At 41.9% G+C, this 69,198-nt stretch overlaps 5 protein-coding genes across 7 annotated transcripts; 4 read left to right on the top strand and 1 right to left on the bottom strand.

The window, feature by feature from the left end:
• Positions 1-2,562: 2,562 nt before the first annotated feature.
• Positions 2,563-25,925, top strand: IREB2 (iron responsive element binding protein 2). Of its 2 annotated transcripts, XM_062501550.1 has the most exons (22): positions 2,563-2,701; positions 3,320-3,409; positions 6,468-6,633; positions 7,709-7,846; positions 9,840-10,073; positions 11,638-11,707; positions 12,719-12,902; positions 13,497-13,636; positions 14,015-14,186; positions 15,273-15,370; positions 15,809-15,925; positions 17,028-17,187; positions 17,997-18,132; positions 18,709-18,793; positions 19,381-19,537; positions 19,816-19,940; positions 20,247-20,351; positions 20,586-20,728; positions 21,171-21,318; positions 21,409-21,531; positions 22,051-22,236; positions 22,846-25,925. In XM_062501550.1, exons 1-22 carry the CDS (start codon positions 2,683-2,685, stop codon positions 22,954-22,956), a joined length of 2,907 nt encoding a protein of 968 aa, XP_062357534.1. In that variant the 5' UTR covers positions 2,563-2,682; the 3' UTR covers positions 22,957-25,925. The 2 variants fall into 2 exon arrangements, with proteins under 2 accessions (XP_062357534.1, XP_062357535.1); XM_062501551.1 differs by lacking the exons at positions 2,563-2,701; positions 3,320-3,409; positions 6,468-6,633; positions 7,709-7,846; positions 9,840-10,073 and having other exon boundaries at positions 19,816-19,944; positions 20,251-20,351.
• A 2,237-nt stretch (positions 25,926-28,162) lies between these two features.
• HYKK (hydroxylysine kinase) lies at positions 28,163-32,488 on the top strand. The gene is made up of 4 exons (XM_062501667.1): positions 28,163-28,493; positions 29,226-29,368; positions 31,235-31,418; positions 32,010-32,488. Exons 1-4 carry the CDS (start codon positions 28,163-28,165, stop codon positions 32,486-32,488), a joined length of 1,137 nt encoding a protein of 378 aa, XP_062357651.1.
• A 302-nt stretch (positions 32,489-32,790) lies between these two features.
• Positions 32,791-38,091, top strand: PSMA4 (proteasome 20S subunit alpha 4). 2 transcript variants are annotated; one of them, XM_062501249.1, is made up of 9 exons: positions 32,791-32,911; positions 33,101-33,178; positions 33,355-33,423; positions 34,124-34,286; positions 35,581-35,658; positions 35,889-35,977; positions 36,799-36,929; positions 37,139-37,262; positions 37,688-38,091. In XM_062501249.1, exons 4-9 carry the CDS (start codon positions 34,150-34,152, stop codon positions 37,840-37,842), a joined length of 714 nt encoding a protein of 237 aa, XP_062357233.1. In that variant the 5' UTR covers positions 32,791-32,911; positions 33,101-33,178; positions 33,355-33,423; positions 34,124-34,149; the 3' UTR covers positions 37,843-38,091. The 2 variants fall into 2 exon arrangements, with proteins under 2 accessions (XP_062357233.1, XP_062357232.1); XM_062501248.1 differs by having other exon boundaries at positions 33,355-33,397.
• A 5,920-nt stretch (positions 38,092-44,011) lies between these two features.
• Positions 44,012-58,250, top strand: CHRNA5 (cholinergic receptor nicotinic alpha 5 subunit). The gene is made up of 6 exons (XM_062501100.1): positions 44,012-44,117; positions 52,445-52,596; positions 52,877-52,921; positions 54,242-54,351; positions 55,296-56,127; positions 58,089-58,250. Exons 1-6 carry the CDS (start codon positions 44,012-44,014, stop codon positions 58,248-58,250), a joined length of 1,407 nt encoding a protein of 468 aa, XP_062357084.1.
• Positions 58,251-61,609: 3,359 nt separating this feature from the next.
• CHRNA3 (cholinergic receptor nicotinic alpha 3 subunit) lies at positions 61,610-69,027 on the bottom strand. Its single transcript, XM_062501112.1, has 6 exons — positions 68,889-69,027; positions 66,700-66,839; positions 66,588-66,632; positions 65,308-65,417; positions 63,179-64,190; positions 61,610-61,738 (listed from the first exon to the last, which is right to left on the bottom strand). Exons 1-6 carry the CDS (start codon positions 68,941-68,943, stop codon positions 61,610-61,612), a joined length of 1,491 nt encoding a protein of 496 aa, XP_062357096.1. The 5' UTR covers positions 68,944-69,027.
• Between the last annotated feature and the right edge of the window lie 171 nt (positions 69,028-69,198).

Below are 69,198 nucleotides of genomic sequence, written 5' to 3' on the forward strand. Positions count from 1 at the left end.
GAATTTTAGACTCAATTGATTGGACTGACCTAAATTTCTTAAGTAAATATTCTAAAGAGGTTTCCCAAATTTTCTTTCTAAGTCTCATGTATTCATTCAGTGGGAATAAAACCAGGTTGCTGTGTTATTTTTTTCCATCTCTAGGTAGTTATGAACAGTCTTACTCCCCTCCTCTGGAGATCTCTCCCTGCCTCATGAGAACAGCATGAGATGTAGTGCATCTGAGATTCAAGTATAGCAGTCATATGGAAGCCAGGATTAGAAGTGATTTGACTCAAAGGGCTGTACTTCAAATTCCTGGATCAACCTGCTTCTCCTGCAGAGGGATGGATGGCATGGGTGCTGTCTGGGCGTCACTGCTGTCCTTCCATCGGACTTTGGGGGAAAGGGAGGAGGACAAAAGAAGGGCATAACTAGTAAAGTGTCTTGCACTGCACTGGGTCCTCTCTGGCTTGCTGTGGTCTCTCCTGTGACAGTGCTGTGGAACACAGATCTGAGAGCAATATTTAGCTCAGCTTTTTCCACAGCAAAACTACTTTCTCGGTTTGAAGGCTGAAATATGGTGAACAGCAGTATTGACATTCTCTCTATGGGGTGACTGTCTTTCACACAGGCAGCACAACGTAATTCCCTCTACTCACATTCTCTTCTTCACTGAGACTCTGCTTAGCCTGCTTCTGTCAGCTGAAATTACAAACCAGCAATACCCATCCCCGCTTTCTTCTGGATAAGCTCTCCCTTGGATTTGACTTATTTCAGGATGTTGGATGCCAGCTGGGAAATGGAAAATACATTCTGGAAACTGAAAAACCATCCTTCTTCCTAGACAGTTACACATTTCCTTAAGTGACTTAATTCTAAAAGAATCACATAAAAAATAGTAAGCAGAACAGACCAGTAGCTCAGGTGGTAATAAGCAAAAAGAAATACAATTTTCAGTATAAATTGAAAGCCAAACATTGTGTTAAAGCCAAATATAGACACAATTTGCTTTCCAATAATCTGTCTGGTATGTAGGAAGAGCACAAACCTCTAAACATTTGGGGTTAAAGGATTTTGCATGTGAGCAAGAAATACTCCATACTGCCTAAAATTCCTTTCCCTGGATGTACCTGACGCACCAAAGTCAGCCTTCAACCAACAGAGGGAGATAACCAGCAGCCATTTATCCACTGAGGACTGAGCTCTGGACACTGGAGTGTCTTTGGTGAAGGAAAACAACCAGTCAGTGCTGGCACAGAACATCCCTGGAGATGCTTCTTATCAGAATCTGTCAAGAAACAGAGCTGCAGCATTTGTCTTCCAACACCTCGTTCCCTTGTCATCACAGCTGCCAGCATCGAGCCCAGACACTCCTGCCCAGTTCTGTGGAGCTCACACGTGGCCAGCATGAGAGGCAGCCTGGTGTGCTGGGTGAGGCACTGCAAAAGGACTGCACTGAACCAGCAAGGGTAAGAGCTGGAACTGAGGTGTCACACAGGAATGATCTCGCCAAACACAGACAGCTTTGGGCACCCTGAACGTGATTCACACAACAGAATTTGGGGAGCCCTTCTAGACACATCTTGGCCACGTTCATCACCACCTTCCTACCCAGTCTGTCACAGACAGACACGATTGCAACCTGGAACAGGGAAGAAGAGGCCAAATTAAGGTTACTTATGCAGTTTTGAGCATAACTATTGCAATCAGTGTGTCAAGTCCCTCTCCACTGTTCAGGAAGGCAGCGGCAGTTTAGGTGAAAAGAGATACAGGCAAAAGGGAAAATGGATTGAGGCTGACATGCAGGCATCTTTCTGGTAATCTTTTCTGCCTGAGTGGGGTGGTAAGTTCTGGCTGCAGTAGTGTCTAAACCCCAGGTATTATCTATGTCTTGTAGCTTGGAGAAAGCACTATTGTTGACTTGTTCACCACTGAGTGTGACCTCATGTACTGCTACACTAAAGATGAAGACAAAAGTAAAATTCCACCATTCTTCCAGTGAAGAAGGAACTATGGTGGTAGGACAAGGGGGAATGGTTACGAACTGAAATGGGGAAATTGAGACGAGATATCAGGCAGACATTCTTTACTGTGACGGTGGAACAGGCTGTCCAGGGAGGCTACGTATGCCTCGTCCCCGGAAACGATCAACGTCAGGTCGGATGGAGCTTGAAATGGGAGCGTACGACCTTTACGGCCCACTGCACCCCTCAGCCTCGCACGCTGCGCCGCGGGGCCGCGCCCGGGGTTGGGTCGGGCCGGTCCCGGGAGCACGGCCCGGCCCGGCCAGGCCGGAGCCACCGTCCGCCCGCCCCCGTGGGACCGCGCCGGGCCGCCAGGGGGAGCCATCGCGAGAGCCCCCAGAGCGGCCCCGTCCCCAGAGAGGCACCCCGATGCGGCCCCGCCCCTTCTCTACCCCGCCCCCAGAGCGGCTCCGCCCCCAGCGCGTCCTGACCGGATGCTCCGCCCGCACGCTCGTCATTGCTATCGTGAGAGCAGGGGTGCTCGCTCCCAGCTACTTCCGCCCTCTCGCGAAGCCTCGCGCGATATCGTTCCCTTTCCTCCCGGGTAGCGTTCACAGTCTCGCGAGAGCGGCGCGTCCTGTGAGCGCGGGGCGGGGCGCGGGACGCAGTCTCGCGAGAGCTGCCGGCCCGCCGGCGCCCCCCGGCCCGCTCCCTCACGCTGACATGGTCGCCGGCGATGGACCTTCCCAGGACAGGTCGGTCACTGCGGGGACGGCGCCGCCCCGCCCGCCGGGAAATCGCGGCCGGGACATCGCCTCGCCCTCGGCGCCGCCGAACGGCGCTGTCCCAGGCCGCGGGGGTCCCTCTGGGGGGGAGAGCGGCCCCGTTCCCCCTCCCCCCCCCCCCCCCCCCCCCCCCCCGCTGTCGGCTCCCTCCCAGGGGTTATTTATTCCAGCACCTAATGGCTTCTCGAGATTTATTTTTGTGTCGTGTGCCCTTGGCGTTGGCTTGGCAGTCAGTGCTTTGTGCTTCTTGCTGTATTAAAACCCATGTCTCTTATCTGTGCTGGTGAGGTGTCTTATCCTGTGTGTAGAAGGCAGTCTCAGACAACAAAGGTCAGGTGTGTTGTGCTGGTGACCTGCATTGACCTGCATGTACCTGCTATTAGTGATGCTTTTAAAATTCACCTTAGTCACACATCTACATCACGAGGTATCTCAATCCATTTAGAAACCTTTCCGTGTTGCATCTGCTTACAGTCTAGAGGAACGTTATTTCTGGCAGATACAGAAATAAATTCTATTTTCCTGAGTCGGAAGTCAGTGCTGAAACGACGCGTTCTTTTGTGCCTGTAACTTTATTTGGTCCCGCAGGAAACCCTTACCATCCCGCCATTGAAGCTTTGGAAAGCCACCCCGGGAAGAAGTTTTACAATGTGTCGAAGCTCGGAGGCTCCAAGTATGGTACGGTGTTCTCTGGGGGTGTTCGGGGTGGTAACCAGCAGCAGCACCCTGTGCCGCTGGTACACTGCGGTGGCAGGAGATGCAGCTGGGAATTCCTGATAGGGTGTGTTTGGAAGCTGATCATATCCCAATTTCTTAGTGCTCTATAGACTTGGCAAGACTAATACTTGTAGGGTTTTTTTTTAGTAAGGGAGAAAGTACAGGTGTTTCTGCAGTTTTCAACAGTATTCCAAATCAGAAGAATTACACTTTTGGAAAAAAAGTGAAGTGACAAAGAGCTCCTATTTAATGCTCTGAAAATAAATACAGCTTTTGCTGTAGTTTTGTACAGCTTCATGGCGTTCTAGTTTTCCTCCCCAGCAGCCTCATATAGTGGGTGTTTGCTAGAACATGGCTCCTGCTGAAGGATGAGGTTTTGTGGTGCTCTTGCTTAATCTCAGTTTGTCATTAGTATGCAGTGGCTGTCTGTGCCGAGGAGACCTTCATTGGGTCTTTGTGTCGAATTGTCTTTCAAAATGTTGCACATGTGCTGGGAGGGGAGTCCAGGCAGGGGAGGGAGCTTTGCTCAGTGCCAGCTGGAACAGGCTTTAGTCTTGCAGGTAATCAAAGCATTTTGATGTTATTCTCTCCCTTTCTCTTCGTGTTCAACTGAAGTACTTACATGGGCTACTTAGTAAAGGTGTTTGGGCTGTTTTTCAGTTTTGCAAGGTCTGAATTCTTCAGTATTCACAGAATTTGTGGTATGCTTTTTGAATAAAAAATATCAGTGTCTGTTTCACTTTAAACACATATTTGACCACAGTTATTAACTCCATGTAGTTTTAAGGGGGGGGGCCGCAGTGTCTGCTGAAACTTTGTGCAGCAGCTGTGTGCTCTTGCAAATTTCATCTGGTCCTAGTAACTCAGTCAGTCTTTCAGAGAAGTACCCATGGAGGACACAGTGCTGCTGCTGGTGCCTTGGTCCTGTGTTAGTAAAAAAACTGGGCAGTTCCACAGCAGTTCTGTGGAAAGCCTACTGACAGGAGTGGAAATCAAACAATATACATCTATTTGCTAAAATGTGCCATAAGGCTTGCAGCAGCAATGGGTACTCCTGGAGATATTCTCAGGGGTCTAAACAGACTGCACTGAGAGGGTCTATGTTTTCCAATAGAAACTTCTTTGCAGAAGCTGGAAGCCTCAGGTTTACTTCAAGGTAGTAAAATACTAAATAATACTTAGACACAGTGTGGGACAGCACTGATAGCAAATCCAGCATCTGGAATTGCTCCCTGCATTTGTTGCTAGAACAGTTTGAGTTTTACCTGTTTGCCCTCTGCCTTGGGGTTTCTGGCTATAATTTTACATTAATTGCCAGTTGATATTAATCAGATTACTAATGTAAATGTTAATTGGTTTAGTTGCCAGTTTTCTATTGTTTTAAGACTTATGGGGAAAATGAGAAGAGCTCTAAAGGAGTTAGGGCAGAGAGGATATGGAGATCTAGACCAGGCTCTTGCTAGGGCTGGTGCTGATGTGGGAAATCTTCACTGGTTATGCTGTGCCAATGTGGGAGGATTCCTGTGCCTCCCATGATCCTCTGCTCAACTGCACCCTTGTGAGCTGCTTTTCCCTTGTGCCCAGTCCCAGAGTCCCCTTGCACCCTGGGACTTGTTCTGTGCTTCCATGGACACTTCTGCTAAGCCAGCCTGCCCTTGGCTGCAGGCCTGGGGAGGTGCTGGCCACTGGTCACAGTGTGCCCTCGGGGGAGCCAGCCCAGCTCCCTGCAGTTCCTGTGTGCCTGAGGTGCTCTCCTTTCTGGAGCTGTGCTGTATCTGGGAGCCCCAAAGTGCACCTGGTGCTGCCATAGGATCTGCTGGTGCCTCATGGACACAAGCAGCTGCTTTTCCAGCTGCTTCTCCAGCTGCCCCTGGGGCAGGGAGTTTTGTAACCCACAAGAAAGCAAGCAAGTTCTTCTCCGGGAACCTGGCTTTTACATCGAGGGAGTGGTGGCATGAAGGTTCATGAGACCTTTTGAATGGCATCCTTATACTCAAATTTACTCAAATCTTAAACTCAGAATAGTGACTTGCCTAACTAGGCAACAGTGGATATTATCTCAGACACAGTGAGAAAAGAGTCAGCAAATTCTGTATTGATAGTTTGTGAACAAACCACTGGATTAGGTTGAGACCACCAAACTTTCTTTTTATGTTTCTTTTTTTTTTCTTTATTAAAGCCTGAATTTAATTGTTTCACTTCGCTCCAGCAAACTTTTTTTAAGATTTCTCACTGTTCTTATGAAGCTGTTTGCCTGCTTGAATGATTCTGAAAACAGTGGTATTCGGGGGAGAAATGTCAATCAATCTGATTCTTTTTCTTTAGTGGTAATTTTGCTTTGTTTGCAGTGAATAGTGACGGGGTTTTTTTTCTCTTCCCTCTTATTTCATTTTCATTTCAGTTTTCCTTTTTTTTCTGTGAAGGAAACTGCTGCTTATCAGTACCTTGATTCATATCTAGTTAACTAATGTATTTAATGAAATGTTCTTCTTTATATTTTATGAAGTGTGTTAATTTTAAAGGAGGTGCATGGCAGTATAGTTTCTGGTGTTTGTATCACTGTTTATTGAAAATAATATTCTGGCATTGGTTGCATTGGCTTGGGATCTTGAGCAATGGCCTGGCAAAATTTACAGTTAAAATGGTTCTCAGTACTCCAGTAGTTGTTGCATTTGACCTGCTCTGATCAATAATCCCAGGTCTGTATTTGTTGCATCTCTCCTCTGCCAGCATAACATACCTTAGTAAATGTGACTGTCTGAACAGTGTGGTCAAGCCATTGGCATCTCCCATTGAAATCCCATAGGATAGCACATCAATGTGTACATAGTGCAACTCTGTTCTGTGCTGTGTGAGGAAGATCAAACGCTTAAGGCAACTGGAAAAGGAGGTTCCTGAAGCTCTTATCCTTCCAAACTGTAGAAAAGTGGAATTCCTTAGAAATGTGAGATTGCAATTTCAAAAAGCTGTGTAAACTGCAAGTCTGCACTCACGGGGTCTGTCCCTTGCCTCACCCCAGACACTCTGCCTTACTCCATCCGAGTGCTGTTCGAGTCCAGTGTCCGGAACTGCGATGGCTTCTTGGTGAAAGAAACGGATGCTATGAATATCTTGGACTGGAAAACGAAACAGAGCCATGTCGAAGTGCCCTTCTGTCCTGCCAGAGTTGTTCTTCAGGACTTCACGTAAGTGTGTGTATGTGTGTACAAGCCTGCCAGAAGAACCTGTGCAAACCCACTGAATTTGTGTTCAATTCTTAGGTGTGAGAATAAACCACACCTCCCCTCTGGATAGCCAGGTGGAAACCTGTGCGCTGCCTCTGCTGTGCAGGAGATTCCTCATGTTAATTCCCTATGATGTTCTGTAGGCTGCTGTAGCATTGGGGCAGGTTGGCAAGGCTGGAACTGCTGGCCTGCAAGGAACACTTCATGGGTAAGAGCCAGAATAGAAATGGAAGTGGTGATGTTTTGGCTGCTGCCAGATGGTTGACAGTTCATGCTGTCACTGACAGTTCTTCCTTGAGATAACTGAAGATTAAAGATTGCTTATTCCACAATGAGCAACCCAGTCGAGTCCATGAATAATACATATATTGAAAAAGCAGCCTCTTAGGATGTTAGCTTTCTTTGTGATTTGACTATGACATAGCTAAAAGGGCAGTCCTTCAGCAATTTGCAAATACTCAGTTTAAGCTGTCTTGCTGACTCTCTATTAAGAAGTGAGATAATTAAAAAAAAGGAATTATGATAATAAAAATGAGTAGCATTTGCTTAGCAGGCAAAGGCAGCAAGATTTACATAGTACTGTGTTCTAGAAGCATTGCCTCTGTTTTGTACAGCAGTACGAGTATTGTGAAATGCCACGAGCTTCAGAAATGGCTCTGTTAGACAAACAGTACATGTGTTAATCGTACAGCATGAGCTTTGCTTATGTAGCAAGGTTGTTGCAAAAGTAAGGAGTATCTAAAGATCCCTTCTGTGCTGAAGTGCCATCACACTTGAGCAGCAAAGCAGGACACAAAAGAAACGTGGTTATCTTTGTGGTGTTCTAGTTTGTTGCATTGCTGTTGCTTGTTGAGAGGGTGTACCAACTCCAGTGACTTTAAAATGGTTCAAGTCCTTTAAAATTTAGAGAATGACAGGTGTGTTTTCTGAAATAGAACATAGCTACTTCTAGACTTGAATAAAATGAAAAAGAACTTTGTACATCAGTGAGTTAATGTCTCATGATGTTTTACTGTTTTGATTTTCTGTCTGTCAGTGGAATTCCAGCAATGGTGGATTTTGCTGCCATGAGGGAAGCTGTGAAAAATGCTGGAGGAGATCCGGTGAAAGTCAATCCTGCCTGCCCAACTGATCTCACTGTTGACTATTCTCTGCAGATTGATTTCAGCAAATGGTAACATACTTTTTTTTTTTTTTTTAAACAACCCATACCCGTTTTTGTGTGACACTGAAGTGTAGATTCATTCAGGTCTTGTTACTATCCCATCGAGTCATTTGCCACATATGGTATCTCAAAAAGGGCTGGATAAAAATGGATAAGCACTCTTGAGGGAGAGAAAGAATGCCTGTGAGGCCTTATGGGTGAAGCTGACTGATAATCCAAATTCTGGGCGAGGTTTGGCTGAAATAATGGGATCTGGCATGGTTTCCAGAAAATAGCATGTCTCAAGAGAAAGGCAGAGGGCGTTTGTTATTTTGCTTTGCTCTGATTTTATTGTTCAGGTTAAACAGAACTTTGTTTCCAAACGTGGCTGACTTGTCACAGCTCCAGAGAAGGGGCCTGCAGTTCTGCTGGGCGTTTTGAAAGACTGTCATTGCAGCCCATGGCTTGTGACTGCTCTGGGGTTTTATGGGCTTTGATTTAACACCAGATAAATGAGGCTGTGGTTATTTTCAGAGAGATAAGTGTATTTGGAGATGTCTGAAAGGTAAGGGGACCAGAAAGCTACCAGTGTGGTTTTCCTTGTCTGACAGGCAGTCATGTGATGAATACAGCCGGGGGCTGCCTTTGCTGGAAACATAAATACTGCACAAGAGGGAAAACTTGGAGCTTTTGTTTAGTGTTTGCTGAAGCAAATACTAAATAATGCAGCTTCCCTTCACCTTCTCCCCTGCCTCTCAATTGTGGAGCCTTCCAAAACCCATGCAGAATTGCATAAACTGTTCAGGCTCTTTGGAAATTTTAAAAGTTCACTGGGGAAAAGCCTGTGGTCAGAGGGCATGGATGTGTGAGTCATTTGTGTCAGTCTTCCAAATACTGACAGGATTTCAGTTTGCCGAGTGTCAGAAGAGCAAGAGGCTGCAGATGATCTGTTGTGCTGCATCTGTGTTGTGTCAGTTCTGTGCTCTGTCCATGCCTGTGTCCAGAGGGACAGCTGTTTCCTTTGCAACTAGGCCAGCCTAAAATTATCAAGCAGAGCAAGTGTTGGCAAGAGGTGTCTACATGCTGCTTTGTGATGATAACTGTGGCCTCTGGAGCATCCCTGTGCAGAGCTGTGGGGCTTAGCAGCTGCTGCCTGTGATAAGAACCGTTCCCTGCAGTGGTGCTGCTTTCACAAGAGCTTCATCTGTGGGTCACAGCCTGGGGGGCTGCAGGGGATTTAGTCAAGTTGTCCTGAGGCCAGGCAGCACCCTGCACTTGAGAAACTAAGGATCTGGCTGTGTTACTGAGGCATAGGAAAGCAGTGGCTTTAATTGCAATTTTGAAATTTAAGAATTAGGGAGAGAGGTGGAAGTCATTCGTTTTTCACAATAGGCTCTCTTTGCTCTCCTGCAGAGACTGAATGTTGCACAAATAGAGGGTAGTGTGCTATGTGGACTTTATTTTCTTTAGAAAACATGGCTTTTCTCTCTGACTTCTTACTAGCTTGAATGGTGTGTACAATTTGCCTGTGCCTTTGAGAATTTGTGTAAAAAACCAATTATGATCAGGTTATGTTTATTTCCTTGAGAAGGCTTTGCCTGTAATCATTCCTCTGTCGTTTTAACAGAACATGTACAGCACCATCTTAAAAAAAGAAACAAGTTCAGTTTACCATTTGGATGAGACTCTACCCACACCTTTCAAGTTTAAAACTCTTGAGTTCAGCCTTTCCAATGCTGTTTGTAAAGATTTCTGGTCTGTTGTGAACAAATGGAAGGAGTTGTTTGGTGTTAATTTTTCAGACAATCCAGTTCTGTTCATTTCTTACCACTCTACGTTACTTAACTAAGCTTATCCAGCGGTAGTTTACTTTGCAACAGGGCTGTAATGAAATAACTCTTATTTTTTCAGATACTATTTTCTAATCTGTAGAAGGGATTGCAGAAAACACAAGGCGGGGTGAGGGGTGTGCACGGAGAAGTGGATTGCCATGTCTCGGTGAATGCTGTGTTTGGTGTTGCAGTGCAATCCAGAACGCTCCCAACCCCGGCGGGGGCGAGCAGAAGCCGCTGGCCCGGCTGTCGCCGCTGAAGCCGCCGCTGCGGAAGCCGCCGCCGTGCCGTGGCCAGAGCGGGGGCCAGAGCGGCTGCCGGGGCTCGTGCGGCGCGGGGGAGGCCGGCCGCAGCACCGGAGCCTTCTCTGCGCAGATCGAGAACACTCCTATCCTCTGCCCCTTCCACCTGCAGCCCGTGCCTGAGTACGAGAGCGATAGCTCCTTCACTGCGTCGTGCTGTACCTCTGTATTGTGGGGCACTGCCTGGGGCAGCTCGGGGAAATGGGATTCTTTCTGCTTTTAAACATCCTTCTGTAGTTTTCACTCATGCCACAGAAAAGTTGTTTCAGTATCTAGAAATAATTCAGATGTAGCAGACAAGAATTGTTCTACAATAAGTTTTTCAATTTAAAGAAGAGCTTTGCTGAACACACTGCAGATGGCCACCTGTTGGCTCATGGCTGTTACTCTTAAATTAAATATGAGTATTTTTCATTTCTTTACAACAGCAGCTAAGAATATGAGCAATTTTCTGTTTGCTGTAAAGCAAGCTTGAGTGAATAACTCAATGAAGCATCAATTTCTTTCTAAAAGTAACTTGTAGGTTTTTGTAACCAGTTTTTGGAAGCCTCTTACTCTTCACTAAGAAGTAGCCTATACATCATGGCCCAGGCTATACAGGATCTCACAGTCCATCTGTCACCGAGTTGAACTCAGGAAATAATCCTGCCTGTGTAGTAGCCAGGGAGCCTTATGTCTGTGTTATTAACAGTTGTTGTGCACGGCTCCATCTACACCAATTATGTGTAATCATCTCCTCAGCTGCTGCCTCTCTGTATGGTGCACTGCTGAGATCCCTGTCTGTGCTGGACAGGTGTGCAGGGAGAGCTGATCAGATCTGTACCCACAGGGATACTCTGAGGAGTGCTGTGCTAGCGCTACAGATGTGGAAATGCTCCTGCTCAGTACAGGTGCAGGAATGCAGGAGAGGTGTTTGCAGCAGTACTGGAGTTCTGGCAGCACACCAGTAGTGGTATTTATGGAGCTGCAGTGTGAACACTGACTGTCCCTCAGGGCTTGGTGAGGCAGGAGAGCTGCTGACCTGCTGCAGAGTAGAAAGGGAAGGGTCATGACTGTAAAATATGCTGCTAAAAATTGGGGACTTCCTTCCTGGTACAAAGCAAGTGTGTTCCCTTCCTTGTTCAGCTGCTCAAAGCAGAGGTAATTCCTCTTAAATTATGGATTACTCTGTTACTACAAATATCAGTATCTTAATAAATAACACGTACTAAGAAAAGACAGTTCATTTTATGAGACTGTACTGATGAGCACTTGTGAAGAAAAGTTTGTGGCTTGGAGGGAAATACAAAAATGGAGAATAGTTACAATTGAACATCTTGGTTCTTTAATGTATGGAGTTTTGAGATGTGCAGCCTGTGAGCCAACTGATGGGGTAAAAAAGCTCCTGGGTATTGTAGCACATGCTTGGAACAGACCTCCTAAAGTATTTTTGAGATCACACACTTTAGGCAAACTGTAACTAGAATAAATAGGTTCTCAGACACAGCACATATGAAATCAGCTATTTCTCACTGTTTACAGAAAGCGTGCTGCAGGGAAGCAATTATCTCTTAATAATAAGCATAAACCTCTTCAAAGAGTCCTGCAAGCTTACTAAAGTCTTTCAAAAACAAACTAAAACTACAACTTGCTCTTCTGTAATTTGAAATAAATGATGACAGTACTTATAAACTTATTTTCTTCCTAGGCCTGAGACAGTATTGAAAAATCAAGAGATGGAATTTGGCAGAAATAGAGAGAGGCTTCAGTTTTTTAAGGTATGTCTGTGTGGTTTGGGCTTTTTTAAGAGTCATTTGTCTACCAGTATTCAGGTTTAGATGATAAAGTAAATGGAATCACTTGAAAGTGTCAGGTTTTCAAATCTGAATTTAAACAGGAACAGAGAATTTGTTTTCTAACTTGAAAAAGTTCACTCTTATTTGGTTCTTGTCAGTGGGGATTTCTGAAGCATTAGTGTTTTAAATTCCTTTTATGAGCTCAGTGCCTTAGATCACAGTGAGTTTCTGGCTGAACAGGTCATTTATCCATAACTGTGTTAATAAAAGTTCCTGAAGTTGGAGGTGTTGAGTGGAGACTAGTGTTCATGGCTGCTCTCAAACTGGGCAGAAGTCCTGTGGTGAACATCAGCTTCTCTGCTGCTGAGCAGGGCTCTACTGCATTCATATTTGATCCTGATCCTCTATTTTGATGTGGTTTAGGAATTCACTGCAGTGATCTAAAAATCTTTTCGTGGATGCAGACTAGTGGTTCTTCTGAAAGTTGCAAATTGGCTTTTACATAATTAAAGAAGGAAATGGCCAGGCTGAACCTTGTTACAAGTTTCCACATCAGCTCTATTAAATGTACCATACTGAGTTTGCAAGTGGTTTCACCCTGGAGTGGCAAACCTAGACTCAGTTTTGCTGTGAACACATAATCTGCTGTAGATACAAGTGCTTAGGTTCTGTTGTCTGAGTACCAGTTTTGGGTGGGTTTGTAATCAGTTGTGTGAACTGGAAGGAAAGACATTTCTGCAGCCCTGCTTTTGAAAAGCCGGCAGGAATTACTGATTCAGCCTTCAGAGGAACTGAGTGAAAGGTTTTGTTGATGATTAAGAATGTATCCAAGATGATCACACACCCCTATTTGACAAAGGGACAAAAGCCACTTGGGTAAATAGCAAGGACTCTTCTATTGCGTCTTTGTTTTGTCTTTTTAGTTGTGTTCTAAGAATTGAATATAACTTCTAAAAAAAATTAAATTCTTTTATTCTTTTGGAAAAATTACAGTGGAGTTCAAAAGTTTTTGAGAATATTTCCATAATTCCACCCGAGACTGGAATGGCACACCAAGTGAACTTGGAATATTTGTCCCGAGTGGTTTTTGATGTGAAGGATTTCCTGCACCCCGATAGCGTGGTTGGCACAGACTCACACACGACCATGGTAAATGGCTTGGGTATCTTGGGCTGGGGTAAGTATGCTCACAACTTCATTGCTCTTGGAAAGGAAACTAAAGCTTCACTAAGAAACATTTCTTCCCACTGCATGTTTGTATTTCAAACATAACAGTCTGTCTTAAATTACTGTTCTGATCTGAATGTTTTTTTGTCTACAAGTAATCTTGAATAACATTTCTTTCCCTTGAGAAACCACTCTTTTTAATCTAAAGAGAAAACAACCAAAAACCAACTGATACTCAAATAAGTGCTGTTTGTACAGCAGAAATCGACGTGAGGGTTTCTTTTCTCACAGAAGATTAGTTTTATATCTAAAATATTCTCTAGCTGACTGTGGTGTCTAACTTGGGCAATAGTCTTGCTTGATTTTATTTTTGATATGCAAATATTTATTTTATTTTTGATGTGCAGATAGCAATATTTAATGGAACTTCTACATTTCTTGCTGTGTCCTTTGTGGAAAGGGAGTGATGCCCTTCATTTGTGAGAGCAAAGCAGCAATGTGTTTATTGTGCTGAGTGTTTAGGTTTCATGTGAAGGGGTGTGTTGTGTTTTGGGGGTTGATGCCATGGAGTGAGGGTGCCAAGGCGTGTCTCCTGTCCCTGCAGGCGTCGGGGGCATTGAGACGGAGGCGGTGATGCTGGGAATGCCACTCAGCCTGCCCCTGCCCCAGGTGGTGGGCTGTGAGCTCACAGGCACCGTCAGCCCCTTGGCCACCTCCATCGACATTGTCCTCAGCATCACCAAGGTGAGAGCTCAGGCCTCTGCAAACCACAGGGGGATTGGTGCAAGTGCTGCATGTGGTGTTGGAGAAAGGGATTGCATGCAGGGAGTGGTTTCAGTATACCTGTCATCATGGCAGTGCAGAAAGGTACAAATAATCTCTCACCACTTTTATTTTCTAGTCCGTGGAAATGGTGGGGTGTTTTTTCTTTCCAATCTATAGTGATTTGCTTATAGACCCTCTTTAACTAAAAATAATTCATAATAATTTTATATTTTTTTTTTCTTTGCAAGCACAGACCTTACGTTTTCAGCTTTTTGTTTTAAATGCTTGTGAATTGTGACAAACACAGTTTGCCCCGTACCTCTTCATATACCAGGTATTGTGTGTTCTTTCCAACAGCATCTTAGACAAGCTGATGTCGCTGGAAAATTTGTTGAGTTTTTTGGGAGCGGTGTTTCCCAGCTGTCTGTAGCAGATCGAACCACAATAGCAAATATGTGTCCTGAATATGGTGCTATTCTGAGTTTTTTCCCTGTTGATAATGTGACTATGAAGCACTTAAAGCATGCAGGTAAATGTTAAACTAAAGCAAGGGTTCGTTGTAATTGTGGTTTGCAATTGTGCTAATGCATGTTTTGTGCTCTGCAGAAAAACCCAATGGAAGTTCAAACTATTGAGTTTTTGCTTAAAGCTGCTGAATTTTTACACGGTGGTTTTCTGCAGAGCTCTGATACGGGCCTCATGTGTAATTAGGCTTGCTTGAGGTTTGTGTCCCATCTGGTCCATTTGTCTAATGCCTGGTTTATGAACATGATAGTGCTTTTCAACATCCAGAGTCCTGATTTTTGGAAGTGTATGCAAGCCTATAAAAATATTAAGGAAATTTTCACTAATTTTGAAATAGTTACAGAATGTAAGTCTTCTTAATTTGAAATGAATCCCATAACCACCTGGAGATTCCCTACAGAATCAAAATTTAAAATTATTACTAGAAATAAGTGAAACTGTAGAACAAATCTGAACATGTCTCTGATTTTTTCCAGTGGTTTGTTTCCCTTTGAAGTGCAGGATTTCACTGGCATCTCAAGCTAAGCAAGGAGGATGTCAATTCCTTATCAAGCTACTGCAAACAGAAAATCACAGTGTGACAGATGCCATAAAAAGCTCATTCACGAGTGAGACTTTCTGAGACTGAAATCTGTCACTTTCAGATAAGAGTTAAATGCTTTCAGTAGCAAACATTCTTGTCTGATCAGTGCAGAGCAGATGAATGAGTTTGGAGGAGTAGCCAGCAGTACTGGCTATTGTCAGCAAAGCACAGGGTCTGTATTAAACAAGGAAACCCTAACAGAAAAGCTTCAGGACTTCAGGGACACAACTGTCAGTTTAGTGAGTTACCACTGCTAGAGCTGGAATAGCTTATTCTGTTGCTTAAGAAGACAAGCTAAACTAATTTAGAAAAAAAAATTAACAATTTATATTTGTTTTAATTTGTGTGTCATTCCTAAATAGAAGTTGGGATATGGATGTGGTGTACTTGAAAAAAAAGTACTTTGAGTGTTACACTTAAAACCATCTGAGTGTCTAAAAGTTGTGTGATTTGTTTTATTTATATCTTTAATGTGACTTTTCTCATGTTTGAAATTACCTTCCCTAGGTTTTGATAAGGCCAAGCTTGAAGTCACGGAAGCATATCTTAAAGCTGTGAAGTTATTTAGAAGTGATGAGAGTTCCAGAGAGCCTGAGTATTCCCAGGTATGCTGGAAAGGAGTTTTGTTTGGTTCTCATGAATAACTACTGATGATTTCACGATCTTGTCTCTCACAATAACTTCCACTGCTTTCAGCAAAGGTGTTTTTATTAACTCACAGTTCTGAGAAAGCAGAGTTTGTAGAACATGGAGGGGGTGGGGATAAGAAGGGAGGCACAGTAACGTTATGTCAATGCAGATACTGAATTCCAGTCATCCCAAGGACTGGGAATGGTGGAAGAGTTAGGGATAATGTTAAAACATTTGGAATAAGAGGGATAGCCTCCTATAGTGAGTGGTGTTGAAAATAGAATCCCAGAGTTCCAAATGTCTGAGAACATTCACATTTGGAATGAGAGTTGCTGGGTGTCTTGGGAATATATTCCATGCACTGCTGGGCTGGGGTTGGTAATGCCTGCACTTTCTGTATCTTGGTTTCTTAGGTGGTGCAAGTTAGTCTAAGTTCTATAATTCCATATGTCAGCGGCCCCAAGAGATCCCAAGATAGAGTGGCTGTTAATAACATGAAAAGTGACTTCCAAGCCTGCTTAAATGAAAAGGTTTGTATTCCTGATATTTTCATCAGAAGGTATTTCCTATCATTCACGAGTAAATGTTTTGTTACCTTTCCTTGAATACCTGCTGAGCCCTCCCTTGTTACTACACAATTGCTTGTTCAGGGTGTTCTGTTCTTGCTTCACAGGCATCCCAAGAGTAAATCATGGGTGTGTTGGTGAGGAACATGAGCTTCCCAAAGTCCTTAACTTCACAGTTTAGATTGCTGGGGAGAAAGAACTTTAGGCGGTCCATAGTGTGAACTTAGCAAACATTTTCAGTTTTTCAGGGTTTTTTTTTTAAACAGTTGTGTATTACTTAATTTCCAAAACAGAATTTACCCTAAGAAAACTCATCATACCTTAAAGGAGATGCAGAAAGACTGCCGAGATCTGTAGCTGAGTGTTCTGAATTGTTATGTTAGCAAATGATTTTTGCTTACAGCTTATTTTGTCTTCACAGTGTTTTTACTCTGAAGGTACTGGTTTTGGTTTGGGCAATCCACGGGTATCTGAAGATTGCAGCTAATATAGGAATGTACCTTAATTTTCATTTATCATTAAAGTTCAAGACTGGCAGCAGTATTAGAAGCAGCTTGTAAGTGAGGCCTGTGATACTGTCGTGGTTCAGTTGTGCTGGAGGGAGATGGTAGCTGATGGTGGAACACAAAGGGTGAGATTGGAAGGGACCTCTGGAGGATGTTTGAGTGCTGAAGTGTGGAAAATGCTAACTGACCTACTCTGATTTAGTTACCACCCTCTTGCAGTTAAAATCTTGGACATGCTTCTAATTGAGGAGCAAGTGTTGTGTATAGATAAGAAATGTACTCTTAAGGGGATGCTCTCCCATGGATAGAAGGAAGATAGTTGTGGAATAGCCACACACAGACTGGCATTTGTTCACAGCTGTTGCAAAGTTAAAGCAGTTGTGAAGGAAGAAGGCTGAGACCAGACAGAGGGACATGAACTGAGGGATACTTTTAAAGTTATGCAAGGGTTCCTAGTGGTACGGCTGAGTACAATTTCAAAACCAGTGTTCATTTGGTCTTGCTGTAACGTCATCTTTTCTGTACTGTAACAACTGCTAACATGTATTTTTGTCATGCAGTCTGGTGTCAAAGGGTTTCAGATTGCAGCTGAGAAGCAGAATAACATTGTGCCTGTTCAGTATGAAGGAAATGAATACAAGCTGTCCCACGGCTGCGTTGTCATTGCTGCTGTCATCAGCTGTACAAACAATTGCAATCCATCTGTCATGCTTGCTGCAGGTATGTTGGGACCAGACAGCTCAGCATCTGAATGGTGCTCCCATGCTTCACAGCCCTCACCTTCGCTTTTATAGGTTCTCTTTACAGGCTTGGAACTGCAGACTTGTAGCCTTAGCTTGTAGGTTCTGGAAGTTATATAGGGAAAGTTGCTTTTCCATAATATAATCTAAGTTTTTCCCATAAAGCAGCATTAAGGGGAGTAATAGTGAAATCTTTACATTTGTAGTCTGACAGCAGGTGAGCAGTTCTAGGGCTCCTGTCAGCTGGATGCGCACAGTGCCACAGCTGATGCTGGAGGTGAGCTTTAGCTTCCAGCCTGCTCTGGAGGATGAGCTGTGGTGCCACAGCCAGGACAGAAGCTCTGTATTGCTGAGCAGTAGGTCTGTCACTCCTTCAGGGGTATCTGCCACACCTTCACAAGCTGCAGATGCTGGAACAGCTCACCTGTCGGACCTTGCTCTCCTCTTTTTAAGATCCTGTGTGGCCAAGGTGAGCTTCCCCTAAGAGGCTGTATGGCCTGTCTGTGGAGACTGAATGGATTGGCACTGTGAGCTAGACCATGGCAAAGAGACTTTGTCTTAGAGAAAGTAAAATGGCTGTTTGCCTTCCAGGAATGGGTATAAAACCGTGTGTGGTATTGTTATGAGTTAAGAAACTTTATTCAGGTTGCTTGAATAGTTTAATAAGCTGAAAGTTGTCTAATCCTCTAGGGTTTTTTATGCTTGATTTAACTAAGGTAGAAGCGTACAGGTGTCCTATGAAGAGATATACAAATCATAATGTGTCCTTCTTTCTTTTTTGTTTGGTAGGACTCCTGGCCAAGAAAGCTGTTGAGGCTGGCCTGGTGGTGAAGCCCTACATCAGAACAAGTCTATCCCCTGGCAGTGGCATGGTTACACATTACCTCAGTTCCAGTGGAGTGCTGCCATACCTCAGCAAGCTTGGGTAAGGCCTGGCTCTGGGCTGGCTCAGGGCAGGCAGTGCACAGGGGGTTCTACAGGCTGGTAAAGAGGATTGCTGTTTGTTTGGGGTTGTCTAATTCCTGCCTTCATAGATTGACATTTTACTTACTTGCTAACTTAAAATTATTCTGCTTTATTGTATTCCCACTTCAGCATTTATGATGTGTAGCTCTAATACATCAGAGCTGTTTTTCCAGTAACAAATTACTTCATTTTAAGCAACTTGCAGGGCAGGATGTACTTGATGATGTATTTTAAAAGTGGAAGCTGAATGCAAATTTGTCAGGACCGTCTGTATTGGTCTTTTTTTATCGTTGCATGTCAAGGGTTGTTTAGTATGTTTATGGTTGCTCTGTAGCAGTAACAGAAAATGTGAATATTCTGTAATAGTGCCCAGCTGTGGTTTGCATCAGTGACATATAGTGTGCGCTGTTCATTTTCGAAAAAGTCTTAACTGTCAAAGGACAAAAAATTATTGGGGATTCTTCATAAAAGAAAAAGCAGTTATATTAACAAATTGCTCATACCATGTGTGACTTGATTATTTTCTCCCATGTAGGTTTGAGGTTGTTGGTTATGGGTGTTCCACCTGTGTTGGGAACACAGCCCCTTTGCCAGAAGCCATCAGGAATGCAATAAAACAGGTACAGCTCTATCTGGCTTGTTGAACACAGAAATGTATTTCTCACCCAGTTAAGCAATCAAGAAATACAGTAATCCATGCAAAATACACTTAATTTTTGATTTGGTCTTTGCTTGTTAGAGGGAGACCATGCCAATTCATTGCCATGTAAAACAAATGTAATAAGTAGTATTTTTAGAATACAGTTATAAATTACAAGATAAGTACATATGATCTAATCTTGCAGAGGGTGAAACATGCAGATTTTGCATCAGAAGTGAAGAGGAGGGTTTTAAAGAGCTATGGGCTTGAGTAATTTTAACCAGCAGTGTCTGAACAGCTACAGCTTTTTTCTCTTCTGAAACAGAAGAAAAATAAAAGAAATAAATGGCAGGAGAGGAGTTGACTGAAGTGACAGGAGGGCACATCAGAGAGTCAGAAGGGAAAATGAGAAGGGTAGTGAGAGAGCAAAATGCCTTTCAGTTGTTGTATTAGAGTAAATATTTGAAGTGGAATGCTGAAAGCACATCTGACCTGGTCAGCGGAAATAGCATAAGCTGTTGAAGCACCCCAAAGTGCTGGAGCGGTGTGTCTGGGTGTGCCTTGCAGGGTGACATCATTGCCTGCGGGGTGTTGTCTGGCACAAAGAACTTTGAGGGCCGCCTGTGTGACTGTGTCCGTGCCAACTACCTGGCATCCCCCCCGCTGGTCGTGGCCTACGCCATCGCGGGCACCGTGCGCATCGACTTCGACACCGAGCCCTTGGGTGAGTGCTCTCCTGCAGCGCCTGTTCTGCAAGTGTGCACGTGCCACACACTGCTGCACATGATTTCAGCACCCACAGCCAGTCTGTTTGAAGAGAGAGCACAGCCATGTTTGGTTTGCTCGTGGCTAAAGTAAAGCATTCACTTAACTGATCAAATTCTTTGCCTGTCTGGTAACATCTCTGCAGTCCTGATTATATACACATCTGTATTCTAATACAAATCTCAGGTCTCATGTTTTAGTCTTCCAAACTACCATTGTGCTTAAACTCTTACTCAGGCACCGGCTTTAATGGCAAAAGTATTTACTTACGAGATATTTGGCCCACCCGACAAGAACTTCACACAGTGGAGGAAGAGTTTGTGATATCATCCATGTTTAGGGAATTGAAAGAAAAGATGGAGGTAAGTGTGGTGTGTTCTACATAATTTAAAGGTTTCATTTCATTGTAGCTTTATAGTATCTTGCAGTTGAATGTGATTGTTTGCCATTTATTTCTGTTATGGTAATGGAGGGCTTAACTGAGATGGGTACTTGTGTTTAAAAGGGATTCCTAAATAATACCCAGTGATGTAACTTGTAATATGTAATAGAAAATTATTTTCTAAATAATAGTAATTAATAAAATCACCAGTATGTCTTTAATTTTTGAGTGTAAAAATATAATAAACTACCTTCTGTTCTTTTTTGATTAATTTTCTTTCTTGTAGAAAGGAAGCAAACGATGGAATTTATTGGAAGCACCAGAGTCAACTTTGTTTCCCTGGGATTTGAAATCTACTTATATTAGATGTCCTTCCTTTTTTGATAAACTTGTAAGTACAGTGGTTCTATCCACCAGATTATGTGCACTGCAGTTAAGTAAAGTAATAGCTATTACAGCAAAGCTTCAGTGTTGAATTGACAGATGTAATTATCACAAATGCTGTTTGTGTCTCTGGAATGAGTGGGGCCTGTCCATCCAGGGGCCTTCCTATACTGCAGATAATGGTCTATGTCTCTTTTCCTGGAAGAAAGTGTTAAATGTTCCTGGTGTTCCCCCCCATCAGGCCAAAGAAGCAGCTCCGCAAGCGGTGGTGGAGAATGCGCACGTGCTGCTGTTCCTGGGGGACTCTGTCACCACGGATCACATCTCCCCCGCCGGGAGCATCGCCAGGAGCAGTGCTGCTGCCAAGTACCTGACCAGCAAAGGGTGAGCACTGAGCCTGGGGCACTGAGCAGCACTGCCACCTTCCTCTGGAAATGCCTGTCTGCACAGAGGGGACACTGCATGGGGAAAAGCAAAACCATTAGCCAGTGCTTAAATAAATATACTGGGAATGGTAAGAGGAGTAGTAAGGTGGGTTGTTTCCTAGAGCAGTGTCCCCATAATTCTTCTGTAAGTACCACACTGTGCAGCACTCCATAAATTAATGGTAGGAAATTTATTTAAAAATTCAGCTTTCTTCCTGAATAACATAACAGTAGTTTGCACATTGTTCATGGTTTATAATAATTACATTTGTTGGAGGTCTAGTTCTTTACATCTTCTACTGAAGACTTAGATAAGCTGCAATAATTATTTAAAAAATCATCATATCCTTTTAAATCATATCATCATTAACTGTTTTCTTTCAATTTGCTTTATATTCCAGACTCACACCTCGTGAATTCAACTCTTACGGGGCTCGAAGAGGTAATGATGCTGTGATGACAAGAGGCACCTTTGCAAATATCAAGCTTCTGAATAAATTCATAGGAAAACCAGCTCCTAAAACAGTTCACTTCCCATCAGGACAAACGGTAGGAGTACATCTGTTTGCACAGCTACTCTGGAAAAGGGGAGTACAGGTTTAGAACTCACTCAAGATGTGTCACTTTGTCATTCCACAGCTAGGTGTGTTTGAGGCAGCAGAGCTGTACCAGAAGGAAGGCATTCCTGTAATTATTCTAGCAGGAAAGAAGTATGGACTGGGTAGCTCAAGAGACTGGGCTGCAAAAGGACCTTTTTTACTGGTACTGCTGGTTTGTTTGGGTTTAGGGGTGGTTTTGTTTATTTCTGGAAGTACCTAAATATACATTGTATAATTTCTGTGTTGGACTCTTCATGGGAATCACTAGTCAGGATAGATCTGAATTTCCTCGTTATGTAATTGATTGTCTTGGATACCAGACTTTGAGCAGATCAGGCATTTGTTTATGCTGACCTGTGTTTGGTCTCCATGGGGTGTTCAGTATCTCATTGTTGGAGACTTAATTTCCACTAATATTGAGAATATATTCCGAGTCAGACATTGATTCATGTCCTGTTAAGGCCAGCATGGTCGCTGTCTGTGACAAACTCCATTTCACACTGCTTGGGCCTGCTCTGGCTTGTTTGCTTCCATCTAGCTGGGAAGCTAAAAGATGTTGCCAGGGTACTTGAAGGACTCTGTGCAAAGCACTCTTTCTGCTTTGGAGTTTGAATTGCAAGATGTTGGACATAATCTGTGTTTGAAGGTTACTTCTGTGCTCACTGTGCTTGCATTGTTGCAGGGTGTTAAAGCTGTCCTGGCTGAGAGCTATGAGAAGGTTCATAGGAGTCAGCTAATTGGAATTGGCATCGCTCCACTTCAGTTTCGTCCTGGGGAAAATCCAAGTACTTTGGGACTCACTGGCAGAGAGCAGTTTTCTATTATGTTCCCTCCAGACCTGTTGCCCAGAATGACTTTGGATGTTAAGGTATTTTGCAATATTTTTAATTTCTCTGTTGAATGTTCTGATGCAGAGAAAAAAGCCTTAATTCCGATGATAGGAAGCAAAGCAAGAAAAGACAAAACTTAATTCTCTTGGAAGGTAAGCTTATAGTCCTGCCTGAAGTTTGTCATGGCTGTTGGGGTTTCCCAAGGCACACAGACACATGTTCTTTGAACACAACTTCGTGTGCAGCCTGATACTCTTGATCATTCCGAGTGATATTCTGCCCCTCATGGGCTCAGTCCTAGGGTAGAACTGAGTTTGTCTCTCGTAGGTGTGATGGCTTGAGAGAGGCTTCAGCTCTCCATGCTCTGTGAACAGGCCCATAACACTGTTGGTGCCATTTTAGGGATGTGGTGTTCTTTGGTTACCAGCAGGTGTGCTGGTGTGCTCCCAGATCATCCCAACTGCACTGCCACAAGCCTGCCTTCCATCTGGCTTGTTCCCAGCAGGTGTGGGGCTGCAGGGGCACCTCAGAGGATTGAATTCACTCGTGTTCTACAAAACCTGGGCTTAGAATGTTGTCTGAGAAATAAGCAAGGGGAAGTAAAAGCAAAGCTTAATTGATTTCTCTTTTTTGCTTTTCTTTTGAAGACAAGCACTGGAAAAGTATTCAGCGTGATTGCCTTGTTTGAAAACAGTATGGAGATAACTTTATACAAGAATGGTGGAAGTCTAAACTTTGTGGCTCGAAGATTCTTGTAGTAGCTACTGACTCTGGGTACCCTGCATAACTGGTAACTCAGCCATGCCTTGTGTGAACCCAGGAAGCTGTACTGTGGAACTGCAAACAGTCCTAGTGTGCTCAAAGTTACTTCGTCCATGGATGTAAGAGATTGTGAATCATTGTAACTGCAACGAAATCCTTTCTGATTTTAAATAATATTCTAATGGTGCTATTAAACATTGCTAAAATCAACGTGTGTATTGTGACAAGAGAGCTGTAAGTATGGAGGGGATGCTTTATCAGACCATTTTGTAAATAAACTATGTGAAATTGAAACTGATTGTGCTGAAGAGTATTATGTAAGAAGATTTTCTGCAGTTGTTTCCACTCAGTTTTTGCACCTGTAAATCTGTGTACTGCTGTTAGTTGGTTTAAGAGTAGCAGATGGCATGGAATCTTAAAGGCCAAACAGATTTCTTTTTGTTCTCATCCAGAGCTTAAAAAAGATACTGAGTTTTCAATTTCTTTAGGTTATGGGCTGAACAAAAAGCAGTCCACATGAGGCCCATGGTGTCCTGTATCACAGATGATTACTTCCTGACCTTTATGGGATTTTATTTCATCTGGATCCAGATTTAAACTGCTTAAGATAGGAAATATGTGAAATGCTGTGTACTTAGAAATATGGGAAACATTTCTGCATTTAAAAACAAATATCCCTGTTGTTTCATTCATGCAAGTTAAGCCATGTTTCTTGGTGCCCTTCGATTGAAGTTTGTCACATCTGCTTTAAGGGACGTACGTTAGTGGCAATTGTTTTTATTGTGCTGTCTGCAATATCATCAAAGTACCTACTTTAAAAACCTTTTAGAGCATTTGCTAGGGCTGTTTAAATTCCTCTGCTTTCAATACAGCCTCTGTGTAGTATGTTACACTGGTCAGTTGTCTAAGAGCCAGGTGGCCTTGCTGCCTTTGAGTGCTGGCAGCTCCCAGCTCTCAGTGTCCCCCTCCGAGAAGGAGCCTGGAGTCCTGAACAAACTCTCGTGGCACTGCCCTGGCTGTGGCTGGCACTGTCGGCACACTCGGGGTACAGCCCCTGCTCCATAGCTCACAGTGCCAGGAGAGGCAGAGATGCTGCAGCATGGCTTGTGTTCCCAGAGCTCTGGTGGTGTCTGCAGCTGCAGCTCCAGCAGGCTCTTCCTGTGCTCCTATGTCTTGAAAAGCTTCCTCACTCCACTGACAGTTTCTGCAGAGATTAATTTCTGATGGAGAACAAAACTGCAATACTCACCCATAAATTGTCAAGATTTTGTTTTGAGGTTTTTTTGTTGTTGATAAATATTGTCTTAAATATCAAAACACTCAAGAGGACTATATTAGCTTTATTTACATGTGCTTTTAATTTATAACCAGACACTCAGAGTTGACTTGTGAACTAACAAATGCACTGTTCAAATCTTTAAATAGTATGTTAGACATTCCTTTAAAAAAGCCCCAAAACCAAAATACCTTAAACCTCTTGCATAATCATATCAATACACTGTATTATTTTTTTTTGACATTTCAGAGGCCAAACTGTTTTGATTGACATATCTTTCATACATATTTTCCTGTTTTGTTAGAGTTCACTAAAGTTTAAGTTCTGTATAATGTTTTTATATTTCACTAGTTTGATGTGATTTTCTTTTAGGTGAGATGAAAACCATTCCAGTGACTCCTACCACTGCTAAGGGCAATAAATCAATACAGTTTTGAATATTATGTTCAACTGAATGCTGAACGAGTTCCTCTTCCGTGGTACACTTCCATTAATTCTATCCAGAGTGACTGGGCACATCCCACTTCTTGTACAACAGTGTCTAATACTGTTTGATCCCAGCTTGAAGGTATATTCTTGATTTAGTTCGAGAAAATGGGAATTTAATGCTGGTACATAATGATGCCTTGTGCAGATGATACAACTACAACTTCATGCCTATTTATAACTTGTGTAACTACTAATACTTGAAGGAAACACAGCCCCCTGCCCTCTCTCCATGCTTCAGGAGACAGAGATCCAAGCCATGTCAGGGCAGACTGAGATGAAGGGCAATTTCAAGGCATGTGACTTACCTGCAGGTTGTCACCAGTAAAGCAAGTTAGCACTTTTTAGAGACACGGGGCTTCATTAGCTGAGCAGCTGCTTTAGTTCTGCGCTGCTGTGTCCTGTAGTGCACAGAGAGGTTCTGAGCTCTGCTTCGGCACAGGGCTGCTCAGCTGCAGGCTCCTGCTATTGCTGCAGGGGGTCCAGCTGTGAGTAAGCCCCAGTCAGTGGCAGCTGCGAGGTGTGCAGGCTGACTCCTGGCCTTGGCGCCGTGCCCTAAGGGGTGGGACAGTCAGCCGGGTCCATTGCTCAGTGGTGGGGAACACCTAACTCCTGTCCCATGGCACGGCCCTGCTCCCTCCCCTGGGCACAGGGCGGCCAGTGAAGACGCTGAACTTCGCACCCACTGCTGGGCCCTGAGAGCCTTAGGTGGGCAGGAGAGGCAAGGGCCCAGGGGCAGGGGCAGTCAGGACTGCTGTGCTCACACACCAAACCTTCACTTTGACCTCTCTTCAGTATCCTAAAGCCTAGGAGGACATGTACCTGTTTGAGAAGTGACTCTGTGTGTTAGATGTGTTTAACCTAGAGCTCTCTCCATTTGGATCTGGGGGGAGAATCTTGCTGAAATTTTTGTAAATGTTTTCTCTTTTTGCTTCCCTTTTCCTCCCAATCCTAAAGTACAAAGCTTTGGGATAGTGTTGATGTTTATACATTTTACATCTAAGTATAAGGACAAGAAGCTATATATATTAATCCTATTTAAGCAACTGCAAATAATTGTCTGCTGTTTAAAGCCAACCGAACAGTGTAAGTTTTAAGTTCAGTAAGTATTGTATAGATACATCTTAAGTTCAATTGATGAAAATTGTGCATACAATGTTACCAATGCTGTAAATTATTTTTAATAAAGAAAATTGTATCACAGTTCTTGTATGCTACTGTGTATTTTGAATAGACAGTATGGAATACATGTAAAATGGTATTGTGTGTGAAGGGGTGGGGTGAATAAAGAAAGGGGATAATACTATGTATTACATAATAATGCATGTTCCATTTACTTGCTAGAAATGCATTTGGGCTCACAAAGCATGCTTAGCTGGTGTAGAAGGATGTTCTCTGGGTTAGCTGTGCTCCAGACAGCACTCTGGATGTTATATCAAATGCTTTTTAAATAACTTTTTCTTTCCCTTCTGAAAAATGTCTAATTTAGAATCTAGATGAAATTCTGTGTTAAAGCAAGCTGTTGGCCAAGGTTACAACTCCAACAGGATCTTCAAAAGTGATTTGGGGATGTCCAGCATTAACCTCCTTTAACCCTCACTTTCAGCACAGGCATTAGACTGGAGTTCAACTAAATTATCCATTTATTATTATAAATGATCCAAGTCTGTCTTTCTGCAGATAGTGAGACAGGCCAAAGTCCAACCTTCAAACTCTGCCTTTCCTCACAAGCACAGTGCGCTTTCCCCAGCGTACCAGGCGTGCAGGAGAAGCACAGAAGTTTGTAGGTCTTTGGTTTTGGCACTCCAGTCTGGTAGCTGAAACAAGAGTAAGGAGTACAGATGTGCACACTGCCTTGGCATCTTGTTTGCAGAGAGCAGGAGTACATGTCTGTAACCAGCTATGTCAAACCACAGCAAGAATGCTTTCCCACTCTTGATTTAATTCCAGTGAGCTAAAGCTTCAGAAATCAGGAGAGGGAGTCCTAAATATTTTACAGAACTCTTATTTTTGAAAAAAAACCCCTTAATTTTGTGATGTCTAGTGAGAAGAGTTGGTCAATTACTTTTATTAGCATCTGTTCTGAAATTGGAGAGAAGAAAACCTCTTTCTTGGAGAAACAGTTTCCCGTTTCTAAATTCCCTATTTAATAAAATAAACATTATGTTTTAAATTTTGTATCACTGATATTACAAACAATACTGAAATCTTGTGATAGAGTATTTTTAACTGATTTACTTAAAATCAAGATACTTCAGGTGTTGTTTGGGTTGGGGGGGCTTGTTGGTGTTTTGGGTGTTTTTCAGTGTGCCTTTCCTAAATTTCTTCAGGTTCCTAATTCTATCATGGCAGATTATTTTTTTTATTAGCTTTCAGAAGATTCTTCTACATTAATATTGAGGTTTGTCATTATTTTCATTAAGGGTGGAATTTTCTAGGACTGGACCCATTGTCCCAGTAAAAATCTTCCCTGGTACAGTCTAAAGGGCGTCCTGACCAAGATGCCTCAGGTTTGTTATATATACACTTACATGCGGTGTTCACTCGAAGCATTTGGCAGAGATTTTGATGTGCTGTGCTGATAGAATAAAACGGATGCCTTCCCTCCTGCCCGCAGTGGGTGCAGGGTTTTTAACTGTTCCGCCTTTGTGACAGGAAGTCGTAGCCCTCCTCCTCGTGCTGTTGGACGACAAACCCAGGGGGCCTGGGGCGGGCTCGGGGCGGCCGCAGCGCAGCGTTCCGACCGGGCAGCCGGGACTGGGCTGGCCGGGACTGGGCTGGGCTGGGCTGGCCGCTCCCCGGCCCGGGGCAACTTCTGGCCCTCCTCGGCTACCCGGGCCGGGCAAAGGTCGGCACGGCTCCCGCAGAGTCCAAGGGTTGCGCTCGGCTGGGGAGGCTCGAGATTCCCGCAGCTGGGCAGGCGAGAGACGAGCCAGCGTCTGCAGGTCTGTGCTGCCTTTCTTAGCGCAGGAATTCGGAAGGCCGTGACCAAGCGGAAAGATTTAATCGGCTTTAACGTTGTCATTTGCAAAATACTTGCTGCCTTTTGCAGGCACGAATTGAAGACCTCCTGATCAGGGATTCAGCAACTCTGTTCCTGAGGGAGTCATTCCTACCTATCAACAATACCAGGTTAGGCTGCTGCTAGGAATGAGCCAATAAAAGCTTGGTTAATAAGCTCATCATGTCTGCTATTCTGAACAGATTGATTCTAGCATCTCTCTAGCATTCTTTCTTCAATAACTGGAGCTGCAGCCTAAGTATTTGATAAACTATGGTGTAAGAAACCCGAACTGGTACGGGGGGGTTGGTTTTCTTTGTTTGTTTAATAAATGTGGGAAACTTCTCCAGTAGCTGAATGCATTTTGTTGCAGTAATTACTGCTTCTGGTATCAGAATACAGATCAGATCATCCAGCTTTTCTCCTTCTCCTAGACACAATGTCCTCTAGCAATGACTGTCAGCCCCAGTCCCTGACCAAACCGGCACTTGGGGAGAGAGAGGCAGCTGAATTGGTTGACAGGGTGTTTGGATTGAAGGTGTCCTGGATCAGGTCACTCCCCAGCTATGATGACCAGAACTTCCACGTGCGTGTCTCAGCTGCAGGGGCTGCTGAGTATGTCCTCAAAATCACCAATTCAGAAGACAGCCAGGAGCCTGACCTCATCGAAGCACAGACCCGGGCCATGATGTTTCTTAGTGCTGAAGGCTTCCCTTCAGCCACTCCTTACCTGACAAAACATGGCAACATCATGTCTCTGGAGTCGGGAGGTGAGCCACTGGGGGCACCTTCACTGCCCCACTCCCACTCTTAGCTGGGCACCAGCGTGCTCTGTGGCATACCATGCTAAAGGGAGTACTCTAGGCTAGTGTTTCAATAGTAGGGATATGCATGAGGTGACCTCTATTCCAGCCATCATAGTCCAAACTTAAAATACAAAGCAACTCAGAGAGAATAATAATTAACTAGGAAAACACTTCAGCTTAAGGAATTTGAGAAAACATTTATCTGTGCATCTGTGTCCGTGCACAGGAAAAGTTAAAAACGCCTCATTGACTACGTGGTGCTTGAAATTATTTGCCTTTAGGGTGGTGTAAAATACAGTTCTAGCCCATCTCTGAAGCCAGAATAAATTGCTTTAAGAGTGTTTGGAAGAAAAATTGTGTTGGCATTTAGCTTTTACTGTCACTGTAACTTCCATACAACGTTAGGGATTTGTGAGACCTGTTCTGCTGCAAAACTTTATGTGGGCACTGGAGGAACCCTGCTTGGTGCTGAGTTGGGTCCAAGCACCAGGAATAAAAATCCAGTATAGATTTTTTAAGTGTGTTAAGGTTTGTACATTATTATACAACATCCTGGTAAATCAAATCTTTGCATGAAGTCTGTTTTATGAGCTACATCTGACAATTTCTACACTGGGATACACCTTTTTTGCCTCTTACATTAACTAATACTCAGTAGCACATAGCAGAGTGACTGACTGCATCTCTCCTTGTCAGGTACTAGACCTGGGAGCAAGAAGTACATGGTCAGACTGCTGACTTACCTGCCAGGTACACCAGTAGCAAAAATCACTGCCAATGCTCAGATTCTCTATGAGATTGGGAGGCTCGCTGCCAGCATGGATAAAGTGCTCTCAGAGGTAAGTTCTCATGCTTCAGCCTCAGACTTCTCTCTTAATCAATGTCTTCAGCATCTGCTCACTGCCTTTCAGTGCTTGCTGCCTGCTTTTGTGACCTGAAAAATGCAAGCTGGTGACTGCAGATGCCAGTTTGACTCATGGCTCAGGTGCCAGCCTCCAAGCTGGCTGCTATGAAAGCCTTTCCCCAGGTACATGACAAATAACATGGTACTTGTGATCCTTCTGCAAGGCATTTTTGTACCACAAATAGGGACATAAGGAGTTCTTTTCAATTATGCAAAGCTCACTGTTAGTGTTTCAAACCTGGCAAATGAAGGAGAATGAGCCCTATGGCTCCCAAATTAGAAGAATGCCAAACTCATTTTAAAGGATTTTTCTGTACTGCACAGCTGGCTGATCCACAATTTTGAATTCCTTTTGACTTGCTGACTTTCTTCTCATCATTAGCACTGTGAGCATTTCACACTGGTACCTTCCCTATGGTGCCAGCTGTGCCAGCAAACAGATCTGTGCCACTTTTCATTTGCACCACTTCCACTCAGTCTTAATGCAAAGTAAGTTCTGTCTTCTCTCTGTAGTTACACAGGACAATAAAGCTGATCAATCAGGCAGTAAGTGTGATGCATGAAAGACCTCACATTATTTATTAACCTTTAATTTAACCTTTCCTTCTCATGTTCTAGCTACCAGCTTCAGAGGGTTATGAAATTTGAATTGTCAGTTTTACTAAGCACATTCTTAAATTACAATAGCATTTTTCATGTGTGAAAGATAACTTACTGTTGCCTTCTGACAGACTGGTCACATTCTTATAATGTGAATAAAATAAGCTAGTCTCAAAATATGCCTGTAACTGATCCTGCTAAGGAGAAAGTATTTAATGAGAAGCAATTCTGATGGAAAAGGCTCTTTATTCCCTTAACATATGGATTATGACCTACCAAGGTGGTTTAGGCTCGATCTTGTTCTTTACTTGTTTATATACCATCCACTTTTGACTATCATTTAGTGATCTTTAAGATTCTTAACTACAAGCATAGATTTTGTTGGTTTTTTCTTAATAGGAAGTCAGCTACTCTTGTGGGAAGGTTTTTCTTTTTTTGTTAATTTTCCCTGTGCATTGATCCAATCTGGCCCAGAGGTCACCTTGATAAGCATTTGAGGAGTCCAAGATAAGCATGGGGTGTGCAGTGGGAGAGATGCTTTTCCTCTCTGAATGTCACTTTCCAAATCATCCCCTCCCTTTGCTAGTGAGAGAGGGTTAAGGACCTTGTCTGTTTAAAGTAGAGAGGCCTGGATGCACAAAGACACATTTTCATAAGCATAAAGCCATGCTCAGCATCCCCATAAACTCCTGTGCTCAGGATTTTTCACACACCTGCTGCTCCCAAGGCTTGTCCACCAGAGGTCCCACCTTTAAAAGCACAGAGTGTGCCTGCTCCCAGCACTCTGGCAGGGTTTGTGTCTCTGGTACTCCCAAGCTTTCTGCAGCATCAGCTGTGCAGGCTGAGCTCTGCCAGAGCAGGACTCTGGCCTGGGCAGAGGCTCAGAGTTGCTACTATCATCACCCTGTGGACAGTCAACAGCAATTTTACACTGTTGAAGTGACAAGTGACTTAGGGTAATATTTGTACCTAAAACATGGGGGAAAACCATTCAGGCTTGTATGTAGATATTAAGATGTTTGCCTTAATCATTCTTCAGGTTGTTCTTTTGCTTGATATAAAACAACAGTCCAACTCATGGTGCTTTCCAGTAAGTCTTATTAGAAATCTGTTAAAATTAATAGGGGTTTTGAATCAAGCCATTTAATCATCAAGTCAGCAATTTTTCTTATGCCTATGTTATTGTGTGCTTTTTCCAAAGAAATTCCAGCATCCATCAGTAAAAAGTCTGCACCGAGGTCAATTCATTTGGAACCTGGCAAATGTTCCTCTTCTGGATCAGTATATTTATGCCTTGGGCCAGAACAAATACCGTGCAGTGGTGGAGCAAGTTATTGAGCAGTTTAAAGGCAAAGTAATACCCAAGCTAAGCAGCTTCCGAACCTGTGAGTATTTTATTCTCATTGTTATTTTGCTGAACTGAGACACAGAAATTTCTTACAGGAGTTTGGCTCTGTAGAGAAAGAAAACAAAAATAGCAGAAAAAAGTAAATCTCTTTTCCCTAGCCTAGCTATGGAAAAATATTTTGCTGAATGTGCACAGCGCAGAGTAAGTCAAGAGGAATGTTCTGTCCAGTCAGAGTCAGTTCTCCATCTTTCTGATGAGTTTGCTCCCAGTTAAGCTTATGATTTTCATGCTGTTATATCAGCTAATATATACATAAATATGGAGTACAGTACTACCTTTCATAAAGGCCCAATCAAATACTTACTCCAGTTTTTGGAATTCAGTTGACATTGACATTGATGATGTGGCAGTTCTAGAGCTGTTGTGCGTTTGCAAACATGCAGTGTATCGCGGGTCCCAGGAGCCTGGAGCGCCATCTCGGAATGCTCCCTCTTGGAAAGGCAGCACTTGATGCTGCAGGGGACTAGTAGGGGTTTGTAGCTGACTGTTAGTTTGACATGCATCTTCCCAAAGCTATTTCAGCTGTTTAATAATTATTAACTGCTGTTTCTATTTCTCCTGTGTTTAGGTATCAATCATGGAGACCTTAATGACCACAACATTCTAGTAGACTCCAGTTCTGCTTCCCTGGAGAATCCCCAGTACAGAGTGTCTGGCATCCTGGACTTCAGTGACATGAGTTATGGGTATTACGTGTTTGAGGTCGCAATAGCCATTATGTACATGATGATTGAGAGCCCAGAGCCTCTGAGTGTTGGGGGACACGTTCTCGCAGGGTTTGAGAGCGTCGTGCCACTCACCCCCGAGGAGAGGGGTGCCCTCTTTCTCCTGGTGAACGGGAGGTTTGCGCAGTCCCTCGTCATCGCCGCCCACACGGCTCTGCTGTACCCAGAGAACAAGGAGTACCTCACAATCACGGCCAGAACTGGCTGGAAACACTTAATGACGATGTTGGAGGTGGGCCAGGAAGCTGTGGAGAGGACGTGGTTTGAGACTACCCAGGCGTACACAGAGCACACTCCCGTCCTGTCGGTGCGCCGCTGCTGAGGTGCCACGGTGGCACCGCACTGAATAAAGCAATGAAGGCGGCACTGCCTTGGCTGCATGGGGCGTCCGCGGGCAGGGCTGAGACCGCGCTCGTCTGGGAAAGAAAACCATTGCTGCCCTCGCACGGAGGGGATGAGCTGTAACCCTTCTTTCCCCTCATGGGTGGGCGGGGCCGCTTCCCGCCCCTTTCGGCGGAGCGCAGGCTCGGGCACGTGACGCCGCGGGCCGCGCGCGCCAGCCCCGCCTCGCGGCGGCAGGACAGGGGGCAGGTCCCGCCCCAGGCCGGCCCGCCGCACCGCGCAGGCGCGGCGGCCATTTCCGACGCGGAGGCGAAGGTTCGGGCGCGGCCGCAGCGCCCGGTTCCTGCCCACTGGCCGGGCCTCGCCGCCCCCCGCCCGGCGCAGCGGTTCCCTCCGGCGCGCCGTGAGTGAGGACGGGCGGCGGGCGGGCGGTGGGGCGCGGGGGGCGGCGCGGCCCGGCCCGCGCATTGTGCCTCGCTGAGGATGACTGTGCAGTGCGGGCGCGGCCGCAGCGCCCCTTGGGGCCGTGCCGGGGCGCGCTCGGTGCCGGTGCCCGCGGTTCCCGGTTCACGTGTCCTGCGCTCTCTTGCAGGCCCGGTGCCTGTTACCGTGCCCTGTGCCCTCCTGCCGGCTCTCCGCCCTCTGCCCGCGGCGGGTCCCCGGCACCATGGTGAGTGACCCGCCTTCCCTGGAGCTTTGCTGAGCCGCGGGTCCTGCCGAGTCACCGCCCGGGCGGGGGTGGCGGGCACCAGTGACCGGCCCCGAGTGGCTGGTTCTGTTATATAGGGGCTTTAGGGAGTTGGTGATAAGAGACTGGTGATACTCACTGAGCTATTCCTTTTACAGTCTCGAAGATACGATTCCAGAACCACCATATTTTCTCCGGAAGGTATTTTTTTAACCTGGGACTTTCAAGTAAACTCATGACCGTTCTTTCTTCTCAAAACTATCAAAACACTTGCATAGAGGGTGGTTGTTAAGTAGCATGTTTCTGCCTGCATATGAGTTGCAAAAATCGTAATTACCCACACCCAGTTCTGTAGGGACAGCAAGGGTCCAAAAGTGGACACTTTCAAATTCATTCTAATTGAAGCAATAATATGACTGAGTCCCATTAGTGAGTAATGCCTCCTGCCGTGTTTTTGAAATAACCATTTATCTCGTTTGAGTATGGTTGGATTTTGTCACTATCCCCTGAGAATGGATAATATCCTGCTGGTGCAGTCACGCCTCTCCTTGTTATTCTTGCACATGCTGAAACAAGTACATACAAGCCATGTTTTCTTACTTCTTAGATGGGCTGAACCCAAGAAATCCAGTATAAAATATTTTCTTAGTTTATTGAAAATTTGTCTTGGCTTAGAATTCTTCTTCTTATTTTTTTTTTAATAGAAGGTTTTTTTCCTTCAGTGACCATGTCCAGTATTACCTTATTTTCCTTCTCTGACCCCTTCCCCCTTTTCAGCCAATTAATTCACAATTGACTAGTAAGAGACTGAAGGAGTAGATGGGACAATGAGCACATGTCAGATTCTTGTCAGAACTTTAAGTCGCCATGTGTGGCTGGTCTTGCTCAGTGTCATTTGTTGATAGTAGGAATTCCATCCCTGTGCAGGTCGCCTGTACCAGGTGGAGTATGCCATGGAGGCCATCGGCCATGCAGGCACCTGCCTGGGAATTCTAGCAAACGATGGAGTTCTGCTGGCAGCAGAGCGGCGCAACATTCACAAGCTTCTTGATGAAGTGTTCTTCTCTGAGAAAATATACAAACTTAATGAGTAAGTTGAAATGGTGATTAAATGTCCAGTGGCATTACTAACAACAAAGTGCTGATTAGCACATAGCCTGGTCTTACTTTATCTGAAGTGTAAATAATCTTTTTGTTTGGTATTTTAGACAAGTATGACTATTCTTTCATTGTTCACTTTGGTAGTTCCCCTTCCAAAGTAGAAGTATTGCTGGTTTCCTTTTTTATCTCCAGGAGAATTTTCTAGGTGGAATAGCCTGTTTGTTGGTACTACACCACACAAGGTAATGGGATTGTAGCAGTTAAGAGAACTGGGAAATCTCCGTTTTACGAAATACCATGGGGGGGTCAGAATAAAGAATGCACACAAAAGTTACTGTGCTGTTTCAGCTCCCTTTCTGCATCTCTGTTTTTCTTTGGTGGCTTGAAAGGTATAAGATAACTGGATAAAATATGCCTTAGGCTTCTTTGCCAGAACTGCAGCAGAGATGTCTGTCTATTGCCATTTCCATTCTAGCTCCTGGAAGTAAAATTTGTGATGTCAGAGCAAAGAGTTTTATGGATTATGCTTTCTTGTTGCAAGGGAGGTAGAGCTTCATCCTTGACAGAAGCTGCCCATGAGCAGAAATAGTTTTCCATCCTGTCTTCCTCCCATTCCATGTTTACCTTGAAAGCACCTGGAATGGTAGGATTTTCAAGGAGGCAGTTTAACAGCACACTGAAGCAGTCACCTAGAACAGCCCTTCCATCTCTTGGGAATTCCTAATTTCATAAATCCTTTTTGTGTAGCAAAAGGCTTGTAACATATTAGATTGAGCTAAAGAGATACAAAATTAAGATCCAACAAAACGATCAAGGATTGAAGTGCTTAGGGGCCTATCAAGACCGCAAAGTTTCAGTCACACAGATGTCATGTGTCAGCCAGCAGCTCCCACTGAAGGCCTGTCACCTCTGTGTGGCTCCTTCAGAGTGGGGTGTGATGTGCCAGGCAGCCTCCTGAGAGGCACCTGTATGTATGTGCCTAATGGCTCCAGTAAGACCAATCAGAACTTAATCATCCTTGGCACAACCCTCTTCTCAGAGCTAGATGTATAACTAACGTACTGACTCGCTGACTTCTGCTGTCCACCTTTACTCTCAGCAAATGGTTACTGATATCTTTGGTGCACCCTAAAGGCAGGAGCTGATGAACCCATTTCCTACAGCAGCTGTGTGGCTTTGAGAAAAGCCTGACAGTAGGTGTTCTGCTGGAACCCCTGTAGGAAGAAGTGAGTGTTGGTTAGAGATTGACAGGAATTCAGTTAATTTGTATGCTTTTCTTGCAGGGATATGGCGTGCAGCGTTGCAGGAATAACTTCAGATGCGAATGTTCTAACCAATGAGCTGAGACTGATTGCACAGAGGTAGGTATGCTGACAGCTAACATGGTTTTACTTGCCTGTGCTGTCACATTCAGCTCTCTTCATGCATTAGATCAGAACGAATATGCATTCAGTAGATCAGAAGTAGGTTGAAATAGAACAGCTAGATCACAGAGGCTCTAACTTGGGAATTTGTTTCCTCTTAAATGTTGTGCAGGATAAGGTCAGCAAAACAGATTTTGAAAACTTTTTTTTTCCCTCTGTGATTTTAGGTATTTGTTACAGTATCAAGAGCCCATTCCTTGTGAACAACTTGTGACAGCACTGTGTGATATCAAGCAGGCTTATACACAGTTTGGAGGTAATGAAGTCTGATGAATCATTGTGTTACTAAATGTCTGAAGAACAATTCTCTTACATAACTTGAAAGATCTATGTCTGTGGACAGTTCTACTGAATTCTCTTAAAAAGTTATACTTAGGAAAAAACCAGCCTAATTTAAGAGGGGAATGGGTAGTCATGGTTACGGGTTTTTGCTGCTGAAGCTTCTACTTTTCATGGCTTGGGAAATCGATGGCTGAGGTGTTGGCCCATTGCATAGAATGCTTTGAGTGATCTTGCATTTAGTGAATGCCTTCAAAAGACCAGCAGAGAATTGTTTTGGCAACCTTTCAACATTTTGGGCCAATCCAGGACATTGGCACAAAGAGTCAAAAACAAGGCTGTGTATAGGGGTATGAAGAAAGTACTGTTTATGTGGCTCAAGCAACATGTTTGAAAATGATATTTTAAGTAGTGTTCCTTAGTATGTGAACTGATGATTCTGTTATGTGTATGTAGTGGGAGAGAATTACCTTTTAAACTATGTGTTAAAGGCTGTAACAGCTAAGCTACATACTTGAAATACTAAATTTTGATTTAAAGTCCTGAGATGATAAATTAAAATTTGTGGAGACACAAATGAACTGCTCTTAAGGTTAAATGGAATAAACCTCTGCATTCTCCTACCCCATGAGTTAAAAGGAAGTGCTGGTGAGCTTATCTCAGCAACAGAAGTGCAGAACTGTCTGTTAAATCCTACTTCACAGGAACAGATTGGAAAATGAAATCAAAGAAAATAATTGTCGCTCATGACCAATCTTGTTGCTAAATTTAGGTTGCTAATAGCTTTCTTTTTAACAGGAAAACGTCCTTTTGGTGTTTCATTGCTCTATATTGGCTGGGATAAGCATTATGGATTTCAGCTGTATCAAAGTGATCCTAGTGGAAATTATGGAGGGTGGAAAGCCACATGCATTGGGAATAATAGCGCTGTAAGTTCTGGGTTTTTCTTCTCAAAAAGACAAGTTAAAAAGCATACATTGTACTGTATTAATTGAGTTGTTGATCATTAAGGTGGGAGAGACTTGCAGGTAATTGTAGAAATGCTGCTGTTAACTCACGTGTTGGTATCATCTGGCAAAACCCCAGCTGTGTGTTTGACTGCCGAAAGACACCATTTTAATTTCTGTGGAATTTACAGGCAGCTGTGTCAATGCTGAAGCAAGACTACAAAGAAGGGGAGATGACCTTAAAGACTGCCCTGGCGTTGGCCATTAAGGTTCTAAACAAAACCATGGATGTCAGCAAGCTCTCTGCTGAGAAAGGTGAGTGTTCGCTGACATGGGGATAGGGCCCTCTGCTCAAACCAAGGGAGCAGTGAGGGCACGTATTCCAGATGGGGCTCACTGCAGCATTAGTTGTCAACAAAAACTGTTTTCAGAAGATGCAGCAGTTGTCAGCCTTAGCCTAAGGGGCATTCAGATAGCTCAGTGCAGGCTGATCCCTGCTGGCCAGCTCCAGAGGTGATGCTGCAGTTTGGGGATTGAAGTGCCTGTGTGTCTGGGAGCAGAGCCCTGAGAGGAGCTCCCCTGCTGCTGTGCTCTGCTGCAGCAGGGGACTGCAGGGGCTGCCTCCAGCCAGGCTGCTTGGCACAGGGAGCACTGCAGCCTCACCCTCACCTGTCATCTCACACCTTGCCCTGCTGATGATTGCTCTGCCTAAATGCTGCTGTCTGTTCCATGTGTTTCAGTTGAAATTGCAACACTGACAAGAGAGAACGGAAAGACAGTAATAAGGGTTCTGAAGCAAAAGGAGGTGGAACAATTGATAAAACAACATGAGGAGGAGGAAGCAAAAGCTGAACGTGAAAAGAAGGAGAAAGAACAAAAAGAGAAGGATAAATAGAATATGAAATCAAGTGTTCTCTAGATAATAAAGGACCTGCTTCAGCAAAAGATAATCTGGATTTCTGTGCTGTAGAAGCCTACAGCTATGCCATGGAGGACCCAGAAGTACTTTTGATGAACCAGGTCCTTAGTCATCATTTAGATAATTAGTTTACTGCTCCTTACATTGACCAATAATTGCTTTAATTCTTGAACACTCTTTCTTTCATCTTCTATTTTTATTATGGAATAAAATTTAAGAAGAATAGTGATGGCTGTCTTTATTTCCTCAGTAATGCCTGGATATGCACAATCTCGAGGAATTTAATTGCTTTAAACCATTAAAACAAGGTATATGCTAGTTGGAAAAGAGCAAATACGGTGTTAGAATTGTTAGAATTTTGTGTGTATGTGTGGGTTTTCCTTTTCAGGTAGTGAAAAGAGCTCCTAAGTTTGAAGTCATTTCACAAATACAGAATTAAAGTGTGCTGGCATGCCAAGTTTTAGTTTTGGCCTATTTTGTTCTATAGCAGGCTCTGTCAAACTGATGGTCTTGCAAGCAGTAGTGTTTTAAAAATGCCCTGTAGCAAATGTGCTCAGTTTATCATAGCCTTCACAAGTGCATGTGTTTTCTAAGGAATTAATCATACAGCACTAGTTATATTCACACAAACTAGAAAGACATTTTAAAAAGGCCACGTGAAAATGCTTTATCTTGTCAAAGTACAAATAGGTAAATAAAATAGTACATGATTTTTAGGCCATGTTGACTATCTCACATTTTATCCTGAAAGGAAATTGAGATGCTTTATGTTGAGTTCAGTGTTGCTGCTACTTCCCCAGTGAATTAGGTTCCTTTCTCTGACACACTGGTCAGGAAAACTAACCAGTTAACCACCAAGAAATCATAATTGTGCATGAATTAGGAATCATAGTAATTTTGTCCAGCTTGCCCCTATACTGAATGCAAAAAAGTATGATTGGCAGATCAGCAAAAATCTACTGAAATAAAAAAGTTATCTGGAATGAACAAAAGAACTGAAATCGAGTTACTGAAGATTACTGTGCTCCCATTCAGATAGCAAAAGCAAAGTGAAAAGCCTGAGTGATATAATTAAAAGTGAGGCCTTGCTGAATTTTAAACTATGACAGTGGTGATCCAGCCCACTTGTGCTCACCCTGGCTTGGCTTGATCTTGTAGGTTGGTTTGGTTTTCTTGCCCCTAAAGGATAGCTAATGTGTACAGGATTCAATATGACCATTTAAAGAAACTGAGTGAATTCATACAGTGTTTTGTTGGTTTTAATCCATCTCAGGCATTTTTGACTAAAATGTACTTTGTCAACATGGCCAGAAATGCCCCTTCCTCTCAACTAAACCCCTACTGCTCTAAGAGTCACTGGTGAGAAGAGAGGGAAGGAATCTGACTAAAGATGTCTTTGCTGCAGCTTGTGTAGTTGTCCTGCACTCACTCTGGCAGTCTGTACAGAGAGGGTGGAGGCTGTGGGTTCTCTGCAGGACCTGCCTGGTCATTCTCTTGAGTCTTGGTGCAGACCAATTGCTTTAGTCTTTAGCACTGAACTTAGAGAGCATTTTGTTAATACTCAAATTTTATAGCTGATGGAAGTCCAACAAACTTACTTACACCTTGTGCAACAGTAGGTCTTCCAAATAACAACATAGGAATGGTATTTAATGTAAAATGTCCTGAGTAGTTGCAGACAACACACAATGGATAATATTTAATCTCCATTACAAAGGATTGTATAAATACCTCAAGCTCCATTTTATGTAGAAATTCAGTGCTCAATCTTTCTATTTACTGATATAATGAATGCAATATATCAGCATCTTTTGCAGATTTCTGGATCACTGATGATGGTTATATACAAGTACTTGGAATATGCTCTAAAAGCAGCAATGCCAAAATGGAGTTTTTTCTCACTTCTCAAAGATTACTTGCAACAATATGTGATAGATTCCAGCAATGCTTTCTGTCTTCTAGAAAACTGTTAGAGCATCTGAGCTTGTGTTCATCAATGTATATAGTTAATGAAAGGCAATCTGTTTTGTTTAATAGTGTAAGTATTATCAGCTTTAGAATATAGACTGACTAAAATATTTTTCTTAGAAGCATCTTTTTCTAAAAAAATGGGGATATCTCATATATGCATTTTTTGGTTAAAAGAATTACCAATACCATTTCTTTGCCAAATGTGACATCATTTGCTGGTAAAGGAGAACTTTTTAGATACTTTAATAATAAAAAGTTGGAATGATTTTAATAAATGTATCGAAGCATTGTGATAAGTTTTAAAAGATCTATTTATTTAAAGGTTTTGTTTGCACACAGGGGAAGAAGTACTGTCTAATACTTCATGAGTATAATCTTTGAGCAGTAAGTACCAATTTGATTTAAAAAACCATAATCTCTCCTGAGTGCCATAGCTGATTGTGAGCTGAGCCTCAGCACTGCCTTGGAACAGGCAAGTAACTCTAGCTGGCAGTCATGTCCAAGACTTACAGCTGAGTTCTCCTAACTGAAATTTCATTTGTGATTCTTTTCTGCATTGAACCTGGGGCAGTAAGCAGATGCTGGAGATCTTTCATGATTAGAATCTTCCTGAGACACCTGGACACTAATGCAAGATTTTTACCTGTTCTTCCTAGAAATAAGAGCAGTGTTTGACTGCATTGGCCTATTGTGTTGATTCTGGCTTTGTGTGTTAAAAAAAAAAAAAAAAAAAAAAAATCACCACCAACTGTGCCTTACCTGGGAGTGGTTTGGGGATAAGTCGTAAGAACAGAAAAATGATTCTGGCGATACATTTGAGGTATCTTTGCTAATCAAAACGATCTTCCTGTTCTTTGTATGTTTTTGGTTGTTTTTTTTTTTTGGTGTACGTAGTGTTTACATAGAGTTTACAGTGTATTACGTAAGTATTTAAAATATTTAGCTATTGGTGTGGATTTAATGTTATTTTAAAACAAGAACTTCATGTGGTGCTGTGGAAGGTGACTGATTTTTTGAATTAGGTAAAAGTATTTAATTAAAATTGTTTGCATAATATGATGTTTGTGAACTTAAAAAACTGGCTAGCTTATATCTCACTTGAGTGCATGATAGAACTTGTTAGGGCAAATATGCAAATATTCACAAATAGATTGTCCTAAGAAATTGTAACGTGGTTTGTTATTCTAAGTAGTTTAAGAGATAATGAAACTACCGCTTCTCCAATAATTACCTGTGTTGTCTCTTGCATCTGTCAGTGTTCAAAAGTAGTTAGCTTGTTTTCTAGGTGACTGTATTCTGTTCAAATAAAGTCAAATTAACTTCCAATACTGCTTCTTATATGACCTCCTTTAGGTATGCTTCCCTCTTCATCCAAATATTTTGCTTGTCAGTTACAAAAGCACCCAAATTAAGAGACAACAAAGGACTGATGATGTTTCATTGGACAGGTACTTCTGGTTTGTTATGTATTTCTAAGGTAATTATTTATTCTTTCTGTTCATAACCTTAAAATTAGGAAAAAGTACTTCTCCACTGTGTTGTGAAAATGAATGTAATGACTGAAAGGTGTTCAGTGGTTTCTAAGGCCTCAGGACTGTATGTGATACACAGATAACACAGTTAAGTATACAAGACATGCAAGTCCAAGAAGCTGGTGCACTCAAATGCTTCATACATGAGAGAAGTTATTTAAATGTCTTTCATTTTCTTTAAAGAGTATTTTCCACTACAACTCTTCTGCAGTAGAAATTATTTTCAAATTTTAACTGCAGTAATTTCTACTGCAATAGACAACCTGCTAAAGTTACTGGATCTAAGAGTACCCTTCACTGGCTTTAATCTGGAGAAAATTTAGCTTCACAAAGATTTTAGAATATTTCTTATTTTACAAATAGAACTGAGCAGCTGGCTATTTTTATCCGGGTTTAATTTGGCATTTGGCTTTCCGGTTAAACTACTCTTCAGTGCAGAGCAAAAGCTGCCATCAGCCAATTTATGGCAGATTCTCAAGAGCGTGCTTTAGCAGGGACCTTCAGATGTCAACCCTCCTGCTGACAAGAGTCCTTTGAAAGGCAGCATTACTCATGGAATTGTTTAGGCTTTCACTCAATGCTAAATATTAAACTTGACATGCTGCTGATACTATTATCATTCTGTTCCAAGTTCAAACCAGCAGGAAAAAATAGCTACTTATTTTTAACTACTGTTTTTTAAAGCACTAATAATACAACATAATTATCTTTGTGCCAGATGATACTACATAAAATATTTAGTAAAATGTTAGGCATGTAACCCAGACAGTTTAATCCTTTTATATCCTACAGCATCTGTTTTGCCTCATTAGGACCCAGCTGCATACAAATCCACAGTTATGTAATAAAAACAGTTTCCCATGTCCTGCACGTTGTGGCAGCTATGTTCAACATTGGGAGCAACACATTATGGCTCTAAAATGCATCTACTGCAGTGCACAGAAATAGAGATTTTACCTGATAACTTCATGTTAGGAACACCAGGTGCAGTGCAGTAGTGAACCAGCTTCCATCAAAAAATACAGCGTTGCAATTTGTAATTTCAGTAGGAATATTACCCAGTAATTCTTGAAGCACTTAGAAAATATTAGTGCTACAGAGAAGAAAAAAAGGAAAAAGGTGGGGGTTTGTGCCCTGTTTTGGGCTAAAATATATTTTTCACTTACTATAAAATCTTGACCACTGCATGTACACTGAGCATTTCAAAATAAGAGTCATGCTTCATCCTTTACACAACTATTTTGATTGTGGAAGATATGCCATATACAACTGGATTTTCAGTACATAAAATGACCATATTTACTGCAGAGCATTCAGATCAATAGAGCCTGTCACTAGAAGTGTGGTGGAAGAAACTCTTGTGTAAGGAGTTTTTTGTGTGCTCGTACAGACTGCATTATTGTCTTGCACAACCCAAATATAGCTGCAGGGAGAGATAATACAGAAAAACACCAGTTTAAAAATTAAGAAAGGAATTGAAATGCTCCAGTATTCTGTCTTGGTCATTGAAAAGATTCACCGTTTACGCAGAGAGATGCAGTTTTTCTGTAGAATGAACAATTGGTATAAAAGAATTTTGACAACTGACAACATGCTTAAGGAAACTGCTGTTTTGGGTAGGGCTCATTTTAGAAAGCTATAAAGTTGCTAAAATTATTTGAGTTAAATAAGGACCATTTTCCTGAGGAATCCAGTATCCAGCACTTTTCATGTAGAAACTGATTAACACTGTAAAGTCATTTAGCCCTTCTTTCCAAGTCTCTTCTCTCTATAAATTATTAAACACTGTCTTAGATGTAAAAAATGCATTAATGCCAGCTGCTTCTATTTTTTGTGGCAATGTGCGCACTATACATTTCCATCAGGATGATTTAGGAAAAAAAAAATCACTGATTAAATTTCACAGTTTGTGAGTTGAAAGTTGTTTTTTGTAACAGATTTTATTTATCTGATACAGAAAAGAGTGGTGTTTTCTGTAGAGTATTTATTATATATGTTGTATATCTATAACATACCTAAAGCTGTGCAAATATCCAAAGTCTTTTCACCTTGCATCAGTTCATCTATTTTAGATTAGAAGTTCCAAAATATTCCGAATTAGAAACTTTTTAAAAAATTGTACTGATTTAGAAATCAGAAATTTAAAACCCTACTACTGAGTGTTTCAAATGCAATGGAAATCAGAAGTTATTTTTTCCGCCAGCAGTCACTTACACGTGCACCCTCCCAAAAGCACGGTGCAGCAGCACCAGCAGCAGGCGTCGCCCGGGTGGATGTGCCGGAATCACCGAGCGCTGGCGCTGCAGCCGCGGGACAGCGGCCCCGGCCCGCCGGGCGCGCCCTGCTCGGCCTCGCCGGGAGCGGCTCCCGGGCCCGGGACGGCCACGGGGGCCTAGCCCGTGGGTGGGCGCTGCCGCCTCCTCCCCGCGGTACTGCCGGGAGCCCCTTGGGCGGCAGCGGCTCCGGACCCGCGGGGGGCGGTGAGCGCCGGGCCGGAGCTTCCCGCCCCTCGCCCCCTCACGGCCCCCGCGGGGCGGGGCTAGCACAGCCAGGCTGCCGCCGCTCCCGGAGCCTCCCGGCTCCCGCCGCTCTCGTCCGCCGCTGCCGCGGGGCTCGCGGGCAGCGGGGGCCGTGCCCCAGCCATGGCCGGGAGCGGAGCGCGGCTGCGCTGCGGCCCCCCCCCGTCCCTGCTCCTCCTCACCTGGCTCTGCCCGCCGCTGCTCAGCCAGCACGCGGCCACACTCGCGGGTAAGGTGGCTCGGGGCGGCCGCGGGGGTGAAGGTCGGCGGGGCCGCTGGGGAGAAGTGTGAAGGGTGAGAGGCGGTCCGTGAGGAGCCGGGAGGGTGTGGGAGGAGAGGGCTGGGCCGGCCGGCGGTTCGAGCCCGCTGGGAAAGAGCGGTGGCACCGCGGGCGGCGGGAGCGGTTCGTGAGGGGAGATGAGGCGGGGTTCTGCGGGAAGGGGGGAGCGCTGCCGGCGGTGGGCTCTCTGCGCACTGGCTTCGTTCTCCGCACCGGCAACTTTTTCCCGGACGAGGTTGAGGTAAGGCTGGTGCCGGGTCCGGTGGTGGCTGCTGAGGGAGGATCGCAGAGCTTTGAGAAAAGAGCGGGACCTCCGGAGCCCACTGTCAAATGGGCTCACCAGGGCTGCCCCCTCACACTAAACTCTGCTAAACTACAGCTTTTCAGGTGCGTTTTCAGTCTTGGCTGCCTCACGTTTCATTACATTGCATACACTTTCTAAATGTGTGTATATATAACTCTTTAAAGCTGCCACAACTTTCAGTTTTTGTTCTGCTTACTTTTTGAGAGGAGGTGCAGTTGTAGGTTTGTGTTGCGTGCTCTGCATCTGCGCCCGCTGCAGAGGTAAACTTGCAGAATTTATTTTCATAACTAATTTCGCATATGGGTGTGACTGCACATGAAAACAACCCTCTTAAGAATTTATAACAGAAGTCTCTTCAGTTTGGTCGTGTGTTATTTCTTTGACTCAAAAGAGGCAGTCTCATAATTCAGTCAGGATTTAACTTTCTGAGTTGAAGGATGTAAAATAGAATGTGAAACTTGAATATTTACAGAGTTACACAAAGATTAAAGGAGCAAAATCACTGCCCTTCCACAGATTTATTTAGAAACAGTTGTTTCAAAATGTTGCACTTACATAATTTTTAAGTACATTGCCAAGAGTTTTGCAGAATGTCTTGAAACCACAACTCAATAATTACAGGCAGAAAGAAAATTAATGAAAGATAAATTTGACTTCTTTATATATTAACTGAAAATTGAAAAAGTTGATTGTAAATATGGTTTTTGGAAAGTTGATTGTATTGACGTCTAGGTTTTAATTCAGCCTACAAATACTCAGTCTGTTATTGCTGAATGTGTTTTAAAAGATTATTCTTTATCTCAACATTTGGAAAAGTAGTGTTTTTCATGTTTGCATGACAGAAGATGCAAAATCATGATGCTACATTATGTAATTTATATGACTGCAAGGAATTACCTGCAGTCAGGGTAAGCCAAGTTTTGCCTTTTGGCACAAGACAACAGTTTGGACTTCACTGAGAACTGATTGCATATAGTGAGGCTAAAGGTTTCTTTTCACAACTTGTTTTCCCTAAAATAAAATGAAATTTGCTATAGGAGTGCTTGTAAATTAATTCGATGTTTCCTCAGTTAACAGTGAACTAGTATTTTATCTTGGATAACTCTGAATTGTCAGAAGAAAGTACTTGCTGATTTAAAATACAGTCAGAATATAAGTTTTGCTGTTGCTCTGAATTTTAAACGAGCAGGTGAAGCTCGAATGCCCAAATGGAGTTGAGGTTAACAACAACCTCTAGCCCTGCTGCAGACCTCTGATGGTGTTTCCTTGGCAGTTCATCCACCCAAGCTTTTCCACTCAGTTTAGTGGATCAAATGCTTCTCCCTAGCCAACAGGAAGCTGCAATTCTCCCTGCTTGTGTAGGTTTCTTGTGATTTTTCTCTTGAAATATTTTGTGCTTTCTTCAGAGATTCTTAGGGGAATAAACATGAGCATTGATTCGTGGAGAAATGTCTGTGTTGATTTGTAGAAGGAACTGTAGAAGGAAGTACTTGCATAGTTCCCCACTTTTTAGAGTAGTAAAGCCTAGGGTCTGTGTGATATTAGAGGTTTTGAAATCTCCTGCTCTTTATCTGCTATTGAGTGATGTAGCTGATTTCTGTGAGCTGTAGGGTTCTGTGTTCCAGTGTATCCAAAACTGGAATGGGGCTGAGTGGGCAAAATGCTCCTGAGGCAGAAGGTAAGGCCAGAGCCCAATGTCTGCAGCACTCGGGGCTGCACTGGCAGCTTGTGAGAAGCCCTGGCTGTTTCTTATTTCCATAAGGTCTTTTTTCACTTCCATTTCAGATTTGTGTGTAATTCCGTGGCACATAGCCTCTAAATTTATAAATGGTTGTACTTACCAGATTCTACATACTTGTTCTTCCTTGTGTTCCTTGTGCAATCTGCACTTCCATACACCCTTTTTGCTGCTTGCTTTCAGCACTCCTCGGTGCTGCCTTCGCAGTCCACCTTCAGTCTTCACTGACAGCTTGGCAATCAGTGAAAACGATGCAAGGATTAAAAGTGGTACGAAGAGAGATGGCATAATCCCAGATCTGTTATAGGAAAGTCCTGCTGCATTCAGAGTGGCAGAGTTTTCCCCCAGGGCAGGCTGACACGAAGTAGCCTTTTCCTGTGGCTGTTGGGCAGGAGAAGGATCCCAGTCCTGTCTGTGGGAGCTGAGTGCAGCACACTGGTGTGTCAGTGAACTGGGGGGAAGTACTGTGGCACGGCGCAGACCTGCAGTTACAGCTGAGAGGGCTGTCGCTGCTGCTGGCAGCATGTCACCAGAGAGGTCAGGGAGCTGTTTGGCACCTGGTGTGGGCTTAGCCTGGAATCCACGGCACGGGTGTTCAGAAAGGAAGGGGTTGTGGTCCGGTTAGCTTTTAATCTAAAGATTGACTGTTAGTTCACGTCTATTTCTTGGTTAGTTTACAAACCACGTGGCGGTCTCCTATGGTTACTAACCGGACTTGCATTCAGAAATACGTGCCATAATTATACCTTTCTGCTCAGCTGTTAGGGGATAGTTTCATTCTCCTTTACAGCTATCAGGTTATAACTTTATCATTTTAAATTTGAGTTGGATGTAAGAAACACCTTCCCTGCTTTCTTTCTTTTTGTACTTCTGTGCATTTTGGTAAGTACTAAGCAGTACTGCAGTTCAAAATTCCTCACAGTTTCATGTCCAATATATGTAATTTTGTTTTGTTACTGGCTGGCTGGAGGTTGATGTACTAGGTGAGAGAGAATGCACAAGTCCTCCCAGTGACTTTAAAGTCACTTTTTCCATGCTTGTAGGTGTGGTAATGGGGTTTGCCTTTATTTTTTGAACAGGGGAGGAAAAGGTAGTTCTGGGGAGTTCAGAATGTAGTAATTGGTTTTCCTGACTTCTATTCAGTAAATGGAATTGCTGCTTTGACTTACAGACATCCTAGTTAAGATGATTGTGATCTTTCTAAATGCTTGCTGTTAATTAAATGCTTGACTGTGATTGGATTCTAGGTAATTGCTGATGCATAGAAGAAAAAGTAGGCCAAAAAATTAAAGACCATGCAGGAAGTATGACTCATGATCCTTTTCAAAGGGTCAGAGGAATCTGTATAAAAATAAAACTTCAATGTAATACATTACCTCTCTTTTCTACCTAATGAAGTAATGATGGGTGATCATCTTAATAAATATGCTAGAGTACTGAAGGCAGGTGTACTGTATATATTCATTCACCTTTCAGATTTCTAAGCAGGTTGTTAGCTGTAGTATGTAGCAGTTAGATTTGTGGATAATAGTTTGTGTTATAACAGCCCAGAGTTAAAGAATATAACATTAACTGCAAAGTATGGATATTTTGCAATGTTTATTGTCCTTAGTAGTGTTTTTTTGTTGTTGTTGTTGTAATGGTATATGATTATGAACATGCATTAGTAATATATATAATAGTTCTGAATATAGACCTAAACATTATACTTCTAGAAAGTGACCCTTTTCCTTTCCCCATGATCCTCCTTTGAAACTGCACCCAGTAGTGGCATGAAGAAAACCTGAGATCATTAACACTCAGCTCTGTCAGTTAGGAAATGCTTTGAGTTGCTCTGTTTAATTTAGAAAATGCTTTGAACTGCACTGTTTTATGTGTAAGGACCAGTGTTACACCTGCACTGCCAATCTGGCTCTTAGACTCTGTATCTAAGGAAGTGCAGAGGAATACAGAGTTCAAAGAAAGCTTATTATTTGGAGGAACGTGGACTGTGATGTTCTTCTATTTAAAAACAAAGATTTATGAAAATGTGTCTGGGATCAAGCTGAAACACTAACTATTTCACTGGTAATTCTTATAAAAATAATAATGTTGCTGAATCATATTAAGATGGAGGAAATTTAATCCCATAATGGTACAGTAAATTACAACAAAAGTGTTATTATTTTGTAAAACCCATCTTTTGTTTCTTATCTACAACGCTTAAAAAGTCAGCCATCAGTATCCCATGCAAATTTTTACTTGAGAATGTTAACAAGATAAATAGATATGTACATGTTTCCTCATGCTACTCATGCATCTGACGCCCATGTAATGTTTCATCCTGTTTTCTAAATAGTTCTTGCAAAGTACATTAATAAAAAGTTTGTTAAATACTTGTGGAGGAAATGGTAGAACCAATTTTTTTAAATACAATATTTTCAAGGTCAAGTGTTTCATTAGAATTTTTACCTAGCCTTTTGTCAAAAGTGTTCTCCAGCTACTTCAGAGTTTAAAAAACTTTGCTTTGTGCATAAACATTTACTTCCTTTGTGCAGAATTTAAATTTAGGCCATCCAACATCATAATGTGATTTTTTGGGGGGGGTTTTTTGTTGCTTAATATGGACTCATACTGAGTCTAAACCCACCATACTGAGGGGCAGTGAGAAGAGTTTAAGGTACAAATAATAAAGTGAACACTGTCATTGGGAATTACCACTGAACAGTGCAGAGAGCGAGCTTTGATTTAAACTGCAGAGGTTACCTGGCCTCAATAAAATGAAGGCACACAAATACAGGCAGGCTTAGAACTGCCCTTCAAAGGCTACAGATCCTCTGAGTATTTTTTAGTACACTGGACTAGTGGCAGGGGGGAATGTTGCCATAATCTCCTGCCCTCTGATTTAGTATGGGATTGTACTTGGATCTGTTTGTTTCCTAATCTTGCTAGTCACGGGTTTTAACCTTTCTGATTTTCTCCAGCCAGCACAGCTACCCTGCTGCCTTAAGCCACTAAAACTGTTTTACCTGTTTTCTTCTCCTTGCATTTTTTCCACTTGTCACCAGCTCTTCACAATTTTTTAATTGATTTTAATACAAGGAGTAACTAGGAGTCATGGCCCCTTGTTGTAATCTTAAAATCATAGACACATGGAAAAGAGATAGAAAACGTATGCAGTCTGTGTAAGAAATTATTTGAATGGCCCTATTAAATAAAATAAAAGGTACAAGGTAGGGGTGATTACTTATTTTATTTTTGCCAAGTCTTAATATACTGTTACCATTCCCAGCCTCCTCATGGAGCTCTCCTTTGTTTAAGATGTGTTTTCTAGACCAATTTACCCCATATATTAATAAACAGAATAAACCAGAAATACTGAAAAGCGTGGATACATCTGTGATCAGAAAAAAAAATAAAATTTAACTATATTGTTAGTATGTAATGGTCCCTGTGATAGATCAGTGAGTATACTATACTATGCTATATTTCATACTGAGTATGAAATGCTTGAAAAATAATCTATAAATACATAAAAGCAGTAAAGGAACATGCTCCCTCTTAGCACAGCAGAGGAGATGCTGTGTTTTAAGAGAAGCCTGATGTGGAAACAACACGTACCCTGAAGATGCTGTATTGTTGCAAAGGAGGTCGTCTTACAGGAACACAGAAATGGTGAAAGTGCAACTTTGCCTCTGCATTGTTTCAAGGTCAATTAATGGAGAGATAATATCCGGCTGCACTGTCAGTCTTAAATTGTACAAAAAATTCGGTTGAGGGTTGTAACTGGAGGAGGGAAATGTAATTAATGCTAATATAAAAATCAAGTATTTATGAAATATTAGGTTGAAATATACACAAAGCCATTCATAATTCAGGAAATAGGGATATATAAATAGAGAAATTGTGTTTTCAGGAAGCATTCTTTTGGATGTCTGTGAAATGTAGGGCTTGGCAAATCTGCGTATAGTTATGAATAAGAAAAAATCCTGGTTTAATGAGGATAGACTGAGCCAGTTAAATATATTTTGGCACTTGTACATTTACAAGATAACTTGTACATGTGCAGCATTCTGTTGCTGGATCCATTTTGGGAGCAATTCTTACGTGCTGTGAGTTCTCCTGTATCCAGCTGGGTTATCCTAGCAGTACGGTGTGAGCTGCCCATCAGTCGTTGCACATCCCGCAAGTCCACATTCTTGAAATGGAGATATGTCCAACTGTAGAACACATACAAATAATAGATCTTGAAGATCAGTAAGTTTGTGAGCAAATAAAATGCATTCTAAATAGAAAGATTTGTATTTTGAAATGGAAGGGTGACCTGTCTTACACCCCAAATGTTGATTTGGCCCACAGCAAGAACCATTCAGCAGCACGTTGGTGTAGGGTAGGACTTGTAGGAGAAAAGGGTCCTGCTGCTCCCACTTTGCTGCTCCCATTTCTTAAGCTACATTCTGCTTTTGCTGCTACTGTGGCACTTCAGAGAAATCCAGTCAGTGTGTCAAATAATATTAATATTTCTACTGGACTGGGCCACACCTGCAGTGCCAAAGGCAGGAGCTGCCTTGCTGGGCTCTGCAGTGCTTTGGGTGTTTGTCCGAAGGACCTGTACATGAAGCTTTTTGCAGCACAGCAAGAATCCACTGATGAATGGAAGGGAACTTTAACCTTAGGCTGCCTGTGTTAATTTGTCCAGGCTGCAGTCACTTGGGGCTGGGTTAGGTCCATTCCAATTAATGGCTTAATTGGTGTCAGCCGAGCCTCTGCCACAAAGGCTGGATCATGGAAGTGTTGGTCAGCTCTGAGGTAGCAAGTTTTTTGTAAGTTTTGTGGGAATGAGAACTGATCTCCTATGCAGGTGTGATACTACCTGGCATACTGAGTCATCCCAGGCAATTCTAAAATCCTAGTCCTCTTCAGTATCTATGAATCTCTGATTTTCTGAATGTTGATGGTAATGAACTTCAACTAGACATTCTTTATGCTGCCTTTAATTGACACTTTGTTTCCTTTAGCTTCTTTCATGAGAAAGATTAAATCCACCAATGTGTTTTCTGCCTGTGTTGTTCCTAGCTGATCTACTTCTGTTGTTTTGACTAAATTCACCTCCTCTCCAAATGAAGTAATGTTAATCTTTTAAATCTCTCCTTGTATGGATGACTGTGTCTGGTTTTAATCTGTTTATGACATTCTCTGGTGGTTTTCTGCTTCTGATATATCTTTTTTTTAGATGGATGCTGTTAATGAACACGTGATTTCTAGAGAGGTCATGCCACAGTTTTATGTAATAGCATAATATTTTAAGTCTGCATTAAAAAGAGATGGTGGTGAGCTCCTTTATTTTGCTTATGTTGTCCTTTAAACTGATGATAATAATTGCTAAGTCTTTTTTTGGCAGTAGTTCCCTTTCACATTTCATCGGTAAGTAGTAAAAATCTTTATCTAGAACATCTGTCAGTGTTTTCTGGTGGTCATCCTAACTTATGTCTGGGGATTGGAGACCCTTCCCTGCAAGGTGATGTGTGTAGTTTGTGCTTCTAGAGGCAGCAGCCATCTTCAGCACTTTCACACCTCCTTTGAAAGCTGTTCTTGCACAAGTTGTTTAGCTAGACACAGATCTTCCCTTTTTTCCTTCCTTCTCTCTCCATCTTCCCCAAAATGACCCCTTGAGAGCTATGAAAAAGAACTAGAAAGGTGCATTCCAGGCAGTGAAACATTAGAATGGGTAGAGTCAACTGGTAAATAGTGTGGCATATGCATCTAAGATGCAAAGCAGCGTGAGGGAAAGTGCTCTACAAGTGCAACAAGATTTGTACATGGTAAATGTGCCCAAACATTAGAAGAAATACATTAAACATTAAGAGACTGAGGTTTCAAACTGGATTGCAAGTTATGCAGTATATACAGATGTGTAATGTGGGTGTAGGTTGACAGAGCTTCTGTCCCTCATAGCTTTCAGTTTTTGAGGAGTTCCATGGTTGTGTGGCATTGGGTCAATGATACAAGAGCTTTTTGCCTGCTGAGATTAGGTTAATGTTCTTGAGTCATCAGTTTTAAAAGCATGATAATGGTATGAGGATGCTAATAAAACCAAGTAACTTTATAAAATTCTGCTTCCACGACCTTGGGTATGCTTCTAGAGAGAAGGGGATGAGATGAGAAATTGAATGCTGTATCAAAAGAGCTGTAACTGTTTGGACACAAGAATACTAATTTGAATCAGTGTTTATATTTTTTTTTTTATTATTATAGTGGTATCTGAACCTTCTTTTATTGCTAAAAGTGAAGATCGTTTGTTTAAGCATTTATTTGAAGACTATCAAAGATGGGTTCGTCCAGTGGAACGCTTGAATGACACAATAAAAATCAAGTTTGGCCTTGCCATCTCTCAGCTAGTAGATGTGGTATGTATAGTAAATTTTTTCCCACTAACTTTAAAAGGAGCATAATTTCATGTGAAATAATTGTGCCTGTTAAACTCAATAGATTAAGCATCTTAAATTATAGTCTGTGTAATAAAAATGCCCTGTAGATGGATATATAATGTTCTCATATAAACATACTTAGTGGTTGGAGTGTGTTCAGCAGTGTGTTTTGTATTTTCAGTTGCAGACCTCTGTGAACTTAAGCAGCTATTTCCTATGGATAGATTATTTTTTGTGTGATATGTGCTTTATTTTACAGGATGAGAAAAATCAATTGATGACAACAAATGTATGGTTGAAACAGGTATGTGTAAAACATTGATGAAAAATTCTGAAGCTTCATAACTGCAAATAAAAATTTGGGAGAATTTTTTGTAGTTAATTGTATATTCAAAAAACTTAGTTCTTGCATGTAATTTTATTTCACATAGTGTCTTTATAGAATGTCCCTGGAAATGCTTTAAATGATTAATTGTGGCAATCTTCTTAAATAAACCATAACAACACGGTAAATAAAACTTCACCAAATTAAAAGAAATCTAATATGGCATTGCATGGCCATTTAATATACCCAGGTATATATATCCAACCTTAAATTGCTGCTTCAGTACAAAAGTTTTCATTCAAAAGCTTTGTTTAGGAAAGTATGGTTGGTGTATTCTTCTGAATAATAGTTTTGAGGCCTTTTTCCTATGGGATATTTGAAATTATTGGATACACATTACTGAAGAATTCTGATTTCAAAGTTAAATATGCTTGCTAGAAGGAAATACTTTTTTCTCCTGAGAATATTTGGGTTTCGGCAGGAAAAAGCCTCAAGATTTGTAATTGTAAGAGTCCAGTGCTAAACTTAATTGCCACTATTTACTTGTGTAATGCTGCTTACAAATCATTCTTGGTTTACCTAGAAGGGTCTTTGCAGGTGCTGGGTGTACTTACTAGCTTTTGGAATTATTTTTGTTCAGGCTAATTCCTTTCTGTTTGTTTATTTGATTTTTTTTTCTTTTTGTTTCCCATTCCCTTCTTTTCCAGTAACTGTAATTTTAGGCCAATTTTGTTTTGTTTGTTTTGTTTTGGTGGTGTTTTGTTTTTGTTTTGTTTTTTGTTTGTTTGTTTGTTTTTGGGGGGCTGTTTGAAAATTTTGAGACTAGTCAGCAAATATGAAATGGCCATATAATGATTCTTTGTACCCTCTTTAATACTTTTTGCTGCTCTTCTTGAAGTTGAACCAGTTTTAAGACTTGGAGCATGATGGGTTTTTTTGTATAATGAAAATGTCTAAATTGCTCCTGATTAGCTTCCAGTCATTGGTATTCATCCAGAACAACCTTTCTTCAAATTTAATGTATATAATTAAATTACATTATAATAGCTCTTATAAATACATGCTCTTAAAAAGGAACATAATATCTTAAGTTCTGTACAGAAACATTGTCAAGTAGCTCTTACAACAGAAAACAGAGTGAGGTAACTACATGCCTGTTCAGCAAATTCATTGTTTTATGCAAACTTTAGAAACCAGTTTGATTGCTGTTAATTGCCTTGTTAGCTATTTTCATCTGGTTTCACCCTGCTTAAATCCATTTCCCAATAATAATGATTTTTACATCTCACATATGCACAGGAATGGATGGATGTAAAACTAAGGTGGAATCCTGAAGACTATGCTGGAATAACATCCATCCGTGTCCCATCAGATTCTATTTGGATTCCAGATATTGTGCTGTATGACAAGTAAGATTTTAATCTTTTCATATACAAAATGCATTTGCTCTGTAACTTCACTGGCCAGACTGCTTCTAGGAGGCTCATGGGACAGACGTAATGTGTACATTGAGTGGGCTAAGAACCTGTGGAAGAACTTCCCTCTGAATGCACATGCACTTCGCTGCCATGTTAAATGCTCAGATGTTTTCCTTTGCTTCTGAATGGGATTTCTAGTCCCTTTGAAAAGGTTGTTTCCATTTTCTTGTGTAAACTTTTTTCTTAATGATAAAAAAAATGTCCTGCACAGTGCTGCGCATAAATAGTGTAGAGTGATGGGAGTGAAGCAACTAATTTATGCTGTTGTAGATCATATTCAGCATGGAATTAAAGTCAGGTACATTTAACTGTAAGGGAGGGATTGGGTTGGTTTTGTTTTTTTCTTTGGAAAATTAGTAGATCTCAGGAACAATAACTTTTGAATTAACCCTTCTGCACAGCTCAAGTGCACATACAGCACTTTTATATTTCCTGACTTGTCGAGTCAGGATAAAAGGCTCTTGCAGTAAACTCAGGTTTGGACACAAGCATTATTGTACCTGTTTCATGACTCTTTTTCTTCAATAATTATGATTTGTCCAAATTTAAAAGTAAAAATTTTTGTCTTACTAATAGGAACACAAGAGGTGGGTCATGCTGTTAAAAATCAGGATTTTGCAATCCTTTTATAAGTCACTGGAACCACAGAAAGTTGCACAGATCTTTTCAGGACTTGAAAATGTTCTTCAGTCTTCCAAAGCTGTTTACCTGTGTGAGATTCAGATTTGAGGGAAAAAAGTTGACTATGAAGACAATACACAATTTTGGCTATTAAGGGATAGACAGCTGAAATGATAATAACAAAGCATAATTTCTTCTTTAAAGACATCCCCATGCCCCAGTGTAATTGCCTGCACTTCTCTCTCTTCTTTCAGTGCAGATGGACGTTTTGAGGGAACATCTACAAAAACCGTGGTAAAATATGATGGCACCATTGCTTGGACTCCACCAGCAAACTACAAAAGCTCTTGTACTATTGATGTAACATTCTTCCCTTTTGACCTTCAAAACTGCTCAATGAAATTTGGTTCCTGGACTTATGATGGCTCACAGGTTGATCTAATTCTTGAAGATTATGATGTTGACAAAAGAGATTTTTTTGATAATGGAGAATGGGAAATAGTGACTGCAACAGGAAGCAAAGGAAACAGAACTGATGGATGCTGCTGGTATCCTTTTGTTACATACTCATTTATAATTAGACGTTTGCCACTTTTTTACACTTTGTTTCTCATTATTCCTTGTATTGGGCTTTCATTTCTAACTGTCCTTGTCTTCTATCTTCCTTCAAATGAAGGTGAAAAAATTTCACTCTGCACTTCAGTACTGGTATCTTTGACTGTTTTTCTTCTTGTTATTGAAGAAATTATTCCATCATCCTCTAAAGTTATCCCACTTATAGGAGAGTACTTGGTGTTCACGATGATATTTGTGACCTTGTCCATCGTGATCACCGTCTTTGCTATCAATATCCACCACCGCTCCTCGTCCACACACAATGCCATGGCACCCTGGGTTCGCAAGATATTCCTGCACAAGCTGCCCAAGCTTCTGTGCATGAGAAGCCATGTCGATAGGTACTTTGCTCAGAAGGATGAGACAGCAAATATGAACGGATCAGAGTCATCCAGGAACACCTTGGAAGCAGCTCTGGACTCCATCCGCTACATCACGAGACATGTAATGAAGGAGAATGAGGTTCGCGAGGTGGGTGTGTCAGTCCTGCTGCACTCGTTTGCTGCAAGTGGGAATTAGATTAAAAAATTACACGTTCTTTACTGTGCAGCTGCATATTAAAGGTATGCTACAGGGCTGTGTAGTTATTTCCACTGGAAAAAAGTGCAAATATGGTACAATACTGAGAATATTTGGCTGATACAATGCAGTATTTGGGGTCTTTAAAAGTCTTCTGCTTTCTTCTAGAAGTTCTTGTCATTAGTTACACATTGTCTTTGACAAGAGCACGTGCTGTAACTGTTCCCTACAGCATTCCTGAGATGTCAGGAGAAGGAGCTCTTTTTCACTTTAGATAGTACCTGAGGGCTATCTTGAAAAATGCACTTGCCTTACATTTTCCAAATAAATGCTGCCAAGACTTACCTTGCGGCTTTCAATTCCGAATAGTAAGAGTTTCAGTGCTCTAACTTATATTAGTTTAAATACAGGCTATAGCCATATGTTGGTCATTTTGTGCTCAGATGAAACATGGACTCAATTCCTAAGTGTTCTTCTCTACCCTTACAATTATTTGTCCCTAAGTTTTATCAGAAGATGTCAGAGGCTTTTTTTCAGTCTGTGCATTTGCACTCTGAGTTATCCTTAATGAATGTGTACAATATTTGTGTAAGAGCATTAGAAATCCGTGTTCTTCACATGCTTTTTAAGCTAGCACAATTGGTACATCAGAGACTGAAATGCTGTTTCCAGTCTAGTGCAGAAGTTCATAGAAATACAGAAGTTTGTTGTGTGCTGTCTGTTTTTGATGGCAAAGCCTCAGGCTCTTTCAGTCTGTATGGGAATCGCTGTTTTCAGAAGGCTCTGGTGGCTGAGGATGTTCTCCCATACAAGACTAGGAGTGATATGCCTCCTCTAATGTGCCTTCTCGGGACTTGATTCTGTCATTGTCACCAGGGACATGGCCTAGATTTATAATACATGTGTCTGCTGTACTGTTAAAGAAGCATCTAATAACCCTGCATTGTAGGAACAATAGAAATAGAATTGTTTGCTACTAAATACATAATTTCCTGTAAATTGAAGGTTGACTGTGAGTGACAAGTAGTAAGCATTTTGTTTTTCAAGTGTAATGTTGTTGTTACTATAAAACTTGGAAATTAATATACAGCTGACTGGGGATTCACTTGTTTTGTTATTACTGGGCTCCAGAGAATGCAAACTTTAATTGCAAAAGTTGTTAACACTAGACAGCTAGTGCTATTGTAGCCTTATATCTTAGGAAGCACTAGGCTTGGGAAACGTGGATAGCTCCAGTTCAAATCCAAGACAATTGTTTGGCAGCATTTCAATTTGCTTGCACAATTATATCTGCAATACTTGCAAAACTTTGTGTGGATAGGAATAATTTTATCAAAAAGGAAAGTAGTCTTGAAACTACTGGGAGTATTCTTCCCAGTGTGTAATTCTGTGCAGCTTTCAGCAGCTGTTTGTAACACAACAGCTGCTCTAGCAATTAAAAATTTAATTTCAACAATTACCAATTTTAAAAAATATTATTACTATTTGGGGGGTTTGGTTTTGGTTTTCTGGTTAGTTTTTTTGTTGTGGGTTGGTGGTTTTGGTTGGTTGGAGTTTTTTTACAAATTTTGCTTCCAGCTCCTACTTAGGAATTCCATGTTTTGATGTCATGTGCCATCAATCCTGCAGTATGTTAGAAAATGGCAGGCCAGTCTCATCTCTATAGATGAGGATGTTTGGTGCTTCTCAGGGTCAATTTCTGCATAAAAATCTACATTGCTTATCAGTCTTCACAGAGGGTAGTTGCTTCTGTTCTAACTCACAATATAATTATAAAATGTTGCTCAAGAATGTTATCATATGGGCATGGTTGAAGAAAGTGTACTTTTTAATAACTAAGAATTGCAGGATTTGGTACTGTTTTTACCTGCTCTTGCACACACTGACCAACTCTTGTGATCTTTGTGTTTCAGGTTGTTGAAGACTGGAAATACATTGCTCAAGTGCTTGATCGAATGTTCTTATGGGCTTTTCTTCTGGTTTCAATAATTGGATCACTTGTGTTATTTATTCCTGTTATCCATAAATGGGCAAGTATAATAGTACCTACCCATATAGGCAGTACAAATGCATAAAACATTTTTGGAGCCATGTCCTACTGATCTGGCTCTTAAGTTTTGCAGTAGCTCTGTTTCCATGCATGTTCTTTGTAGGCATGTTTCTGATAGAGAGGAAAAAAAATTCCAAAGTAGAAAATGAGGTTTTTCTTAAAGCATGGCATTCCCAGGACGCATAGAATTTGTCCAATTTGCTTATTGCCAGTCTACTGAGCTACTGCTAAGCCAGGTCAGAATTAAAAGAACTTGATCAAGCCATGGCATGTATGATTTATCAAAAAAGCATACACTGACACCTACTGTGATGTAGAAGGATTTCAATTTTTTAATGATAATCACTGCAGTCCAATTATTAAATTACTATATAAATTGTTATACTGAATATTAAATATTTTCAGTTACACAGTAGAGTTGCTTATTTCAATTTAGCATACAAAAGAGAATTTTTATTGGCTCTCTTCAGTGTGTTGTAGAAGTCTGAAACTTTGCCAGAGTAATTTAAAATAATAATAAAAATATAAGTTAAACATCCTGTATATATAATATACGACTAAGAACAGCAATTTGGCCGTGTTTGGCCTTTATAAATTTTCAGTGGAATTTACTCCTAGATTTTAAAGCTTGTTAATTCTGTGATACCAACATGAGCATTTAATAAGCCTTAAAATGCCTAAAGCATGTGTGTATATTGATGTCTCCATCAGCTTTGGAAAGGAAGGCAAAGGCAGGTAACTGAGTTCCCAAGTTGCATAAGGGAACTGGAGCATTCCAGTTTCTTTACTCTTGATGAAGAATTTGATACAGTATGTGAGTTTGCAGACATGTTCATTATTTCCTGTCTTTGGGTGTTTCTCAGAATTAAGATTTTAAGCACAGGCAGAAGGAATTTATGGAGCATCTTTCTGAAGGAAATGGGTTATAAATTATTATGCTGTGGAACCAAATGGAGGTGATTAATGATTTTCACATTTGTTAAACTGAACTTGAGCTAGCTACCTTGGATTAGTTCTTTCACTTATAAAACCATATGCAGCAAGGACTCAGAGTTTTCAATATTTCCTTTTTCCGAAGATCACTGAAAACGAACTTGCCATTTTTCAATTATTCCATTAAGATGTATTTGTACATTGATTCCAGTGCCACCTTTCTTCCTTTCTTAGTAGCTTAATTTCTGAAAAGGACTCTAAAAAGTTGGGGGTTTTCCTACCCTGAAGTTTTTTCAGTGTTGTTCATAATGTAATTGCATCCTGTAGGCCTAATACAGGAGTGCCAGGCTAGAGCAAATCTTAGGAATTTTTTGTTTGCTTAAATGACTACATGAATAATATGTCTAGATGAGAAGCTTTAATGTAAATGGTGGTATCTTCAATGATTTGAAGTTTTTATAGTGATTATAAATTTGAACAACAGATACATATTTCTCCTATACCCCCTCCCAGATCTTTAGAATAGCCCTGCACTGATTATAATAGTGATTGCTTATGTCATAACTTACATAATTGAATATTTATTTCAAAGTGCTTTAATCTGCAGGATATTCTTGGGTTTGTGTAGCTCACAGGTAGGGAAATGATATCAGGCAGGCCTTTTTTTTCTTTTTTTTTTTTAACAGCACTTAGGGAGTCACTCTTCAGTTACATACTTGGATCTGACATTGGATATCCATGTTTCCTCTATTCCCATCGTAAATTTAAAGGTGAATTTGCAAAGATTATCTGATTTAATTTATATTAATATAAGAGCTTTAACTTCTCAGTATTACTGGGGTTAAACAATGCATCAATGACTTTCTCTGTGTACAAGTTGCAGTACTTCAGATAGTTTGTTTCCTCTTCAAATGCAACTTTTCTTTTTAAAGTCTTCCATAGGTTTGAATTACTGAGATTTACTCTTACCTGAAGAGAAAGTGAAGTGAGTACAACTGTAGATTAGATCTATATCTTATTATTTGAATTCCCCATTCCATCTCTTTCCCCCTGTTAAATGTCTTCAGGCTGCCCAGCTATATCATGATGGACAGCACATTGCCCAGTGGAATCACTCTGTTTACTATAGTAACTCAGAGTTTTTGCAAATGCATTAATTTCTTTTAGTGACTTCTAGTCTGGTCGTGCTAGATTCAGATAACACAGCTGACACTGGAATCCTTGGGGTCTTCTGCCTATCAGGTGTGTCTGAAACAAAAGAATGTTAATATACTCAGAAGCATGAACTTTTACTTCTGTAACTTACTGCTGAATGTATTGAACTGTAGGTAATGATGTCTTATCTAGATTTTTGTCACTCACTCAAAATAAATGAAAAAAGGCACAATTATCAACGATTTGATTCTCTTTATTTTAATAAATGTTACATCACTTGATACACTGTATTTCCACAAAGTTTTCGGTTTGGTACAGAGAGAACAGTTTGTATTTTTACAAAATATGATCTGATTACAGTTTGTGTTGTATTCTTTATTCATGATCTTAAATAATCTGCAGTTACTGATTTTTTTAAAAAAAGAAGATATATATGCATAAGCAACAATTTTAGCACACTTTACAGGACTATTTTTGTCTGCCTGCCTTCCCTTGGCATAAAACACTTCACTGCAGCAGGATGCCTCTGTATCCAAATTATCCTGTCAGAATATTCTGATCCTTTGCATCACTTGCAGATTGTCTTACCGTGTTTTACTTGTACACAGTTCTAAACATCATTAGGTTTGAGCAGCTTTGTTTCCTGACAACTTTCATATACATTGCAGTCTGGGGATGCACAGTTTGCTTTATGTCTGCTTTATTACCATCATCTATTCTTTACCTAATTGTTTTCCTTTTGTAATAAACCTCTCCTCACTCCTTCATTGCCTCTGTGTGGGTCAGTTTGTCCAGCAGGTGGCCATGTCTGCATTCCAGCCCTTTGGTACTTGTGCTTCCCACCACTCCATCCTGGGGAGGGCATTCATGGAAGTCACTAGGCACTCCTTCCAGAAGATCCTGTCGTGCTCTGAAGAGGCTTGGCATCAGACTATGAAACAAACCTAGCTGCCCAAAGCACTCAACCCATCTTGACTTTCCAAATATTCACGTAATTTTCCATTTCTTTATTAGCCCCTTCTTAAAACATTCCTATAAGGTTTAACTGCCTCCGTCTTCTCCAGTTATTGCAGGAAGTAGCTGTAAAGCATAGCTTGTATTATTTTGAAATTAGCTGTCATAAAGGTTCCAAAGAATTTCTTTTTCCACATTTTGAACAAAACTGCCTTGGTCAAGAGAAGCTGAATCCAAGAGAGATCCTTGCTCTATTACACATGGAAGAGACATGAGGTGCTGGGAGGAGGATGCAGAGTTGGTTGGCAGTTTTATTTGATTTCACAATGTTTTATTTAATCTTTACATTTCATCTCCAGCCATCAGAGGTTGTAAAAACAATCCTGCTGTTCCTAGAATACATACCAGGATGAAAACCCATAGAAAAATACGATCAATGACCATGGCAACATATTTCCAATCATCCTGAATCTGAAAAGAAAGAAAAGAATAGCAAATTGACATGTTTATTAGGTGAATATGTTGCATTAGCAATAAGACCATTTCATAAAAGAAGCACAGTTTTTCTGTGTGTAGATATTCTTACAAATACACAAGTTACACATCTGTTTTCACTGACAAATGAATTTATCTTCAAGAAGCTTTATTTGAATATGCTCTTTGCAGTAATGCCAAAAGCTGCTGCTTCAAATCCAAAAGGTTGTTCACCAAGACACTGGACTTGAGGAGACACAACTTCTCTATTCCAAAAATTAAAGTGTAAAGCTTTGCATCCTTAGGTTTTTCCAGAAAACGTTACTGAAACAGACTGTTCCTACTGGTCTTTAGGTAGTCTGTAAAAAGCAAATATTAATTGGAATATAATTATTTTGTACTTTATTCTATAGTACTGAAATTTAACTGTTTTCATGCATTATGTAAAATTCATCTCTGTATTGTAAACATAAAAAGGGAACCAAGTTTCAAAAAACACCTGATTTTTCTAATTTTCATTTTTTTTTACAGTGAATTTTATAGTAAAGCAAGAGGGACAATGAACTATTCTATATGTTGTAGACTAATAGCAACTCGGTGATCATTTTAGTTACTATTGATGTAACAATTCAAATTTCTTGTTTTCCTTCGAGAATGATAAGGAACTAATAATGCATTTGTTGCTTTTGAAATTTGTTCTTTTTAGCTTAGAACTTGTTTGTGAAGGGAAACTTAAACCCAAAGCAACCCTGTATTTTCTAAATCTAAGGAGAGTTCTGGTTTCAGTATAAACAAAGTGAAGTTAGAATGAAGTGTCATAGGTTGGGGATTTAAAAATGGTGATGGTATAGCTACTGCTCATAGTATGTTTGAGGAACATGGTAGAAAACACCTTCTCATTTTTCTTCTCCTTTATTGTATTAAGATGCAGCTTTGTGAAAGATGCTGGTCCCTGTCTTGCAGTAGTTGCCTCATTTAGCTCCAGCACTTCATTCTGCAGCAGCAACAGAATGAGCACCATCATCACTGTGAGGGACATTCACGCTGACATTTCTGTTGCTAATGGTAAGCTGTGGGAGAGAGATATAACTTTCTAAAGGCCACAGGGTCAGCAAATTCCACTATTAAAATTATAGCTTGGAAATACCTAACTTCAGCTCTCATGGGATGGGTGCTTTGGTACGTTCTCCAGCGGTGGTTACCTTAACATGCCTCACTCAGTGTATGTATTGTCAATAAAGAGATCACTGTGTAGCAGAGCTGCTTCTCAATCATACAAGTTCAAAATTGCACATATTTGTAATACAGCTTGTGTAACTTACTTGCATAAAATAATGGTCTATCTTTTTTGTCTGTTTGTTTGAGATCTTTTTCTTACCAAACACACTAATGGCAAAAGGTATCTGCAGTTTGAGTAACAGTAAAGTATGTTCTTACCTCTTTTGCTTCATTCTGCATTTTCATATTTTCTGCAATGTATTTCACGCTTTCAATAGCATCTCTCATTTCTGGTGACAGAACTGAAAATGAAAGCATAGGATCCACAGACTCAGAGCTTGAACTTCTAGTGAGATTGCCACTGAAATCCGAGAACTTCGTGCGCTGACACTGACAGCAGCTGCATGCCATATCTTGACAAACAAAGCCATCTTTGCAGCATTTGGTTTCAGAACTGTTGAAGCAATTTAAGTTTGAAAACTCAGAAGTGAATAATGATTTTGGGTTCTGATTATTCTCCTCATCGCTGGTAGGCCTTGTCATGAACATGATCCGGGGAAGTAAGTTCAAGAAAATAGTTCTCACCCACACAGGCATTGTGTGTGTCTTGGGTGTTCTGTAGTGCACATTGAGTACAAATACTGTGATGACAATAGATAGAGTAACAAAGATCATGGTGAAAAGGAGGTATTCCCCAATAAGGGGAATTACCAGGGAAGTAGAAGGTATGGTTTCTGTGATAACAAGAAGGAACACTGTTAAAGAGAGAAGCACTGATATGCAGAGTGTCACCTTCTCACCACAGTCTGAGGGCAAATAGAAAACTAATACAGTCAGAAAAGAAATCAGCAGACAGGGAATAATCATATTGATAGTGTAAAACAAAGGTAAACGCCTAATGTAAAGAGAATATGTGATGTCTGGATATATCTCTTCACAACAGTTGTATTTGATGTCGTGTTTATACCCAGGAGCTTTAATTATAGCCCATTCTCCGCTCTCCCAGTAATCCTTCAGGTTCATTGTAGAGCCAATTAGAACTAAGTCAATTTTGGCTTTGTCGTAAGACCAGGAACCAAACTTCATGGTGCAGTTCTGATAATCAAATGGGAAGTAGGTTACATCTATTTTACATGAACTTTTAAATATTGCTGGAGGTATCCATGTCACATCACCCGTGTATTTTAAAAGGGCCTTTGTCTTGTCATCAACCTGGAAATCCCCAACTGCACTGTAAATCAAGTAAAAATAACAAAAATTAGAGTGATCTACTCCAGGTAGTTTCATACATTCAGGTTGTATACATTAAGTCTTTAATCTGTTTTGGGGAAGTCAGCAATTACTTGTTTACTTGAAAATGAACTGCTCATGCAAGACTGAGTCGGTGACCATTGTAAATTTGCATGGTTAAACTGAAACAAGCAGCTCTATAAACTCACCGGGGGGAGTTGAAAGCAAATATTCTCCCTTCTTAAGAGCATGGCTTGGTGCAATCAATATTTAAAATGGCAAATAACAGATTGTAAATGGCAGTCCAACTAGATGAGTTTTGTAGGCCCCTTCCAACTGAGTTATTCTGTTCAATTCTAGATTGATCAAACACATCAGAACTCAAGGGATGATAAGAATATTACTGGTATTTCCACCTCTTCCATGGACAGTGCAGGTAGTAACTATGGAAGGTGGGATTAGGGTTGGGGTGTATCTTTGCTATATAAGGAGTGTATTTGGTAAGAGCTTTTTATAAGTCCCACTTTGCTAACTTACATGATCCAGCTGAGTATATGAAAAAGTAACTAAAGGGTAATTTGAGGTTTTAAGGCCACAGTTAGAAAAGGCGTGTCATCACTGTTGATCCATAGACCTGAGTTTTGGATCTATGTACCTGAGTCCATTTCATTGAGAATTGCCATCTTACAGATCAATTTAGTTATGGTTTGGTTCTTTACAGTCTCAGAAATTGACATCTAAAGTAAACTTTATCTGTGGCTTTTATTTGTCAGAGGTGTCGAATTGTGAATTTGGCTGCTGAAAGGCTAGCATTTCCATTTCTTTCAGTTAAACTTGTGACTCAAAGGGCCTTGTGAAGGGGAAAAGCCAAGTTCCCTTTGGCCTGCTCACTTGCAGCTCCAGGTTAGAGCTGGCTTCTGCCCAGTGATGCTGACATCTGGCATGAAGGTGAGAATAGCAGTGGGGGCATGCAGGACACAGGTGTGTTGAAAAGCAGCTTTTCAGTGCATCCTGAACTTGATGTAAGTTCAGTGAACTTGCTGCTGATGATTTTTTTAGAACTGGTAACATCACCTCTCCCTCCCTGAATTAAGAAATTAAATATGCGAGAGCCTTACTTGTTGTATAAAACAATATCTGGCTTCCAGATCTGGCCAGATGGAACTCGGATGAATTCAGCACCTCCATAGTCTGCTGGATTCCACCGAAGCTTGTAATCATTCCAGATCTAATTATGGTAGAAATGAGTCTGTGTTAGGTTTGTGAAGAAACTGAAATTCAATGGACTGGATCTGAACCAAGTGCTGTCATACTGCTTCCTGGGTTGATTTATTTTGGATACTACAGTGTTTAGATGTTTCTTTAGCAAACACATATGTGTGGTGTTTGTTCACACACAGCTTAGATATCTAGATAAATAGACCTTGTTGGTCATGTCCATATAGAACTTAAATATATGTGACTGTCCCAGGAATGCCTACTCAGTAGCTGGAACAAGCTGGAAGAAGGAATAAGATACTCTTTTTTCAGATAATGTAAGATTGCAATAATTTTGATCTCAAAAAGACCCACGTATCTGTGTGACAGTGAAGACAAGTTCCTGGAGGCTGTGGTGTAAGTTGTGAGCATCAGTCGAGGGACCTTGGGGCAGAGAGAGCTCCAGTGTGTTACAGCTCAGGTAACAGCCTTTGGCACCAGCGCTTGTTAAACTCCGTGTTAACAAACGTGAATATCAAGCTAAACGTGGGAGCTAAGCTGGTTACGAAGCTGACTGCAACAGTGACTAACTGCATTTTTACAAAGCCGGTTTTTTTAGCCGTTTTTGGTTGTCACTTTACCAGAGCTAACCAGCACCAACTGGCGCTGTGCGGGACCTCCGTGCCGAGGTGCTTCCCTTGCGTTGGTGTCTGCCGAGGCAGCGCGTTTGGTAGACTCCAGGCAAAAATCTTTAGCGACTGCAGTAAGTCTAGCAGCCTTCCTCTGCTGTCGTCCTGTCCGTTCCCTCCCGGTCCCTGCTGCTCCGCTCCCGCTCTGTCGCCGCCTGCCAGGCCGAGCGGCGGCCGCTGGGGGGCGGCAGCGCTGCGGGGAAGGGGTCGGGCGGTACAGCCGGCGCGGAGTGGGGGAGCCCGGGCTGCTCTCCCGAGATGCTGTACGGGGATCCTGTCTAGGGATTCTGTCCAGAGCTGCTGTCCCGGGATGTTGTGTAGGGATCATGTCTAGGGATGCTGTTCAGGGATCCTATCTAGGGCTGGTGTCCCAGGATGGTTGTGAGCCCCGAGGACCCGAGCCTGGAGCCCGGTGCTCCCGGAGCCTGCAGCTGCCCGGCTGTGCGGGCGCTGTCCCCGTGCCGAGGGGAAGTGAGCCGATGTCGTCTGGGTTATCACTGAGCGCTACTTACGTGCTTCAGCCACAAGTTGGTTTCCATTATCTGGTTGACTTCGTCCTGGAAAAGAGAAGTGTGTCGGGAGAGGCGCCGGCCCTGCCGCGGTGCCCGGCGGGGCGATACTCACCACTTTCACCAGCTGCGACATGGACACCTCGAACTGGATGATGACGGGATCCGACACGTTCTTCACGGGGCGCACGAACTGGTTGTAGCTCTCGAAGAGGGCCGCGTAGAGCCGGTGCTCGGCCTCGGAGCCGCCGCAGCCTGCGGAGGGCACACCGGGTGAGCGCCGGGCATAGCCCTGTGTAGGCAGGGCCAGGCCGCTACTGCCCGGAGTGCTAAGCATGAGCTGAGCACATCCCCAGTACTGCCCGGACGGTCAGAATGAGCTGGACACAACCCCGGGTACTGCTCAGAATGAGCTGGGTACAGCTTGAGCCGGGCACAGCCCCGGTACTGCCCGGAGTGCTCAGCGTGAGCCGGGCACAGACCCAGTCCCCCTGGGCAGGAGCACTGTGCCATAGGGACGTTCTCTTGGGCCTCCAGAGGGACAGCAGTGAAAGGCAGTACTACAACAGAGGTTTCCTAACAGGCATCTGCAAATGAGTTAAAAACAGTTTTGGGGAATTACTGAAGAACTGGGAGTGCAAAAGCCCTTTCCCCTCCCAGTCCCCTCGACCTGGCAAGGCCATAGGTCTGTGGAGCAGAGGAAAGGGAAAGTGTAGCCCAACAGAGCAGGCCTCTGGTGAGGGGTCAGAACGCCTGACAATAGGAGGAGTCCCAGGAAATGAGTCTGCTTTCTAGTCTGAGTCATGATTGCATGATTACAGTGAGGATAACAGCCTGCTTCTTAAAATATTTTAAAAAAAGGATTAAAATTTGATTAACTGCTACATTCAAAGACACTCAAAAATATGCTAATTACCCCTTTATTGTTCTAAGTTGATTTTACTTATAATAGATTCCTATTATCCTTTTGCCACTCATAAGTGCAGTTCATTGTACCCTGTGGCCAGCACAAAAACTGCAAACTGAAATTCTTAAACAACAAGGCGCTTAATCTGTTTCAGGATGAGGTATGAGCCTGTGTTTTATACTGCCATTTTACTATCAAACTATCTAGGGAATAACCATCCTGACACTATTAGAAGCCAGTGGCCTTTTATTTCTAGAGGGCTGTCTCTCAAACTCTCTTCTGGACAACACATCCTCATGAATTCCAACTGAAACAACAGAAAAGGTCTGTTTTGTCATTAAGTGCTATACAAATTTGGAAAAGGCACAAACTGAAATCTGTTGAACATATTCTACAGTTCCTTTGAAACAGAAATATGGATAGATATAAAATATTAATATTTGCAAGGATATGTTTATTTTCTGCCAGTGTTTTTTTTTGTTTGTTTTTTTGTTTTTTTGTTTTTTTAGTAGGGAAAGGGGCAAGGCAGAAGTGCAGGTGACAGACTACACAAAACAGGTGTTACATTCGAATCTGTGAGACCTCACCTCTCCCTAAGACAAGGGTTCCCCTTATGTGAAACTATTCAGCTAAAAGGTCTTTTGTTTGTTTTTTGTTTTGTTTGGTTGCTTTTTATCCCTTGTGCCTTCTCTTGTTCACTTGGAGTGCAATTTTGTTTTCAGATTAGTGAAATCATTCAAGCCAGCTTGCTAACTAAAAATGAACACTCTTTCGCTGCTCGTCTTGCCCATATTATTTCTTGATATCTTCTATCTCTTAGATTGAGATTTCCTGGAATAAATTCTCCCCAGTCTTTTAGGTAAATAATTTTAAATCTAGATCTTATAAACTATTCTAGTAAATCCCAAACTGCCAGTTTTTTACATGTCACCAGCACTCTAATTAAATCTAGCATCCACTGTTTCTAGAGAAGTGCATTCATGTGATTTTTAGTTTCAATATTTTGTGCTTTCCATAACTGCAGAGAGAGGACGTGCTGTTTGCAGCATGTACTTACAGCTCTTTAATGTTTTCACTTTCTTGTCTTCTCTGCAATATGTGAAACCTTTATGTGTGAGGTGCTTTTCCTTCCTGTTAAAATGGCTTTATGTGTCCTGTTTGGCATCTTTAATTAGGACTACCTGATTAAAGATTTGCAAGGACAAGTTTAACCCCTCACCCCCCACTGACCACCAAGCTATGTAACAGTAAGAGCTATACCACAGTTCTGCACATTTGCCCCTTACGCTGGAGAATGCTTCTGCACTTCTTAAAAATGATTTGCACCAAAACATCTCCTGCTCCCCTTTTCAACCCTCCCTTTACCATCGAAGAATTACAAATTAAGGATCACTCACCTTGACAGAGCAAGCAGACAGCAGCAGTTAGAAAGAGAGTGCTCAGGCTCTCCATGGTGTTATGAATGACTGCCCGTGGCCAGCGGCTGTTGAGGATGAGCTTCGCTGTCAGGACTGGAGGAGCACGGGGAGCAGGGAGGGCTCGCTGCTGTGGTGCGTGAAATGCCTGCAAGCAGCAGCCGGCAGGACCTTGAGCGCGGCTCTGTGCACTCAGCTCCCACCAGCTCTGCTGTGCTGCCCCCCTTCCAGCTATCCAGGCTGTTAGAGCTTTGGAAACGGCAAATAAAGTGCAGCGAAAACAGATGCTGTT

Source organism: Cinclus cinclus, chromosome 13 (assembly GCF_963662255.1).
Source record: "Cinclus cinclus chromosome 13, bCinCin1.1, whole genome shotgun sequence".
Taxonomy (NCBI): Eukaryota; Metazoa; Chordata; class Aves; order Passeriformes; family Cinclidae; genus Cinclus; species Cinclus cinclus.

Coding starts and splice junctions, on each gene's coding strand:
- IREB2 (XM_062501550.1), top strand. Junction 17,188..17,996: donor ATCTGTCATGCTTGCTGCAG/GTATGTTGGGAC, acceptor TTTGTTTGGTAG/GACTCCTGGCCAAGAAAGCT. Junction 22,237..22,845: donor GAATGACTTTGGATGTTAAG/GTATTTTGCAAT, acceptor TTTCTTTTGAAG/ACAAGCACTGGAAAAGTATT.
- CHRNA5 (XM_062501100.1), top strand. CDS start 44,012: ATGGCCGGGAGCGGAGCGCGGCTGCGCTGCGGCCCCCCCCCGTCCCTG. Junction 52,597..52,876: donor TCTCTCAGCTAGTAGATGTG/GTATGTATAGTA, acceptor TTTATTTTACAG/GATGAGAAAAATCAATTGAT. Junction 54,352..55,295: donor GATATTGTGCTGTATGACAA/GTAAGATTTTAA, acceptor CTCTTCTTTCAG/TGCAGATGGACGTTTTGAGG.
- PSMA4 (XM_062501248.1), top strand. Junction 35,978..36,798: donor GGCTTATACACAGTTTGGAG/GTAATGAAGTCT, acceptor TCTTTTTAACAG/GAAAACGTCCTTTTGGTGTT. Junction 36,930..37,138: donor GCATTGGGAATAATAGCGCT/GTAAGTTCTGGG, acceptor TGGAATTTACAG/GCAGCTGTGTCAATGCTGAA.
- CHRNA3 (XM_062501112.1), bottom strand. CDS start 68,943: ATGGAGAGCCTGAGCACTCTCTTTCTAACTGCTGCTGTCTGCTTGCTC. Junction 66,840..68,888: donor TGTCTGCTTGCTCTGTCAAG/GTGAGTGATCCT, acceptor TGCCCTCCGCAG/GCTGCGGCGGCTCCGAGGCC. Junction 66,633..66,699: donor TGTCGCAGCTGGTGAAAGTG/GTGAGTATCGCC, acceptor TCTCTTTTCCAG/GACGAAGTCAACCAGATAAT.
- HYKK (XM_062501667.1), top strand. CDS start 28,163: ATGTCCTCTAGCAATGACTGTCAGCCCCAGTCCCTGACCAAACCGGCA. Junction 28,494..29,225: donor CATGTCTCTGGAGTCGGGAG/GTGAGCCACTGG, acceptor TCTCCTTGTCAG/GTACTAGACCTGGGAGCAAG. Junction 31,419..32,009: donor GCTAAGCAGCTTCCGAACCT/GTGAGTATTTTA, acceptor TCCTGTGTTTAG/GTATCAATCATGGAGACCTT.